At 36.5% G+C, this 72,089-nt stretch overlaps 3 non-coding genes across 3 annotated transcripts; 1 reads left to right on the top strand and 2 right to left on the bottom strand.

Annotated features, from left to right (window-relative positions):
* Positions 1–783: 783 nt before the first annotated feature.
* On the bottom strand, positions 784–890 carry LOC121231706 (small nucleolar RNA R71). The gene has a single exon (XR_005929761.1). It is a non-coding gene; the product is annotated as a small nucleolar RNA R71 (small nucleolar RNA).
* Positions 891–50,636: 49,746 nt separating this feature from the next.
* LOC121231705 (small nucleolar RNA R71) lies at positions 50,637–50,738 on the bottom strand. The gene has a single exon (XR_005929760.1). It is a non-coding gene; the product is annotated as a small nucleolar RNA R71 (small nucleolar RNA).
* Positions 50,739–62,622: 11,884 nt separating this feature from the next.
* Positions 62,623–62,731, top strand: LOC121231770 (small nucleolar RNA R71). Its single transcript, XR_005929825.1, has one exon. It is a non-coding gene; the product is annotated as a small nucleolar RNA R71 (small nucleolar RNA).
* The last annotated feature ends 9,358 nt before the right edge of the window (positions 62,732–72,089 follow it).

Genomic DNA, 72,089 nt, shown 5'->3' with positions numbered 1-72,089 from the left:
GAACGATTAATTATAAATTTTTAAAACCTATTGCAAATATCACGTATCAAGTTTTTGGCGCTGTTACCGGGGAACTTAAGATATTAGGAACACTTAATTTTTATTCTTTAGCCATTTTACTTTTATTGCAATTTTTTTAGTTTAGTTTAGTTCCACTTTTCTAACTTTTCTTTTATTTTCTAACAGGTTTTTCTAGTTTATGGCTAGAAGAAACCCGTCAGGACCATTGCTTTTTGATAAGGAGATCGATCGAACAGGTCGCAGAAACCGAAGAGAAATAAGGCGAAGCTTAAGATACACAGAGGAAGAGCAAAAGGACGATATTCAAACCACAACCGAGGAGATGACTGAAAATCAAGAAAATTCGCTACCTCCTGCGATTGTCGCTGATCCAGTAAATCAGAATCATGCTCTACGCACTATGTATGATTATGGTAAACTGAAATTAACAGGAACTAAGTCAAGTATAGTTAGGCCTGCTATTGCTGCAATTAATTTTGAATAGAAACCTAACACGATTCAAATGATACATCAATTTGTTCAGTTTGATTGTTTGATGTTTGAGGATCCAAACACCCACTTGGTGAATTTTCTGGAGTTTTGCGACACACTTAAAATCAATGGTGTTTCTGACGACGCCATACGCCTTCGGTTATTTCCCTTTTCATTAAGGAATAAGGCTAAACAGTGGTTGAACTCGTTACCACGAGGGTCAATCACTACTTGGGAACAAATGACCGAAAAGTTTTTTTACTAAAATATTTTCCATTGGCTAAAACAGCTAAATTAAGGAATGATATCTCTTCTTTTGTATAGATGGATTTAGAAGCACTATATGATGCATGGGAGAGATACAAGGACCTGTTGAGAAGGTTCCCTCACCATGGGTTACCACTCTGGCTACAGGTTCAAACTTTTCACAATAGCCTGAATCCTTCAAATAAACAGATGGTTGACGCAGCCACTAGTGGGACTATCAATAATAAGACACCTGGGGATGCTTATGAATTTATAAAAGAGATGTCACTGAATAATTATCAGTGGCAAGTCATAAGGACAAAGCCAACAAAAGCAGTCGGTGTTTTTAACGTCGATTCGGTCACCATGCTCTCTAATCAGGTAGAACTTTTGAATAGAAAAATTGAAGGTTTTCTTGGTTCTTCACAGGTTCACCCAGTAATGTAATGCAATACAAGTGAAGGAGGAACAAGCAATTTAGAATACCCACCTTATGACTGCAACATGGAAAACGAGCAATTAAATTATATGGGTAATAATCCTCGACCTCAAAATAATCCCTATAGCAACACTTACAATGCAGGATAAAGGAACCACCCAAATTTCTCATGGAGAGGCCAAGGAAATCAGAGACCACCACCAACTCCAGGCTTCCAACAACCACCTTACCAACAAGAGAAAAAATTGAATCTTGAATAAATGCTAACAAAATTCATCTTGATGCCAGAAACTCATTTTCAGAATACCGAGATAGCAATTAAGAATCAACAAGCGTCGATCCAAGGGCTCGAAACTCAGATAGGCCAGCTTGCTAAATTGATATCTAAACGACCACAAGGTAGCCTACTGAGTAACACTGAATCTAACCCAAGAGAGTAGTTCAAGGCGATTACCATGCAAGATGAGGAAGGGTTAGTTGCACCTGAACCAGAATCGAGGCAAGAAACTGTGGTAAGTAAAGGTAAAGGTGAGGTGGACCACAATGACCAAAAACAGGTAAGTAAATAGTACAAACCACGTGTACCATACCCCAATGCGACAAGGAAAGACCACTCAGACGAACAATTCGGTAAATTTCTTAAACTTTTAAAGAAATTACATATTAACTTACCATTTATTGAGGCTCTTCCACAGATGCCGAACGCAGTCAAATTTTTAAAAGAGCTTTTAGCAAATAAGCGGAAGTTAGACGAGGCGGCGCATGTGGAGATGAATGTAGTCTGCTCAGCCATTCTAGAGAATAAGCTAGGTGACAAATTGAAAGATCCAAGAAGTTTTACGATTCCTTGTTTAATTGGTAGCTTAAATGTTAAAAATGCTTTGGCTGATTTAGGGGCTAGTATTAATGTCATGCCCTACAAAATGTTTAAACAACTAGGTCTTGGGAAACCCAAACAAACTAGGATGAGTGTTTAGATAGCTGATAAAACTATCAAATTTCTTAGAGGTATCATTGAAGATGTACTCGTTAAAATTGACAAACTTATATTCCTAGTTGATTTCGTTGTTTTAGATATAGAGGAGGATAGTAACATGCCTTTAATTTTAGGGAGGCCTTTTTAAGCAACTACTGGAACAATAATTGGTGTTGGTATAGGTGAACTCACACTTCATGTGGGTGATGACACAATCACTCTTCAAGCTCGTAATTCGAGAAACACCTCAAAAATTGAGGGTGATTGCATAAATCATACTACTAATACTGACCATGTGATGCAACCTTCTTTACAGGAAACACGTTCGAAGAGCACACATGAGCCTTGTTCAAGTAACAACAAAGAACCCATCTATGAAGAACGAAGGCTACAAATTGAGGAACTAGATGAATGGCGAACACATAAACCAATGACACACGATAAACCAAAACCACGCCATGACGAGCTTAATATTCCACCAAATCAACTTAAGGTTGGAGACAAAGCACTACTGGATACAACAGACCCTCATATTGCCACTTCTAAATCTAATGGAGAAATTCCTCTCACGATACTCAATATTTTTCCATACGGTATAGTCGAGGTAATTCATCCCAAATTTAGTACGTTCAAGGTAAAGAATACTCGTCTAAAACCTTATTTTGATAAAATTGATAGCCGAGATGAGGAGTGTAAACTCATGAACCACCATGACTATACGAAATCGAGGTAAGTTGAGCTTAGACTATAAATAAGCACTTCTCGAGAGGCAACCCGAGCACTAATAGTATTGATTTCAATAAAATTTTAGCTTTTAACATCTAATCACTAACTGAGTCCTTGAAACACAGGTTTTCTAATCCACACAGCCACGCACACGGGCGTGCCTTAGGCCATGCTCCCACCACGGATGGAGGCGCGGCCGTGTGATACGGTCGTGTGAAAACAGGGAAAAATTCCCCAAAATGAGATGCAATAAGTTGCCACGGCTGTACGATGTGGCCGTGGGCGATTCTATCAAAACAACACGGGCATGTGACACGCCCATGTCTAGGAACCGTGGTTGAAACTGAGAATTTAGCACGGGCGTGCGACACGCCCGTGCCCACCACCCGTGCTCAAGACTGATAAAATAACACGGGCGTGCGCCTATATACATGGGCGTGGGAGAAGCGAACGAAGTAGAACACAACTGTGCGACATGGCCGTGTGCATCGACACGTCCAAAGAACACGGGCGTGGGACGAATTTTATACGTGCCCAAATTTGAAAATCATGATAAACACGAGTTGAAATAAGGGCACACGGGCGTCCCCACGACCGTGTGACCCAAAATCTATATAAACCCTCACTATTCATCATCCATTTCCCCAAAATCCCTAACTCTAGACGTCGCACCTCCTCACACGCCCTCACTCCCATACTCGTGACCGGCCGACAGCTTTCCTCAGATGACTAACTCCTCCCTCCACCATCCTATTGCGTTTGTTCACTCTTTCCTCTTTTTTATCTTCATTCCTTTTTCCAAATTTATGATCTATTCTTATTTTATTTAACTGTTATCATCATAGTTCTAATGATAGTTCTTTGCAATTTTTTATGAACCCTTCATTATTTATCATTCTCATATGCATGCATCCACTAGTTATTCCCCTTAGCATCATTCTCGTATTTATATTCATAATAATGATTTGATATATATATTAGGACATGGATTGTTTTTCAATAGATTTTTCATTTAGTCAAAAAACCCCTATGAAATAGTGTTATTTAGTTTTAACATTCTTGCATGCCTTTCTATTCGTGGGGTTTATTTTTATAACTTCATGTTTTCATAGCAGATACCATGTCAAACCCACGGGGTAGGAAAACTGCTATCCCCGCCTCGAAGAAGAGGAAATGAGCAGCATCATCAGCAGGTCCTACAACGGAGATCAGGCACCCCTTTATTCAATTTCCCTTATGACCCCAGGAAGAACTCTTTCAGATACCTCGGGCCCACCCCCTAGGTGTGGGCCGCTGCATTGACTTGACTGCACTTGAACAAGTCCAACTGGCTGACGCAGTCAGAGCCCTTTTGTCGACTGATCCATGAGAGCTCTTCTTTGGGATCATCGAGCCGACATACCTTGAGCGTGCACTGGAACTCTGTTCGACCGTTCACTTCCAAACCGTTATGATAGAGTTTGATGATCCAGGAATGGTCCAGTTCCGCGGTGGTTAGGTTTGCCAGTTGAGCGTGCCTGAGTTCGGAATTGCACTAGGGCTGTATACAGAGGAGTTAATAGGATGACAACGAACTCGACACCCTCCATCGCCATATCCACTATTCTCCTTCAAAATGTTGGAGAGCTTTAGTCCCTAACTCGGCCACATACGACCCCAGCTATTCCAAGGCATCGGCTCTCGTCCCATCCCTGAGATACTTGCACGCTATCCTTGCTCACACCCTAACAGGAAGGTGAGAGAGCATCGGCGTCGTCAACACTCACGACGCCTATTTCTTGTGAAGCATGGCGAATGGGCATGTCTTCGACTTTGCCTATTTTTTTGCCCTCGCCATTCGCCATCAGACAGAGTGGTATAGGAGAGGAGTCATCTCCATTGGCCCCTATGTGACTAGACTGGCATGGTACTTCGAGCTCCTCAACATAGTAGCACAACCATCCTCCCTCACCCTCATCGGCCAGATGTACCCACAGGGTATATCCAGTATGCTACATATGAGGATGATCGATAAACGATGTGGAACCTACCCCCCTCAGTACCGCCTCCTCTAGTCCACCGAGGAGAGGACCCAGAGGACATTACTGATGATGTCCCTCCACAGCATGAGGACCCACCATCTCAGCCACCACCCGTCCATCGTCCAGTTCATGCGGCAGCTTCATACTCTGACATCTCTGAGCGCCTTACTCAATTTGAGCAGCAATTTTTTCAGCACTTTGATCACATTGATGATACTCTACATTAGATTTGTCAGCACCTTCACATCTCATCGCCACCACCACCTCGCGAACTATCCCGCGATGACGATGTTTAAAGACTTTTTATTTTTATTTTTATTTTCACGTTTATCTTTATCTATCTTTTTTAAGTACTTTTTATTTTATTTTCTTTTAACACTATTTCTTTTTTAGGTTTTATTATTTTTATTGAACAATTTATAGTTTCGGCTATTTCATTATGAGTAATTATGCTTCTCTATATTTCCTAAAGAGTTCTTGATGTAATCACAGTTAAAAAGAGCTCCGAAGCTCATCATCACTTAGGAACTCGAAACTCTATTGGAAAAGGTTCTCCACGACTGCCATGTCCTGCCCGACCACCATGATAACCTCTTCGCTGGACACTGTGGTTGCGGAACCCAACCTCAACCACCACCGGAGTATCCTCCTCCAATCTTATATTGCCCTGGTCGATTATTATTCATACCTCCAATTCAAGGATTCCATTCAACATTCAAGAAGTTTCACTCCTCTCCCTATCTTATGATTATATATCTATATAATTCAATAAATCTAACTTTGTACATTGAGGGCAATGTACATCTTAAGTGTGGGGGGCCTTTTGTATCATTATCAGAAAAATCCCTAAATTTTGTCTTATCCTCACGTGATCTTCTCATATCATTATTAGAATGAATTTTGATTAATTTATGATTTTTATTAATATGTCTTGAATTAAAACATAGGCATTTATGCATTGATTGTTAAACTTTAAGGAATTAGAGAATCAAGCATGATAAGTTGATTTTTAAGAATTAAAGATTTTTAGGTTGTTTCCCCAAGTTTAGGTATTATCTTGAGTTAAAATTCATAGGTTTAAACATCGAAAAGCCATAATTTTTGTGAGATCTTAAGCCTTTAGAGCATCTATTATTTTTTTCATGCTCACTTTTATTGTTGCTTTGAGTGCGTCAATATTGAATTGTCATTCTAGAACTTGCTTGATTATGCATGTCAAGACCACACCATTTGATTTGATATGTCGAGATGATAAAGGCACTTAGGTTTAACCCACTTACTCCATAAAAGCCTACCTTCACAATTAACCCTTAGTGAACCCCCTTGAGCCTAACAACCCATTCATTTATTTACCCTCAACATTAACCCTTAACCCATTATTATTGAAATCCCCTAAATTAACTTGATCCCTATTTTTGTCGACATTTGATTTGAATAAATTGCTTAGCTATGTTTTATTTTTGATATATAGCCTATGTTATTTGACTTGTTTTTAAAAAAATACAATACATACATATATATATTAGTAGTAGTTCGTTGTTTTTTTTAAGCTTAAGTGTTAATTCCATATTCTGAGAAGAAGCTCACTTGTATTAAATTAATGATTAGTTATTTTTCTAGTTAGGTAATTTTTCAATTCAATCTCGATTCTAACCTTTTCTTTCAGCCTGTGACCACACCCCCTAACCAAAGCCACGTTACAACCCTCTAAAGACCTTTTGATTGATGTATCATCTCAATATATATTGGTGGAGATTTAATTTTCATGCAAGCCTATGGTAATAACTTTTCATATTGACTAATGAGTGCTTCATTTATTGTCCTTAAACACCTCGAGTGATTTGAGTGAATCTTTAGTGTGGATGTTAAACTTTGTGATATTTTGAATCAAAGGTAATCACTTAAATGAGGGGAGACACCTATGTTTTCGTGATAAAATGCTCAACTTGGAGTGTTTGAAACTTTGATGTTCTTCTAGTTGAATTTATAATGTATGATTACTTATGGTTTATTTTGAGATATTATCGATAGGGATTATAAGTTAAGAATAATTTATTTTGATTGTGACTTGAGGATTTTGCATGAGGATAAGCAAACGCTTAAGTGTGGGGGTATTTGATAAACCGTAATTTATACATATTTTTTCCCATGCTTAGCATAATTATGGATGATTTCTCCTTAGATTTGGTAAATTTGATGCTCCTAATCCTTCAGTTTCATATTTTATACTTAGGTGAGCATAGGAGAGTAAAAAGAGTGAGAAACAGGCCGAAAACGGAGAAAATGGACCTACATGAGAAATCACATGGCCTGGATTTCCTCACACGGGTAATCCACACGATCGTGTCCATTTGGCAGAATCGAAGCACGACTTACATGGATAGACCACACACTTATGCCTATTTGATAGCCTTGACCACGGTCTAAAGCAATCGCACACGGGCGTGTCCCTGTCAAGCCCAAGTATAGTCCTATTTAAAAAAGGCCACTTTTGAGGGCTCTTAGGCATTCTAAAGCCTATTTAAACACTTGAGAAGGAACTTAGAAGAGAACACACGGAGTAGGAGGCAAGAATTACTCAACAAAAGTCGATTGATCCATCTCAGAAGTCGGATTCATCGTCAAGACTGAAGATCTCCTTTCAATTTCCTTCAGGAGTTTTGGGTTTTCTTTATGTTTTGTTATCTTTATTCTTTTGAGATGTTTTCTTTCATAATTATGAACTAAACCCCCTAAATACCTAAGGGGAATGAAACCTAAGATGGATCTTGTTATTATTATCTGAATTGTATGATAAATATTTGACTTGTTCTTATATGTGTTCTTTATTCTTGTTTTAATATTCCAGGATGTTGATTCAAGTTAATGTGCTTATTCAGAGGAGGAAAAGTCCCTATCTAAGAGTAAATTTGTCGTAATTAAGCGGAGTTGATTGCACGCCTAGAGATAGGGTGACAAGATTTTGTCGGATTAGGGTGAAACCTAATAAGGGAGTCTATAGATCAAGTTAATGCAACACTAGGGTGATAATTAGAAACAGATTTCAATTAATCAACCTAGGGTTAGACCTTATTAGTCTCGAGAGAGATAATAATATAACTTAGGGATTTCTACGGATCAAGTCAAATAAATAAATCGTCTGGTTCAGAGTTAAATAACAAGTGAAGTCTAGATGGATTTTTCCTTGGGTATTGTCTTAATCAATCGAGTTTTCCCAAAAAAATTTCCCCAATTTTCTCTCTGTGCACCCTTAGTTTAGTTAATTAATTTAGATAAACAAATCCCTTAATTTTTAGGCTAGATAATAAAAAGAAAGTAATTACTAGTACTCTTGGTTCCTTTGGGTTCGACAATCCGGTCTTGCTAAAGCTATATTACTATTCGATAGGTACACTTGCCTTCATCGTGATAATAGTTAGTTTCAAGAATGATTAATTATAAATTTTTAAAACCTATCGCGAATATCACGTACCAGTATGTGAACTAAGTTGTAATGGTTATCTGGCTTGGTAGTTAAATTATAATATGTAAATTTGGCTTCATAAGCAATCGGCCAAGGTGACATTTATTAATGAATGCATATTTTTATATAATATAAACTTATTATCTTTGGATCTAAATGTATTAAGAAAATTATAATTTGGTTTTGTTAATTAAGTTGTTAATAATATTGGGACGAACATTTGCTTATGACTTACTAAGCTATAAAAAGCTTACTCTGTGTATATGTGTGTTTCTGTTTTATAGATTTTTGGATTTGAGTTACGAGCTCGGGGATCGTCAGCTAAGCCTATCACACTATTGACTGACTTTGGTATTTCATAAGTTGAAATTTTGGAACTATGGCATGTATAGATTGGACTATGGTTTGGAATGTTGTATTTTGGTTTATGTATAAAGGCCATGCGAAAATGGCTTAACCTCTATGCTTGAGTTTGATTTTGGTTTAGATATAGCTTATGTTCATTTTGGTTATTATGTAATGTGTTTTGGAAGAATTGAATTTGTGTTATGTGTTTATAAATCAAGTTTGGTTGATAATTTCAAATGTGGTATGAATGAATTGACTATGATATATACATACATGGTTTTGGTTTGAGCTCATATTGAAGATATGTTTAATAAATATGATATTGGTGAAGTTTGTTATATGTTTTGATCATAAGTTATTTTAATAGTTATTGGTTGAGTTAAGATAAATTACGTGATAGCTAGGTAAAAATCAAGATAATTGCATGAGGTAGATTCGGTGTCTACTAATGGACTATACTAATGTTATGTTTGATGCTTGATTTATTTGTTTTGGTAAAAAATAGACATAGGGGAGCTTGGATTTGCATAAGAAGATTAAATTAATTATAAAGGTTATATTTGTATTAGTATGCGATTGTAATATGTTAGTTGAGTTTTTTTTACACGTCTTTATAGGTATATATATGCGCTTAAATTCTGGTTAATATGTATATGTGCCTGGTTATATAGATTTGTTAGTTATTTTTAAATTTATGAACATATATATAACTGAATTGTGAGGGCCGAACAGGTAAAGAATGAAATGAATTACTTCATATATAACCGAATGTTTCCTTTGAAATTATGTTAATATGCAAAATAAATGAAATTCATATGAGTCCACATGTTAGTATAAAGGGTAATAATTGAAATTTGTTTTAATTGATGTTTAACTTTGTATATGCGCATGACTTATATAAAATAGGTTTGACATTCAGTTAATGAAATTATTGATTTGTTATATGTTCGGTATGAGTATAATCTGTTTTGATATATGTTGGATCATGTTTTAATTTTTCTATGTGGTAAATGATATGAATTAAAAATTTTATATTAGATTAAATTATGAGTATTGATAAGATTGTAAATTATTTAATGATAAAATCATGATTAATATTTTATTTAACATTTGTACATACATATGAATAGGACTTGTGTGGAAGTTTAGAGTTGTGTTTTTGTGTCCGGTAATGCCTCCAGACCCTAATCTGACGACAGATATGGGTTAGGGGTGTTACATGCCAACAGAGCTTTGAGAAACTGAAAGCGTTGTTAACCGAGGCACCAGTGTTAGTACAACCAGAATCAGGGAAAGAATTTGTGATTTATAGTGATGCATCCTTAAATGGACTGGGTTTTGTTCTTTTGCAAGAAGTTAAGGTAGTACCTTATGCTTCGAGGCAACTGAAGCCACATGAGAAGAACTATACTACACATGACTTAGAATTAGCCGTTATTGTATTTGCTTTGAAGATTTGGCAGCATTACCTATTCGGGGAGAGATGCCATGTCTATTTAGACCATAAAATTCTTAAATATCTGATGACTCAAAAGAACTTAAACTTGAGGCAACGAAGATGGCTTGAATTATTAAAAGATTATGAGATTGTGATAGATTATCACCCTGGTAAGGCAAATGTGGTTGCCGATGCTTTGAGCAGAAAGTTGTTATTTGCTTTGAGAGCTATGAGCGCACGGCTAGTCCTATCTCATGATGGTGCTATCCTAGCAGAGTTAAAAGCTAGACTGACTTTTCTCCAACAGATTTGTGACGCTCGGGAGGCTGATAAAGAGTTACAAGCCAAGAAAGCTCAGTGTGAGTCAGGCAGTGAATCAGATTTTCAAAGAGATCCTAATGGTTGTCTGAGATTCCATGGAAGGATTTGTGTTTTGAAGGATGCTGAGTTGATTCGAAATATTTTGCATGAGGCCCATAACGGAGGTATGTCAGTTCACCCGGGTAGCACAAAAATGTATAATGATTTAAAGAAAATGTATTCGTGGAATGGCATGAAAAGAGATATATCCAAATTTGTGTCGAGATGCTTGGTTTGCCAACAAGTAAAGGTCGAACTCCAGGTACCTTCAGGTTTACTTCAGCCTGTCTTAGTTCCTGAGTGGAAATGGGATAGAATTACTATGGACATTGTGACAGGCTTGCCATTAACAGCGAGAAAGAAAGATGTCGTATGGGTAGTGGTTGACAGAATGACTAACTTGACTCATTTTATACCGGTACACGTTGAGCATTCACTTGATAAGTTAGCCAAACTATATATTTCTGAGATTGTGAGACTTCATGGAGTACCTTTTTCGATTATTTCAGATAGGGATCTAATATTTACTTCGCGATTTTGGAAGAAGTTACAAGAAGCTTTGGGTACAAAGCTGAATTTTAGTACTGCTTTTCATCCATAGACTGATGGACAATCCGAGAGAGTAATATAAAATCTTGAAGATATCCTTAGATGTTGTGTTTTTGAATTTCAAGGTAGTTGGGAAAAGTACCTACCTTTGGTTGAATTTGCCTATAACAATAGCTATAAGACGAGTTTGAAGATGGCACCTTATAAAGCTTTGTATGGCCGTAAATGTCGTACACCATTGTGTTGGACTGAGCTCAAGGAGAATAAGATTCATGGGATAGATTTGATTAAGGAAACCAAGGAAAAAGTGAAAATAATTTGTTATTGTTTGAAAGCGGCGTCGGATAGGCAAAAGTCATATGTGGATTTAAAAAGGAAAGAAATTGTGTAACATCCTGATTTTTGGGTTTTTCGTAATTTTCGAGAAAGAGGTAAAGTTTTTAAATATGGTATTTGGTAGTGAAAATTCATAATTGGAGTATGTAAATGGGCTTATGGAAAGCCCATGTGACGACCAAAACCCAGAAGAATTTTTGAACCTTGGACTTAAGGAGTTAGGGGCTTTGAATAGATGGCTTTATTAAAAGTTGTGGGTAAAATGTATCACAAAAAGAGCCCCTGGCAAAGTGGCTAAGTGACGCCACTAAGGAGCTAAAAAGGTGGCGTGTAAGTGGTTGGGGGAAACCTGGGTTCGATTCTCTGTGATGGCAAATGTGATATTATTTTTATGCTTTGTGCATGAAGAAGTTTGAAGTTGATTGGAACTCTGTTGGAGAGAGTTTGAATCAGTTGAATGCTTGAATTAAGGAGTGATAAGGGGAGAGATTTTAGGGATTTGAAAGAGAGATTAGAGTTGGTCAAATAGAGGGGATTAGGGAGGAGAAATCAGCTAGGGGGATTTTGAGGGTACTATTTCGGCATTAGGCTATAGTTGTGTCGATTTTCCTCTGTTTGAGCACCATAGAACCATCCTTTTCTTTTTTACTTTTTCTTCTCTAACCAAAACTGCCACCCTTCCCATTCATCTTTCGTTCTTTTCTTCTCCAAAACCAGTCTACTATTCCTTTCTTTCCATCTACCACTCCCTTTCTTATCTTCACTTTTGCCGAAAAGCCACAAAAGCCAAAACCTGTGAAACTTGGTGGTGCCGATTTCTTGTTGACCAGCAACCTTCTATTTCCTTCACTTTTTGGTGGTCAACTCCTTCATCTGCTAAGCTTTAATTAGTTCAAAAAGGAAGACTGTGGTAAGTATTCATACTCCAATCGATTCAGTAGTATAACTGTTGACAAAAGCCAAAACCCCTATAGTTTAGGGAGCTTGCCGATTTGAGATATAGGCTTTATTGGGATTTTTCATTTGATTTTTATGGTTTTTATAGCGGGGTAGATACTTTGGAGGAGCAGCAAGGCTTGGGGTATCGATTTGGAAAACTTGGATCGAGCAACGGACTCGGTGAAGGTAAGTGACTTATGGTTGTTAGGGATTCTTTGGCCGATTTTGGTAAGGTAAGATTTGGGTTTGATTAGCATGATCTGTAGACCAAGAATAGTGGTAAATAATTTTAGGTTGCCGTGGGAGACTTTATTGGTGAACGTCACAAAACAGGTGTGTAACGAACCCTCTTTCGTAGTTTAAATCGATATATGCCGAAAAGCCGAAATGCCGAAATTTCAGCATTTTGAGGACTTGTGAGCATGCGAAAGCTCATAGGTTAGTTAGATATGCTAAGTTTGAGGATCAGTATCATTGGAACAGGTAAGAGCACGATTTTTTGCATCACGGTAAGTTGGGCCTCGAGGGGCTGAAATCGGGCCCAATGGGCTTTCGGGCCCATTTGGGTAAGTTTTGGTAGAAAATGAAATCCAAATAAATTGCACATTGAGACAGTTAATACCGTTATAGAATATAGGCTAAATGAGCCTAGATGACTAGGTCGGCTAAGTAGGGCCCATTAGGGGTTTTTGGCCCAATAACTTGGTTTTGCTAGGAATGGGCTAGAATCGCTGTTTAAACACTTGAAATTGTTGATAACTGACAATGAGTATAGAAAACCCTAGTAATTGATTAAATAATGAAATTACCCTTATAATGTAAAAATAACCATTTTGCCCTAGGTGAAAATGACCATTATACCCTTAGGGATATGCTATAATTAAGATGCATGTGATACTGATTTGTACATGATATGCCATGATATGCACATGATATGTCATGATATATTCATATATGCATGGGTTGGGTTTTATATGAATGGAGGAAGTGTTAAAAGGGCTTTGCCCCAGTTTACCGAAAAGGGCTTTGCCCCAGTTATTAAAAGAGGCTAGGCCTCCAGTTATATGATAAAGTAGCTATGCTACCAGGGGAGAGTTTGGTTGGGTGGGTTGAGTTATTCCCCACATGGAGAGCTTGGTTGGTACGGATGGAGAGTAGCGGGTGGTGGGTTGAGTAGTCTCCCCAAATGGGCTTGCATATGTTCATTGATATTGCATGTGTTATTGAAAAGAGCCTATGGGCCGTACCGTTTGCAGTAAAGGCTTCAGCCCAGTGATATGAATTATAAAAAGGCTTCGGCCCAGTAACCGGTAAACGAAAGGCTTCGACCCAGTATATGTTGAGACTGAATTTGGGCTTAGGCCTAGTATGCTGATATTGGTTTGGGCTCTGAAAGGGGCTTGTTGCACACTTAGTTTCCAAACTCACCCCCTTCCTTAACCTTGCAGGTGAGCCTTGATGTGGGGACTTGGAGCCGGAGGGGATTCAGAGTGGCCACGATGATCGCTTTTGGACTTTAAAATAAGTAATTGGTTTTCTTTAGTTTATCTTAATTTCTATTTATTTTTGGGTTGTAATAAGGCCATTTTAACTTTATTCTCTTTCTGGGATTATTTTATTTTTTAATAACTCTAAATATTTCTAATGATACTTCTAATGGGCTAGACTTAGGGCGCGTTTCAAAATGATACTCGTTTTCATAATAACGTAACGACACGATTAATCAATTTATCAAAGATATCTACTCAAATAAATTTCAACTCGATTATCAAAGTGTGGTAATGGTTGTGGGTATGTCTAGGATTGGATCCAATCGAAGAGCCTGGTACTTAAGTAGCCTGCATGGCTCATTTCCTCTATTTTTGGATACCTACTTGGTGCACAACTTCCATTCACTTGGATAAGCTTAACAAAAGACAACTTATTAAAACACTAAGACGAAGCGTGTATTTTTTTTAACTTTAATGTGGCACGTCGGATTCGGCCATAACGTCTGGGCCGGGTTTGGGGTGTTACAAATTGAATATTAGGTTGGTGATAAGGTATTCTTGAAAGTATACCCATCGAAAAATGTTTTGAGATTCGATAGAAAAGGCAAGTTGAGTCCTCATTTTATAGGACCGTATGAGGTTACCAAGAGGATAGGGCCTGTTACCTATCGATTGACTTTGCCAACTGAATTAGAAAAGATTCACGATGTGTTTCATGTGTGAGGTTAAAATCAGACTGGATATGACTTATGGTACGAAACCCGTTAAGATCTTAGCTCGGGAAGTCAAGCAATTGCGAAACAAAAGTGTTGCTCTTGTGAAAGTTTTATCGAAAAGACATGGAGTTGAAGAGGCTACATGGGAGCCTAAGGAGGCCATGAGGAAACAATATCCAAACCTTTTTACCGGTAAGATTTTCGGGGACGATAATTCCTTAAGGGGGGAGAGTTGTAACATCTCGAATTAGGGCCTAGTCGGAACAGTGGTTTTGAGACCACAAATCTAAGATATAAATAACTATTTTATAATTATTATGAGGTTTATGTTATGAATGCATCCTTGTGTGAAAGTTAAATGAAGAAATTCTATGCATAAAATGTGTAATTACATTTTAGGGACCAAATTGAATAAAGCGCAAAACTTGCATTCTAGAAGCTTTAAGCATAAAATTGCATTAGATTATGAATTAGAAGGTCCTATTTAGCTATTTGAGCAATTTCTAAAATTTTGGAAAAAATGGACATGCATAGAAAAAAATTGGAAAGAGAAACTTTAAGGGCATTTTGGTCATTAGGTAATTAAAAGAATAAAAAGGGAAAATCAAACCAAAAATGTGTCCATCTTTCTCCTTGGCTGCCGAAAATCACAAAACACCATAGCTAGGGTTTTGTTCAACATTTCCAAGCTCAATAGTAAGTGTTCTCTAGCCCCATTTTTAATGTTCTTTATATTTTTGAAGTCCCGGTAACATGATCTACCCATTTCAGCTATATTTTGAGCTATGGTTCATCTATGAAAATTGAACCATGCATGACATGCTTGTATTTTGATGATTAATGGAGGAATATGAATGTTTGATGCATGATGAACATCTTTTATTAGGTGATTTTTAGTGAAAACACCTAAATGAAGGATTTATTTGTAAAAGTGAAAAAGTGAGTAATAATAATGTGAAATAAAAGAAAATATGGGCTGATATAAGCATAGAAAAGGTTCGGCCAAGCTTGGGTAATCAAGAAAATGCATGAATTTCATTTTACGAGCCTAAGGGCTAAATCATAAATATGTGAAAGTTTAGGAGTCAAAATGTAAATTTGAAAAAGTGCTATTTATGGACCCGTTTGAATAATGTGAATAATAAATAAGTTAAATTTGGCATTATAGATCAAGAAAAATGTGATTCGGGACTTGATCTAAGAAAGAATAAAGTATACGACGACTAAGCTCGATTACCATCGTTTTGTACTGAGGTAAGTACATATGCAAATAATGTGGTATGGTAGTATGTTTTAAATGCTTTAATATAATGTGATAAATGCTTTATTATAATTATGAATTATATGCTTATTGATTGTTATGAAAGCATGAATGTTATTATGGTCATGATTTTCGACGTTACGATCAAGTATGATGGAGATACTATATGCAAGTGAGAAAAAAATCCCGTTTGAACCTTAGGAATAGCTTAGGATACAAGTGACATGTCACTAGGAACTAAGGAGTCCGAACTCATTGAGTGGTCCGGGTTTGTGAGATATGTGGTATTCGAGCTAGTCGAGAGGTTCGAGTTCATTATGGATGCAAGCATCTGAGCTCGTTGAGAGGTCCGAGTTCATGGTGGATAAGATTCATGTAACATCCGAGCTCGTTGAGAGGTCCATGTTCATTAAATATGTGTTACATGTTATGTGGTAGCTTCAGCTACGTTCGTATATAAGGCACTTATGTGCAAGGTTTCTGTGTATCCAATAGTATTTCGAATGTTCAATGGGTATTGTAAAGAATGTAATCAGAGTCCCAAGAAGGACATATGAAAGAGGTATGGTCATGGATACTTAGGATGAATACAGATATGTATGCTAGACCTATGAGTAATGCTTTAATAAAGATCGGTTTACGATGAGCAAGTATATATATGTGCATATGATGAGTAAGCAAAGAGGTTCGAATGAAAGAATAATCTATGTATATATTATCATGTTTTTGCATGTTAATTTTTTACCACTATTGCATATTATTTGCAAATGGACTTACTAAGCTTTAATGCTTACTCCCCTCTCTTTGTCCATCCTTTGTAGTTCCACCAAGTTAGCTCGGGGATCAAAATTTGTCGATGTACTCGATCACACTATCAAAAGACTATTGGGTATAGTGAAATCATTATTTTGAGTATGGCATGTATAGGAAACTTGTTCATTTTGTGATATGTGTCGTGCTATTTGGCCAATTTGTGAAGGCCTATGATAATGATGATTCATTTTGTAATGGCCATGTGATATGGCTCATATCATTTGGGTTGAAATCTAATTACCCATGCATGCATGTGCTAGTGTTTTGATGGTAGGACATATTATTGCTTGGTGAATGCATGATAATGATGTGATGTGTGGTTGATTGATGAATGCATGGTAAAGTATAAATCTGGTGCTAAAGGATAAGGGATGACCTAATATCTTAAAAACACTATATGCATGAATACACAACTTGAAGTTATGGTAACAAGTTTAATAATGCATGAATTTGGTGTGGAATGCCTCGAAATGGTGTAGCAAATGAGTGTGCAATAAAATGACATTATGAAGATGTGAGAGTGCCATGGTGTGGAATGTTTGAGTGCACATATATGTCATGTTGCATGTAATATAGTGTGTTTGAATGTATAAGTGATTGAGGGTGACCATTGGCTTGGAAAATAGCCTCTAAAAAGGTCCACACGGGTAGACACATGGGCATGTGTCTAAGCCATGTGGGACACACGGTCTGCCCCATGGGCGTGTTGAATGGCCGTGTGTCTCCTGCACCAAAAATTTCTAAGTCAGTATGCATGGTAATAAACACGCGGGCAGAGACACGGCCGTGTGTCTCAGTCGTGTGTAGGACACGTCCTAGCGTACGAGCGTGTGCCTTGGCCGTGTACCCCTAAATGAATGATAATGTCATAAATAGAATGTCCAAGTTTTTATACACGGGCGATGACACGGGCGTGTCTAGGCCGTGTGAGGGACATGGGCCAAGGACATGGGCGTGTGCTCGGCCGTGTGAAAACCCCTGTAGGTTCGAAATGAAAAATAAATTCTAAAAATTCCATACGGGTAAGTGATACGGGCGTGTGAGGCTTAAACCTAGAAACTTTCTTAGAATTTTCTTAAGTTCTTAGTTTAGTTCCGGGTTACCTCTAATGCATGTTTTGGACCTCGTAGGTCCATGATAAGGACAAAATAGTTTTGTTTGGTCGATTTTAATTTGGAATGAAATTTTATGACCTGTATTTTTCGAAAATACCTTGTTTCTGTTTTGTAATGCCTCGTACCTTGTCCTGGTCTCGGGTACGGGTAAAGTGTGTTACAATTATTGCGGAAACTTTTAAAACGTGATGCATAAACGTGGTGTCTTAGGAAAAAAACATTTATCTTTTTGAAAACACGCGTCTTTTCCTATTTTTAGCAGTTATAAACCAAAGCAAATAATTCCCAATTTAAAGTTAAAATCCATAGAGCCCTTATTACAGTAAAAATACCCAAATTAAAATTACTTATAAATTAAAAGTCGAATACGGAAGCATGAGCAGTTGTGTGGCCACCTTCGAGTCCCTAGCAGCACCGATCTACCTAAGGATTACCTGCGCAGATAAGCAGAAGGGTGACTTTACGAAAACTCAGTGTGTAATCCTATATAAGCAAACAGTCAGAAAACAAACACAGTCTGGTCCTAAGCCCTTGATAGTAATAGTGACAATATCAGTTTGGGCTTTAGCCTATCCCAATACAGAAATAGTCATGTGTTTGGGCCTTGGCCCATTACAGTAACAGTAAACAGTGCAGTTACAGTAAGCAGTATGCAAGTCCTACCCATCCAAACTCTACAATCCATCTCCGTCCAACCCTACACTCCATGTGAGGATATAATCAACCCACCCATCCCTACACTCTAAAATTAGTACCAATTGCGGCATTAAACAGTATTTGCAGCAAAGCTGCCAGTATAATAGGCTTAGAACCATCAGTGATTTACAGTAGAGCTTCCAGTATAAAACACTTCCTCCAACCATAATAAACCCATCCCCATGCAATGCATCATACAATCATGTTTTGTCATATCGGAGGATCATACATGTATCCATTACAGTTTAGATAGCATGCTAAAATACGATCATACATGTACGTTTAAACATATATACATCACATAGGGAAAAATAGTCATCTTACCATATAAGGGCAAAACAGTCACCTTACCACATAAGAGCAAAACAGTCATTTCACCACATAAGGGAAAAACAATCATTTTACCATATAAGGGGTAAAATGGTCATTTTACCATATAAAGGCAAAATAGTCATTTTACCACATAAGGGCAAAACAGTCATTTTAACATATAAGGGCAAAACAGTCACTGTACCACGTAAGGGCAAAACTGTCATTTTACCACATAAGGGTAAATCATTCATTTTGTCAATTCAGGGGTCTAGGTATACTTATCGACCCAACAGCAGGTCCATAGTCGTCTCGGGTGACCCATGCTGCCTTAACGGTGAAACAGTGAAAATGGGCCCAAGGCCCATAATGCGCGCCCATGTGGGCCCACATACCCGTGTGGCCCACATAGCCCAGAAACGGCCTTGGCCATGTAGATTGCACATCCTGGCGCAATATTCTCCACACGTCTATGAGGTTTACCCGCGTGGGTCCCACAAGCCCTAGGGCCCACACGGCCCATTTCGGCCCAACATGGCCCAAAGCAACATAAGCCCACGAAATCGCTGGTGGTGGCCTCTACGATCAACTGCCCCCGTTTATGTGTTCATTTTACCACACAAGCGAGCGTACGCCCGTGTCGCACTAACAGTCACAATTATCGGCTTTTGCCGATTTACGATTAGGGCAATGTTTACACACCTGTTTTCGAAAACGTGTGAATAGTTCTTGAGTACACCAACCTATATTCAAACACAAAACATCATTAATCTTTTTAGCAACAAGATTAGCAATCCCAATCTATATCACTTAACAAAACGGTATCTTATCACTTGCCTAAACTCAATCGATTGGGGTTTGCACACCTAACCCATTGCAAGAGACTAATCATTTGCTCCAAAATTATAACCTGCATTCCAACCGACACCGATTAACATATATTCCCACGATCAGATTGAACGAAAGGAATAATCACTTACTGAAATATACCCCAAGCGTAGAGGAAAGGAAGCAATCAGTCTACCCCCAACCAGTTACCCGATACTCCAAAAGCAAGGCTAGCAACACCACACCCCTAGCAATAAATAGCAGCAAGGAAATTATTAGAAGCACAAATTATTATGGTAGGGAGAGGGAGAGAAAACAGAGAAGAACCGAGTGCACCCACCGGTTGGTTGATTATCAATTGTCAAAATCGAAAACAAAATAGAGAGAAAGAGATATGAAATAATCAGCTTAAGTATCCAAAAGAAAAGGTGATACGAGAAAAGGATTGAGAGAGAGAAGAGAAAAGAAAAGAAGAGGCAATATTTGGCCAACACTAAAGTAGGGTATTCAGCCAAAGATCGCACGGGAGAACACGCAAAGTGGAAAAGTAGAGTAAGAAAGGGGGTCGGCTTAACAAAAGAATGATCGAAAGGAAAACTACGGTCGCAACATACAAAAAACCCGAATGGTCAAGGAAATGTTCGGCCTCAACAAAGAAGTGAAAAGATCCCAAAAAAAAACAGAAACCGAAATTAAGAGAATAATACTAACCATAGCTGAATTCTTTGAGTGTTTGGAGTCCAAAATCGGCACAACTCTCCTACTCCTCACCAAATCCCAATTTTTCCTCCTCAAATTACTCAAACCGTCCACCCATCCCTTGATCCCCTCCTCGAATCTCTCCAACCTACTAGTTTGAACTCCCTTCAAACTCCTTAGATTTTCGGTCAACCTAGGGCACTACTATGTACTCATAGCCAAATAAAACACTCCCTTGCGCATTGTAGGATTTGAACTTCAGACCTCATGGAACACACCACACGCCACTTACCCTTATACTAGTAGGTATTTTATGTCATGAAATACCCACATTTATTTATAAGCCTACTGACTAGAGACAAGGTTTATTCTTTTAAAAACAAAACTTTTGCATAAGCCAAGGCTTGAACCAAAGACTTCTCAGACTCTTCCCAGAACACTTAACCACTGAAACAGATACACAGTTGTGTGTCACTTTCTTGCTCAACTAAATATTTATGTGCAGCCTCCAAACTGTTCCCATGCTCAAGACCTAATACTTATAGGCCTAAAATTGGGGCGTTACAATTCACCCCTCTTTAAAGAAATTTCGTCCCCAAAATTTCCAACTATCAGATCAGTCGCATACACAGACTACACCACTAGGCTCCTGCTGCGCACTCTAATTCCAAAACACTACCACACTTAACCTGAGTGTTTTCAATACAGTCTATAGATAATGTCAATCTAATACTCAGCCACCTTAGGGAAACTCCAGCAATACCCCTAAAAATCCCAGCTCCACTAGGTCGGAGTCGTTTTGTAACCGATCTACGACCCATAATACCAGTATTGGGTCCAGCGACTCTCTCCAGAATTAGCAGCATTGTTTGGGACAGTGCGTCATCCCTAGCTGCACGATCAAGAGACCCAGTACCTCTGGTGCTCATTATCGAATTGCATTTTATCTTGAATTAACAGTTTTATGCAGATCAGTTTACTGTTCCAGTTGTTTATTAACAGATGTTTTATGGAGGCAGTATAAAAAATATAGAGTTTTATTTTCGCATAGCGCAGTGTCTATCGGTGTCTACCAGTTTCCCTATAGTTTCAATATACACCACTAAAGAGTTTGCAGTACGGTAAACTACCTACTGTAATCTCAGTAATCCTACCTATGGCAGTTTTAGTCAAAATCAAAATACAGTTTTCAGAGAGAACTTACAGGACCATACACATTCAGTAGGAAAATATTTCAAAATACTTTCAAATCATTTGAAACAGTTCTTTTTGGAAATTCCAAGTTTTGGAAGAAACCCAAATCCACAGCCGAGTCTTGCAACTTGGGTTTGATACCACTAAATGTAACACCCCAAATCCGGCCTACACGTTATGGTTGAATCTGGCGATGTCACATTGGAGTGTTTTTCGTAAAATACGATATCGTTGAAAAACCCATTCTATAATTAATCTCTTATTGATCTTGACGAAGGTTTTAAGATGTGTCGTTTGTTTCCAAAATGTAAGTTGTTTAGAAAAGAATTACTCGTATTAAATCACCTTTTATTTGAAAACATTAATTATTGCGGAAACTTTTAAAACATGATGCGTAAATGTGTTGTCTTGGGAAAAAAATTATCTTTTTGAAAACATGCATCCTTTCCTGCTGCTAGCAGTTATAAACCAAAGTAAATAAAACCCAATTTAAAGTTAAAATCCATAGAGGCCTTATTAGAGTAAAAATACCCAAATTAAAATTACTTATAAATTAAAAGTCAAATACGGAAGCATGAGCGATTGTGTGGCTACCTTCGAGTCCCTCGCAGCACCGATCCGCCTAAGGATTACCTGTGCAGATAAGCAGAAGGGTGACTTTACGAAAACTCGGTGTGTAGTCCCACATAAGCAAATTGTCAGAAAACAAACACAGTCTGGGCCTAAGCCATTGTTGGTAACAGTGACAATATCAGTTTAGGCTTTAGCCCATCTCAATATAGAAACAGTCGTGCGTTTGGGCCTTGGCCCATTGCAGTAATGTAAACAATGCAGTAACAGTAAGTAGTATGCAAGTCCTACCCATCCATCCTCTACACTCCATCTCCGTCCAACCCTACACTCCATGTAAGGATATAATCAACCCACCCATCCCTACACTCCAAAATTAGCACCGGTTGCGCAACTAAACAGTGTTTGCAGCAGAGCTGCCAGTATAATAGGCTTAGAGACATCAATGATTTGTAGCAGAACTTATAGAATAAAACACATCCTCCAATCATAATAAACCCATCCTCATGCAATTTGCATCATACAATCATGTTGTGTCATATCATATAATCATACATGTATCCATTATAGTTTAGATAGCATGCTAAAATACGGTCATACATGTATGTAAATTACTATTTATTTACCAAGATCATACATATCATCCCTTATTTGGACCCTCGAGGCCCAAAACGAGTGTTGGAATCAAATCGGGACTAAATCGAGAACTCAGGGAATTTTTTCCGAAATTCCAAAAATTTTCCTAGGTGCAAGGCTCACACGCTCGTGCGGTCTTGGGACACGCCCGTGTGGTCAGGTCGTGTACTACACATGCCCGTGTCCCTAACCCTGTACCTCTCTCACTTTTAAAGCTTGAAGAAATTGAAGTCACACGGCCAAGTCACACGCCCGTGTGCTAGGCCGTGTAGTAAATTTTTATTTTCGAAATTTAGGTGTAGTTTTCACACGACCGTGTAACACGCCTAGGTCCAAGGCCATGTTAACCACACGGTTGAGACACAAGCCCATGTCTCAGCTCATGTGCCCAAATCTGAGCATTCTGTTTCTCATTTTTAAGATGCAGAGGTCACACGACCAGACCACATGCCCATGGGAGAATCCGTGTGTCACACATGACCAAGACACACTCCCATGTGGACAAAATAAGGCCATTTCCTAGCCTCATTTGTCACACAAAACTTACCATTTTCCTGCACTAAAACTCACAAGCATAAATCCACAAATCCAACATCATATTCACATGAAATTTGACATCAATCATATAGTATTATCTGATACATCAATAGATATAAACTTACTCATGTCATAAACTCATATGCTAACACAATCTAATCAAACCAACTCATAATAAGCACTTATGTGATTATCAAAACATCACTTTAAAATAGCCAAACTTAAACCATCTTAGCCACTCCAATGGCTAGGTTACAAGACGACCATTACAAGCCATCATTGGCCAACTAAGCTTATACATGTCATTATACCAAAATGAGATTTCTATTTATACCAAAATGAGATAGTGGATAGTGTGATGACTGCTCCGACCGATTTCCAACCTTCTCGAGCTTTGAGCACTATAAAATAGGGAAAAATAAATGGAGTAAGCCTTTTATGCTTAGTAAGTCCGTATAATGGGAAATAAACTTACCGATTGTAACAACCCTCACCCGTATTCAATGCTGGAATAGCTTTACAGAGCATTACCGGACTTATAACACATATAATCGTACTTTTCTCATACATTCAATCAATTCATACAATTCTCATTTTCTAAATCAATTTGTCCCTTATAATAGCCTACAAGGCCTTAAACATGCTTTGAGAGTGGTTCGGGACTAAACAGATAACTTATAAAACTTTCACGAAGCTTTGAAAATTTTTCTCAAAACAGGGGACACACACCCGTGTGGGTAGGCCGTGTGTCTTACACGGCCACTAGACACGCTTGTGTCACCAACCGTGTGAAAATAGGGGTAGATACTGACTTGGGTCACACAGCTGATCACATGCTTGTATGTCTAGCCCTGTGCCCTTCGAAGTGGCCACACACACCCGTGTGCCAGGCCGTGTGCTAGGCTATGCCAAACCTATAGGGTATACTGACTTATGCAACACGACGAAGTCACACACCCATGTGCTGACTTGTACCACACAGTCACACGCCCGTGTGTGAGACCGTGTGGACTATACTGACTTCATTTTAATTTCAACACCAGGGGACACACGACCGTGTAACATGACCGTGTGTCACCCACGGTCGAGACACAGCCCGTGTCTCAACCCATGTGGACAAAAATAGACTAGTTGCAAAGTCATTTTGGCACCCTATTTTTACATACCTGCAAAAACATAAATTGCAATATTTTATAACTCATTAGGTAGCCAATCTACAACATTTCATACGCATTTTATACTAATTCAACATAATATTCAAATACCTAATTAATATCATTCATTTTCCATTCATATGCCTACAACATATCAAGACAACATTTGCATATTTCCATTCCATCTACTACTTACCAAAACATACCATATTTGAATACTTATACACAACCAAAACATTATACCAAGTTAAGCCAAATCACATGGCTTTAACTTATACCACAACATGTACCAAAATCACTATCTCAAGTAACCATAACTATCATATTTATATCTAGCCTATACATGCCATATTTATAAATATCCATGAGTTCAAAGGTACCAATCGGCAACTGGATAGTGTGGTGCGTAACTCTGACTTATCCGAATCAAGTGAGCTATCGAACCTCTATAAAACATGGAAAAGAAACAGAGTAAGCTTTATAGCTTATTAAGCCCGTATAATTCTGAATTTAACTTACCATTTATACATAATCAAAAAATTAAACAAAGTATATCAAATTCACTTTCCAAATGCCTATACACAAGCATTCATCAACAAGTTAGTCACATAAGTGCATGTAATCATCCATTATCTCAATTTAATACTCAATACATTGTATCATATCAAAGTCATATATCATGTACATCATTCGTATCATTTCACTCTCAATCATATAAACAGTAAATCATTCGATAATAGTAACTCATCCATTTAAACAGTACTTCATCCATATAACAGTAATTCATCCGTATAACACATAGCTTTTTCACATAACCAATAACAGAATTTATGCCCGTTGAACCTATTAGAATTTCAAGGGATACTCTGGTGATATACATTACGTATATAAATTAGTAATCCATCAATTCATTATCATTTCTACTCTTTCGAGCTATGATCAGTAAGCTCCTCCTGATCTGATGGATAGTAAGCTCTATTGAGCTGAAACGATAAGCACTGACGAGCTAAAAACAGTAAGCTCTGATGAGCTGAAAATAGTAAACTCTTACAAATTGATATATCTGTAAGCTCATATGAGCTACGGTGAGTCCGTAACACATGCAGGATCTCAACCTAAACGGTAACCCTAGTGACATGTCACTCGTATCCTACGAATTCCTATGGTTCAAACGGGGCTCGGTAACCATCAGACTATATCAATAAGGCATTCATATTTCAAGTAGATCAATTACTCAATTATATACATTCATTTCAAATAATTACCAGTATTTAAAAGTTCGATTCTAATTATACGAACTTACCTCGAGTTGCTCGGATGGAAATTATTGACTATTCGTCCACTTTTCCTTTTCCCCGATCTAATCCTAATCTCAACTTTTCTTGATCTATATATTATCAAAATCAGCTTATTTAATCAACTATTTATTCAATTTAGTCCAAAACATACATCAGGGCTATTTTACACATTTGTCGCTAAACTTTCACATTTTTACAATTTAGTCCTTATAACATAAAATTGCAATTTCATGCAATTTAGTACAAACCCATGCTTAGCCAAATTTAATACATGTTACTAGCAGCCCATATTTTCAATTTATTCACACTTTTAACAACCACATTTTACATTTTCACAAATTAATCCCTTTTTGACATTTTTGTCAAAAATCACTTTACAAAACTAATAAATCTATCAATAAACCATCATAATCTATCATCAATATCAATTTATTCAAAAATTCAATAATGTTAACATGTTAAATCTTTTAACAGTTTCAAAATCTAATGTATGGGCTAGCTAGAATACGAAGCAACAATCTCAAAAACGTAAAAATCATTAAAAATCGAGCTAAAACCATACCTTAATCTAGCTTTCAAAGTGACCAAATGGAAAAACTAAAGATTGGATTTCTTTTCTTTCAAAATTTTGGCAACAAAGATGAAGAAAGATGAATAAAAAGGTTTTTTTATTTAATTTAACCTTATTAAACATATTACCAAATTAACCTTATTAATATAACTTAAAAATCACTTAATGCTTGTCCATCTTTTCCCACTCATAATTAAAATGGTCTAATCACCACTTAAGGACCTTAATTTTAAGGTTCTATAGCTATTACATAGTTTTAGCTAATAGAACTCCACTTTTACACTTTACGCGATTTAGTCCTTTTTCTCGAATTAACCATTCAAACAGTAAAATTTCTTTACGAAACTTTCACACAATAATTGTATCATGATTTAAACTTTAATAAAATAATAAAATAAATATTTTGACTTCATATTTGTGGTTCCGAAGTCACTGTTCCTATTTGACTAAAAATGGGCTGTTACACATGTCTTATTTATTAACACAAGCACTCATAAATATATTCCATCAATTTTGGGTAAGTTACCTAAACACATAAACTTATTCAAACAAGTTAGTCACATAATCTCATATGAATATAAAGTAAACATAGATGAGCTCATCATAATAAAAGCTTCCATTAATTTCACCTTTCCACTTTTCAAGAGTCTTTTCTGTCGAACTATTGAAATCTCGATGGTTGTTTGAGTAATATACACATGTGCAAAAGTACCCATTGGGTACATAATGAAAAGGCACACCCTTGAGTCGTACATTTTACAGTAGGATTACCAGTCAAAGCTAAATCCTATCCATAGCATATTCTTTAAAGAGCTTAATATGGATTACCCGTCCGGGCTAAATCCAATTTATAACCTAACTCAAGAGGGCTTACATTAGAATTACCTGTCCAGGCTAAATTTTATTTGCAACATATGCACTATTATTTTCAACCCATCAAAATTCAACATTCGACCGGAACACAAGAATTTGTCCATATTACACAATTTAAAACTATTTCATTATGTATAAATATCATCTCACACATAACAACACAATCATACAATTCAATTCAATCATATTAACATACATATTTAAGTTACACGAACTTACCTTGAAAATTTTCGTTTTTGAATTTCAACTAATCCAGAACCTTTTGCTTTCCTCGATCTAGTTCCGTAGTTGGTCTTTCCGAATCTATATGGATAAAGTTAACTATTAAACTATCACATTTCATATACATTTGCATTCTATTGCATCCTAGAAAATATTACCATTTTGCCATATCCTTTTCAAAAATACCGATTTCGTCCTTAGGCTCGAAAAATGAAATTTATGAAATTTAACCCTCTTTCCAAGCCTAGCCAAAATTTATAAACAACATTTATAGCACACATTATTCATAAATTTCATAATTTTCCATGGGTTTTTACTAATTTTCATTTTAGTCCCTAAATCATCAGAAATTGCTTTGTAAAAGTTGTTTATCTATGAATAACTTTTCATTTTCTACAATAAATTTCTAATTTTCAGCATATTCATCCATGATTCAAATTTCATACCTTGACAACTTTTCAAATTAATCCCCTAAATAGAAAGATTAGACTATCTCGGTTTCAAAAATATAAAAATTATTAAAAACGGGACTTGATTTTATACCTTTTTAAGCTTGGTAATTTGTCTTCCTCTCTCCTAGGGTTTCCATAGAAATTTTGGGGAAGATGATATGAAATTAGATTAATATTTTTTTATTTAATTTTCAACTTTTAATTTTAGTGATTTCCAATTTAGTTCCTTGCCTTTTCTAATTTTTCCATGGATGAGTCATTAAAATACTACTAACTACTCTTCAATGGTCTAATTACCATATAAGGACCTTAAGCTTCGAATTCCATAGCTATTTGATACCTACATCTACTAGAATATAACTTTTACATTTTATGCAATTTAGTCCTTTACCTAATCAACCACACAATCGATAAAATTTTCGTATCAAAATTTTCATGTGAGCTTCCTATCATGATGCCATGAATAAAATAAAATAAAATAATTTTTATTTTTGACTCAGATTTGTGGTCTCGAAATCACTGTTCCGACCTCACCGAAATTGGGCTGTTACAACTCTCCCCATTTAGAAATTTTTGTCCTAAAAAATTCTTAACATAAAAGAGGTTAGGGTATTGCTTCCTCATGGTATCCTCAGGCTCCCAAGTAGCTTTCTCTAATCCATGTCGTTTCCAGAGGACTTTTACCAAAGACACCTTTTTTATTTCTTAGCTCTTTCGTCTCATATGCCAGTATCTTAATCGGTTCCTTATTGTAAGTCATATCTGTAATAGCTCAATTTTGAATCTAGTCAGAATAGTGGTTTCGGGATCACAAATTTGAGTTAAAAATATTTTAATATTATTTTTAGTGCTTATAATGTGTGAATTGATGTTTGTGAAAATTTTGTGTGAAAATTTTCTCGTTTGTGTGCCCGATTTGATAAAAAGAACCTAATCGCATAAAATTTAAAAGTTGCTTGCTATATGTTAAGTGTGCCTAATTGCTATGTCTCTTTAATTGAGAGGTCCTTATGTGGTTAATCGACCATTAAACTTATGAGTGGACTATTATGGACATGAATTAAATGGATTTCATGTTTTATAATTGAGGTTATATAAGTAATTTAGTATTTAAGTTAATAATAATAAAACGAAACATAAGATTTGGTTCATTATCATCCTATATTTCTGAAAATACAAAGAAAAGAGAAAGAAAAAGAGTTCTAGGGTTTCGACACTTTGAGATTTAATTAAGGTATGTGTTTTTAATCAGTTTTTGATAAGTTCTACGTTTTTGTAATCGTTGTTTAGTAATCTATCAAGCCCATGTCTCAATTTTTGATTTTTTTGATGATTTTGAGTTATGCCATTGATGAAAGTATGAGTTTTATGAAGTTTAATGATAGTATATAGAAGCTTGATGTTGGGCTAATATGTTTTGTCTTTGAATTTTTGATGAATTTGAGTAATTTGGGCTAAATTGTTAAAATAAGATTTTGAAGGACTAAAATGTGAAAGAATTGAAATATATGGGCTGCTAGGGATCATAGGAAGATTCGGCTAAGGCATGATTGTGATGAATTTTGTATATTTTGGAGTTTTGTGAATTAGGGACTAAATTGTCAAAATATGAAAATGTGAGGGCTAATTTGTAAAATGCACTAAATATGTGTATATGGATTAAATTGAATGATTTGTTGAATAAAATGGTTACTTTTGAATGCATATATGTAACATCCCAAATCAGAGCCTAGTCGGAATGGTGGTTTTGGGACCACAAAATTTGACGTAAAAATACTTGTTTTATGATTGTTTTGAGGTCTAGGACATGAAAGCCTGCATGTGTGAAATTTTCATGAAGAAATTCTAGGTGTAAGGTGTTCAATTGAAAATTAGGGACCAAATCGAATAAATTGCGAAACTTGTGTTCTAGAAATAATTTGTATGAAATTGCTTTCTACTATTAACTAGGAGGTCTTAAGTAGCAATTAGCCCAAATTCTAAGTTTTTGGACAAAAATGGGCATGGATGGAAATTTTTGAAAGTTTAGTAAGGAAGGGCATTTTGGACATTTAGTAATAAATGAAATAAAAAGGGAAAATCAAAGCAAAATTCACTTATCTTCTTCCTTGTGGCTGCCGAATTTTACAAGGGTTTCATAAGCTAGGGTTTTGACATTTTCAAGCTTGTAGTAAGTGACTCCTAGCCCCATTTTTAATGTTCTTTACATTTTTGAGATCTTCAAAACATGCTCTATCCATTTCTACCATATTTCAAGCTAGGGTTTATGTTAGAAATTTGACCCATGCATGAGATGATTGTTCTTTGATGATTTATGGAGGATTATGAAAGTTAGATGTTAGATAAACATCTTTTACTAGATGATTTTTCATGAAAACACTAATAAGGGACTTATTTGTAAAAGGTACAAAATGTGTGGTAGAAATATGAAATAGAGGAAAATGTGGACTGATATGAGCTTAGAATAGATTCAGCTAGGCTTGGGTAACCAAGAAAATACATGTATTTCGTTTTACGAGCATTAGGACCAAATTGTAAGAATGTGAAAGGTTAGGGGTAAAGTGGTCATTTTGCCCAAGAATGAAATTTTGGGCTGAATTTGAATACTGAGATAGAATAATAATTTATTTGTTTATATAGACCTCGAGATACCAATTCTAGAGGTTGACCGTGGAAAACAAAAGGTTTCGGAATAACAGAAATCCAAATCCGAAACATCTTCCAAGAAAGTTCATGTAACTCAAAGTAATACTTTTTAAATACTTAAATGTATATTCTTGAATGTGATATAAATTTTGATACTCAATTTATAATAATTCATAAAACATGATTGTATTGATTAAAAAGGATTTAAATATCTCGGTTGAATGAAAACGGTATCCGATGGAATTCTTGAAAATAAATTAACGGTAAAAAGGATCTTACCCGGACGGGTGTTCCTTATGTGATCTGGCCTCCCGAAGAATATGTGTTTTAAATCGATTTAGCTTGGACGGGTAATCTGAATTAGGATCTGAATTTAGCCTGGACTGGTAATTCAGATCTAAGCTCATTAGAGTATTTGTCGTTGCAGGGGATTTAGCCTGGACTGGTAATCCTGACATTACTCTATGAGTTTATACTACGGGGGATTTAGCCTAGACTGGTAATCCCACCGTAAAATAATGAGGTTCGCGGGAGTGTGACTGTTGAAAAGGTCACTAATATGAATTGATGATAAATGATTTAGTACTCCATCAGTGTACTAAAGATTATCCATCGACATTCTGAGAAATTCAACGAGATTAGTATGACAAGTGGAATTGAGATTTTTGTTATGATGAGCTCATCTACTAATCGTCCATTATTATATATTACTATGTGTTTAATCCTGATGATTGAGTGCATGTGTTACGGAAAATATTCTATACTTGATGGATTGCCTATTTAATGTGGTTGTATGTTAAAATAACTAGTAAGTTTACTTTCCTGTTATATGGACTTACTAAGCATGTCAATGCTTACCCCATATCATTTTTCCCTATTTTGTAGAGTTCGTGGACTCGTGGAGCTTGGAAGACTGTGGGAGCCTTGATCACACTAGTAACAAGTCTCATTTTGGTATAAAGAAACATTCATTTTGATATAATGCCATGTATAGGATTTTTTATCAATTTTTTATATGTGTCATTTGGTTAGCCAAAGAAATGGCTTATGAAGATATGCTAATTCATTTTGTATACGGCCAAGAGATGTGGCTCATATTGATATGGGTGGTAACCCTACTAAATATACATGTTTAGGTTTAAATGTTTCTTGTGTTGTGATTGTATAGCCTAGCATGAATGGATGTGTAAAATGAGGCCCAATAACTTGAGAATGGTTATGGCATAAAATGGTATGTGGTTATATCATGGCCTAAGTATAAAATGTGGAATGTGCTAATGATAACCTCAATACAAGAAGTGTAACTTGAGCAAGAGTAATAAGGTTTACATGTATGAATTGTCAAGGATGTTTAAGTGTAATTATATACCATGTTAACTGTCCATGAAATATATAAGTGTGTATGGATGAAAAAGGGTGTCCAATGGCTTGGAAAATAGCCTTTAAATGGTCCACACGAGCAGACACATGGGTATGTGTCTAGACCGTGCCCCACGGGCGTGTTGAATGGCCATGTGTCCCTTGTACCCTAATTTTGCAAGTCAGTAAGCTCAGTAGTAAACACAGGGCTAAGACACGGGCATTTTTCTTGGGCGTGTGAGGGACATAGCCTAATCACATGGGTGTGTACTCTGGCCATGCAAAGTCTGCACCTTTTTTATGAAAAATTCACTTAATTTTAATTGACCACACAGCCTGGCCACACGGCCATGTGACACTAAATTGATGCTGACGTCATAGTCAGAGAGTTACACGGCCAAAGGACACGGGCGTGTCCCCTGTCTTACGGGAAATCTCCCAAACATTTCAAAAACTTCCCAATTTAGTCCCAATCCTTTTTTGACAGTTGTTTTGGGCCTCGTAGGCCCATATTAGGGATAATTTGTGAATGTATGAATGAAGTTGTTTTAAAGAAAAAATTTTATAGCCCAAATTTTTGCATGAATGACCGTGTATATGTTCGGTAATGCCTGATATCCTATCTCAGCCTCGGGTACGGGTAAGGGGTGTTACAATATAGATCAAGAAAAAAGGAATTCAGATTTAGATCGAGGGAAATCAAAGGTAATCGAGTAAATGATCCAAATCATCAATTTCGAGTACGAGGTAAGTTCGTACGTGATAAATGATGTTACAATTTATGTTTTAATGTTTTGATAATATATATATTGTATCTATTTGAGCTTGGTTTAAACATGATGATATCGACTATGTTCGGCACTAAGTGTGCGATTCAAACAGCTTCAGCTATAAATAGCACTAAATGTGCAAACTGGAATAGCTTCGGTTATATGAGGCACTAAGTGTGCGATACTGAGATAGATTCGGTTATTTGAGATGGCACTAAGTGTGCGCGATCCTTATAGCTTCGGCTAACCATTAAAGCACTAAGTGTGTGAATTCTTGAAGCGTGGAAAGACTTCCGAATGAATTAATGTATGGAACAAAAAGGTGAGAATTAAATAAATAATACGGGAAAGATCAGGTATGTACGATACCTATGTGGTAGATGATGCTATGTGTATGAAGCTTAAGAAACTTGTATGAACATGTTAAGTGTGATGGAATAGAATTGAAAGATGATTTGTGTACTACTTAGCAATTTTTAGATGATGTTTCGTATTATATAAACTGTTGATTCTATTTGTTACGAACTTACTAAGCTTTAAAGCTTACTGTGTGAAACGTTCTCTGTTTTATAGTGTTATAAAGCTAGCTCAAATTCGAGAATCATCAGCGACTCATTCTCACTATCGGACATCTATTTTGGTACCATTTTGAAAGTTGTATATATGGTATATGGCATGTATAGGCTAGTGTCATTTTGGTATGTTTTGTGTTGTGAATATTAGCCATGATTTTTGGCTTGAAGATGTTGATATGTAAGGCTTCTTAAGTTGGCTTAAATGGTGTGTTTGCTAAGTAAGTTATATGACGTATATATTGCTTATGTGATGGTTTAATTTTGAAATGTTGTAATGGTGAATTTTGTGGTATGAAATAGGTGATAAGATGATGATATTATACTTTTGAAACATATGTGAGTTTTAATGATTTTGGTATATTTAGGTTGTGGAATTGAGTAGTGATTTGAATGGTATTTGGATGTTATGGAATATGTATGAAATGGTTGAATTAGTTGCCTATAAATGATGGAGAAATATTTTTGGTTTTGGTGTGCTTGAGATAGGTGGGAAATGTGGCTTAAACCAAGCCCAATTTCACCCTACATGGTTGAGCACACGGGCTTGTGTCTCGACCATGTGCCTACTATAACTTAGTTATACAAGTCAGTCTCGAGCACGACCTAGACACATGGACGTGTCTGGTGGCTGTGTGTGGCACACAGCCTTGGTACATGGGCGTGTGTGACCATTTTAAAGGGTACACGAGCTAGACACACGGGCGTGTCGTTAGCCATGTGACCTAAGTGAGTTTCAACAACGGCCAAGGCACACGGGCATGTCTTAAGGCCGTGTGGACAAGTCAATATATATGCCCTGTTTTGCCACGGCCTAGACACATGAATGTGTCTAATGCCGTGTGAGGCACACGGCTTGTTCACACGGGCGTGTGACCTTTATAACTTTGAAAAATGTTTAAGTTTCGAAAAAATTTTGTATGAGCTTGATTTAGTCCCGACCCTTTTCTAAAGCATGATTAAAGTCTTGTTGACCTTCGTAAGGGACTCTATAATGATGTGTGACTTTGATGTTATGATGTTTGTGAAATGAATGCAAAATGTTTAGATATGTTCAGTAATGCCCCTTTACCCTGGTCCGGCGACGGATACGGGTTAGGGGTGTTACATTTGATTAGTATCAGAGCTACAGTTTAGTCGATTCTAGGACTAATGTATTGTGTGGGAGTCTAGCTATACATGCCATATATATGAATTGCGATAGTGTGATGATCCCTGAAAGTTAAAATGTGTTTTCCATATAACAAATAGATTTCGAACGAGTGATAGCTGATGATGTTGAGAGCAATGCACCCGCTCCTGCTCAAGGGGCAGCGCTGGCTGAATCTAGGCTGATATCTAGTAGTCAGGGAGGAGAGGCTAAGCAAGCCTTCTTCCAAATGATGACTGAGTGGTTCACGAAATTCGTACGAGCGAATCCGACTGCTCAACAACATCTACCCCCACCTGTTCCTCAACAAGTCCCAGTTGTGCCACAAGTAATAGATATGATTCAATTGAGTAAGCCACCTGTTGATAAGATTCGTAAACACAGGGCTGAAGAGTTTCGGGCTACAGTTGATGAACATGCTGAGAGGGCTGAGTTTTGGCTTGAGAACACTATCCGAGTATTTGATGAATTGTCCTGTACTCTAGAAGAATGTATCTAATGTGTAGTATCTTTTCTCAGAGATAATGCATATCACTGGTAGAAACCGTTGACATCGATGGTTCCTAGAGAACGACTTACCTGGGAATTCTTTCAAACCGAGTTTCGAAAAACGTACATAAGCCAGAGATTCCTAAATCAGAAAAAAAAAGAGTTTCTAGAATTAAAACAAGGCCGGATGACCGTTACTGAGTATGAAAGAGAATTCATACGTTTAAGAAAATATGCCCGGGAATTTGTGTCTACTGAAGAGATCATACATAAAAGATTTGTTGATAGATTGAACGAAGACATGAAACTGTTAGTCAGGATACTTGAACTGAAAGAATTCGTAGTATTGGTTGAGAAGGCCTGTAAACCGAGGATCTCAGTGAAGAAAAGAGAAAAGCTGATTCAGAGGCTAGAGATTCGAGAAAGAGATCAATGAATAAATCTTATCATTCCTTGTTAAAGAAATCTAGAGATTTTATTGATCGATCGATAGCTTTAGTGGGATATCAGAATAGAGATCAGGGAAAACAATATACTAACCCTTAGACTCAAACTACCTCAGTATCGAGTGTTGGTAACGCAAAGGATGTAAAGCCTGAATGTAAACAATGTGGAAGAAGACATTTTCGAGATTGCTGGGGGAAAAATAATAACAGAGCTTGTTACAGTTGTGGTTCATGAGATCACTTTATAAAAAATTTCCCAGAGTTAGCTGAAAAAGATAATGCTCAGAACATAAGGTAGACCACTGCAACTAGAGCTAGACCACTGAGAAACACGGGAAATGTGAGTGGTGGTAAAGGTGTGACGCGAGACACTGCAGCAAGATCTGATGCTAGAGCACCTGCATGGGCTTACGCATTCGAGCATGAGAAGAAGCGTCATCTCCAGATATTATTACTGGTACTTTTACGCTCTATGTTACTAACATTATTGCATTGATAGATCAAAGGTCTACTCATTCGTATATATCTGTGAATTTGGTATCCAGTAAGACTTTGCCTGTAGAGTCTATTGAATTTGTAATTAGGGTATCGAACCCCTTAGGCAAGTGTGTATTGGTTGATAAAGTGTACAAGCCATTGGCTTGATGATTCTGGATAATTGATTTCCGGCCGATTTGATGTTGTTACCATTTGACGAGTTTGACATAATTCTGGGTATGGATTGGCTATCGATGCATGATGCTGTTGTAAATTGCAAACGAAAGATGATTGATTTGAGATGTCAGAGTAATTAGATTATTTGAATTGAATCAGATGTTTTGAACTGATTGTCAGCAGTGATTTCAATGATGTTAGCTCAGAATTATGTGAGAAAGGGTTGTGAAGCTTATTTAGTTTATGTACTTGACACGAAAGTGGCTGAAAAGAAGATTGAATCAGTACCAGTTGTGTGTGATTGCCCAGTTGTGTTTCCTGAAGAATTACCAGGTTTACCACCAATCCGAGAGGTTGAATTTGGTATTGAGTTAGTGTCTGGAACAACTCTGCTATCAATAGCTTCGTATAGAATGGCACCGACTGAATTAAAAGAGTTGAAAGTTTAGTAGCAAGAATTGAAAAATAGAGGCTTCGCACGACCGAGTTATCCTCCCTGGGGTGCACCAGTTTTATTTGTGAAAAAGAAAGACAGAACTATGAGAATGTGCATGGATTATGACAGCTCAATAAAGTGACGATGAGGAACAAATAACCTTTACCACAGATAGATGATTTGTTTGATTAGTTCCAAGGAGCTACTATGTTTTCAAAGATAGACCTGAGATCAAGTTACTATCAGTTGCGAGTAAAAGATTTAGACATTCCAAAAACTACATTCAGAACGAGGTACAGACACTATGAGTTTCTAGTTATACCTTTCAGATTAATGAATGCACCTGATATTTTTATGGATTTGATGAACAGAATACCATATTTAGATCGATTTGTTGTCGTATTCATTGATGATATTTTGATTTATTCACGTGATGAAACTGAGTATGCTGAACATCTGAGAATAGTGTTACAGACTTTTCAAGATAAGCAGTTATATGCGGAAGATTAGCAAATGTGAATTTTGGTTATGATAAGTCAATTTTCTGGGCATGTTGTGTTGGCATCTGGTATCCGAGTTGATCCGAACAAGATTTCTGCTATTTTGGATTGGAACCCTCCGAGAAATGTTTTTTAAGTCCGTAGTTTTCTTGGACTTGCTGGTTATTATCAACAATTCGTAAAAGGCTTTCAATGATTGCGACTCCGTTGATGAAATTGCTTTAGAAAATATATGAAATTTGAATGGTCTGAAAAGTGCCAGAAAATTTTTGATCAGTTGAAAGCTCTATTAACCGAAGCTCCGGTGTTAATTCAGCCAGAATCGGGTAAAGAATTTGTGATCTATAGCGATGCACCTTTGAATGGTTTAGGTTGTGTTTTGATGTAGGAAGGCAAAGTCGTTGCTTATGCCTCAAGACAGTTGAAGTCTCATGAAAAGAACTATCCGACTCATGATCTAGAATTAGCAGCTATTATGTTCGCGTTGAAGATTTGGCGCCACTATTTGTTTGGTGAGAAATGTCACATTTATTCCGATCACAAAAGCCTAAAATATCTGAAGACTCAAAAAGATCTGAATCTACGACAGCGAAGATGGTTAGAGTTGTTAAAAGATTATGAGCTTGTTATCGATTATCATCTTGGAAAAGCAAATGTTGTTGCTGATGCTTTGAGCCAGAAATCATTGTTTGCATTGTGTGCGATGAATACTCAGTTAAATTTTTCTGATAATGGTTCAGTTTTAGCTGAGTTGAAAACAAGACCGTTATTTATTCAGTAGATTTACGAGGATCAGAAGATTGATAATGAATTGTTAGCAAAACGGGTTCAATGTGATTTGAATACCGATTCAGAATTTTGAGTTGATAATGACGATTGTTTGAGATTTCAAGGGAAAATTTGTGTTTCGAGAACTCCAGAGTTTATTTAGATGATTTTGAAAGAAGCTCATAATAGTCGTCTATTTGTTCATCTGGGTAGTACTAAAATGTATAATGATCTGAAATAGCTTTATTGGTGGCATGGTATGACATGAGATATTTCAGAATTTATTTCGAAATGTTTGATTTGTCAACAAGTTAAAGTTGAACATCAAGTTCCGTCTAGATTACTTTAATCGATTATGATTCTGGAGTGGAAATGGGACAGAATCACGATGGATTTTGTATCGGGTATACCTCTGACACCTAGTAAGAAAGATGCAATCTGGGTTGTTGTTGATAGATTGACTAAATCGGCTCATTTCATCCCGGTTCGTACAGATTATTCACTTGAAAAGCTTGCTAAGTTGTAGATTTCTCAGATTTTGAGATTGCACGGAGTACCTATTTCTGTTGTATCGGATAGAGATCCAAGGTTCACATCACGGTTTTGGAAGAAACTACAAGATGCTTTAGGTGTGAAACTACACTTTAGCACTGCTTTTTATCCACAGACGGATGGACAATCTGAGCGGATTATTCAGATACTCAAGGATATGTTAAGATGTAGCATTCTTGAGTTTGAAGGTGCGTGGGAATAGTATTTTCCATTGATTGAATTTGTGTATAAAAATAGTTTTCAATCGAGCATTAAAATGGCACCATACGAAGCCTTATATGGTAAAAAATTTCGTACGCCATTGTATTGGTCAGATCTTAGTGAGAATAAGATTAACGGGGTTGATTTGATCAAAGAAATAGAAGAAAAAGTAAAATTAATACAAGATAGTCTGAAAGTAGTTGCGGATCGTCAGAAATCGTATGCAAATTTAAAACAAAAAGATATTGAGTTTGAAATCGGTGATAAAGTGTTTCTGAAAGTATCTCCATGGAAGAAAGTATTCCGATTCGGCAAAAAAGGCAAATTGAGTCTGAGGTTCATCGGGTTGTATGAGATTATTAAGCGTATCGAGCCGGTTGCTTATAGATTGTTGTTGCCAACAGAGCTAGAAAAGATTCATAATGCGTTTCACGTATCGATTCTACGAAGATACAGATTAGATCCTTCGCATGTCATTTCTCCGACTGAGGTTGAAATTCTTTCTGATATGTCTTATGATGAAGAACCGATACAGATTTTAGTTTGTGAGATCAAAGAGTTGAGAAATAAGAAAAATGCATTAGTGAAAGTTTTGTGGCATCGGCACGGGGTTGAAGAAGCCACGTGGGAACCCGAGGATGCTATGAGAAAACAATATCCAAAACTATTCACTGGTAAGATTTTCTAGGACGAAAATCCCTAAGGAGGAGAGTTGTAACAGCCCGATTTAGACTCTAGTCAGATAGTGGTTTTGAGACCACAAATCTGAGTCAAAAAATATTTTAATATTATTTTTAGTGCTTATAATATGTGAATTGATGTTTGCAAAAATCTTGTGTAAAAATTTTATCGTTTGTGTGCCCGATTTGATAAAAAGAACCTAATCACATAAAATTTAAAAGTTACTTAGTGATTTTTAGATGATGTTTCGTATTATATAAACTGTTGATTATATTTGTTACGAACTTACTAAGCTTGAAAGCTTACTGTGTGAAACGTTCTCTATTTTACAGTGTTATAAAGCTAGCTCGAATCCAAGAATCGTCAGCAACTCATTCACACTATCGGACATCTATTTTGGTACCATTTTGAAAGTTGTATATATGGTATATGGCATGTATAAGCTAGTTTCATTTTGGCATGTTTTGTGTTGTGAATATTAGCCATGAGTTGTGGCTTGAAGATGTTGATATGTAAGGCTTCTTAAGTTGGCTTAAATGGTGTGTTTGCTAAGTAAGTTATATAATGTATATATTGCTTATGTGATGGTTTAATTGTGAAATGTTGTAATGGTGAATTTTTTGGTATGAAATAGGTGATAAGATGATGAGATTATACTTTTGAAACTTATTTGAGTTTTAATGATTTTGGTATATTTAGGTTGTGGCATTGAGTAGTGATTTGAATGGTATTTGGATGTTATGGAATATGTATGAAATGGTTGCCTATAAATGATGCAAAAATGTTGTGGTTTTGGTGTGCTTGAGATAGGTGAGAAATGTGGCTTAAACCAAGCCCAATTTCACCCCACACGGTTGAGCACACAGGCGTGTGTCTCGACCATGTGCCTGTTGTAACTTAGTTATACAAGTTAGTCTCGAGCACAGCCTAGACACATAGGTGTGTCTAGTGGCCGTGTGTGGCACACAGCTTTGGTACATGGGTATGTGTGGTCATTGCAAAGGCTATAGGGGTTATACACACAGACGTGTGGTTAGCCATGTGACCTAAGTAAGTTTCGACCATTGCCAAGGCACATGGGCATGTCTTATGGCCGTGTGGACCAGTCAGTATGTATGCCTTGTTTTGTCACTACCTAGACACATGGGTGTGTCTAATGCCGTGTGAGGCACACGGCATATTCACACGGGCATCTGACTTTTATAACTTTGAAAAATATTTAAGTTCAAAAAATTTTGTATGAGCTCGATTTAGTCTCGACACATGGGTGTGTTTAATGCCGTGTGAGGCACACGGCCTATTCACACGGGCGTCTAACCTTTATAACTTTGAAAAATATTTAAGTTTCAAAAAATTTATCATGATTAAGGTCTCGTTGACCTTCGTAAGCGACTCTATAATGATGTGTGACTTTGATGTTATGATGTTTGCGAAATGAATGCAAAATGTTAGGGGTGTTACAATATCAAGCTGAATCTTAAGTTCTATTGGAGTAATAATTTGTGAAGGATCCAATCGATATCGTCGTAGCATGGACACATGAAACATATTATGAATTTTATCAAGCTCCGGAGGTAACGCTAACTGATATGCAACAGGCCCAATTCTTTCAATAATCTCATATGGGCCTATGAATCGTGGACTCAGTTTTCCTTTGCATCCAAACTGGAAAACTTTCTTACAATGCGACACTTTCAAGAATACTTTGTCACCAAATGGAATTTCTATTTCTTTTTGTTTTAAATCAGCGTATGACTTTTGACGATCAGAGGCTGCTTTCAAACTGTATCGAATTATCTTCACCTTTTCTTCGGTCTCTCAGATCAAGTCAACTCCATGTATCTTTTTCTCACTTAACTCTGTCCAATACAATGGAGTTCTACACTTTTGACCATATAGAGCCGCATACGGCACCATTTTAATACTGGACTAATAACTGTTATTGTAAGCAAATTCAATCAAAGGTAAGTAATTTTCCCAGTTACCTCCAAATTCATGTACACAACACCGAAGCATGTCTGTTAGGATCTGTATCACACGTTTAGAATGTCCATCTGTTTGAGGATGGAATGTTGTACTAAAGTGTAAACGAGTGCCGAGAGCTTCATGCAACTTACTCCAAAATCAAGATGTAAATCGTGGGTCTCTATCTGAGATAATGGAGATTGGCAGTCCGTGTAGCCTTACAATCTCAGAGACATATAATTTAGCTAATCTATCCAATGAAAAGTCCATATGTACCAGGATAAAGTGTGTTGACTTTGTTAAACGATCGAAAATTACCCAGACAGCATTTTTCTTTTTCGGTGATAAAGGTAATCCCGTTGCAAAATCCATGGTAACTTTTTCCCATTTCCATTCTGGTATTGTAATTGGCTGCAATAACCTCGAATGTACTTGATGTTCAGCCTTTACTTGTTGACATATTAAGCATTTCAATACAAATTCAGAAATATCCCGTTTCATTCCCGACCACCAGTACATCTTTTTCAAGTCACTGTACATCTTATTACTACCAGGATGTATAGACATGTTACCATTATGAGCTTCATTCAAAATCTTTTGTATCAGTTCTAAACTTTTTGATACACATACTCTGTCTCTGAATAATAAACAACCAACAGTCCCGATCTGAAATTCTGAGTCAAGAGTCGATTCACTTTGTATCTGTTTCGCTTGCAACTTATCATCATTTTTCTGAGCTTCAGAGATTTGTTGTATAAACGTCAGTCTAACTTTTAACTCAGCTATGAGTGAACCATCATCAGATAAAGACAACTGGGTGTTCAATGCCCGTAATACAAACAAGGAATTTTGGGTCAATGCATCTGCCACTACATTAGCTTTCCCCAGATGGTAATCAATTATGAGATCATAATCTTTCAATAATTCCAACCATCTACATTGTCTCAAATTCAGTTCTTTCTGTGTCATTAAATACTTCAGACTTTTGTGATCCGTAAAGATGTGACATTTTTCACTAAAAAGATAATACCGCTATATTTTTAATGCAAAAACAATAACTGTTAATTCAAGATCGTGTACCAGGTAATTTCTTTCATGCGGTTTTAGCTGCCTAGATGCATTAGCCACTACTTTACCATCTTGCATCAATACACATCCTAAACCATTCAACAAGGCATCGCTGTAAACTATAAATTCCTTACCAGATTTAGGTTGGACTAATACGGTCGCTTCCATCAATAAAGCCTTCAATCTATCAAAACTCTGTTGGCATTTATCATTCCACTAGAATTTCACTTCTTTTTACAACAATCGAGTCATCAAAGAAGTTATCATTTGAGAACCCTTTAACAAATATCTGATAGTATCCTACTAGTCCCAGAAAACTTCTAACTTCTGAAACATTCTTCGGTGGTTTCCAACTTACAATAGCTAAAATATTGTTCGGGTCCAACTGAATACCCTCTGCCGATACAACATGTCCAAGGAAACCAACTTTTCGTAGCTAGAATTCACATTTACTAAATTTAGCATACAGTTGTTTCTCACGCAGAGTTTGTAAAACAATTCTCAGATGTTCAGCATGCTCATTCACATCCCGAGAGTAAACCAAAATATCATCAATAAAAACAACTACGAACCTGTCCAGGTATGGTCTGAAAATTCTGTTCATTAAATCCATAAATACCGCCGGGGCATTTGTTAATCTGAATGGCATCACCAAAAACTCATAATGCCCATATTGGTTCTGAAAGCTATCTTCGGCACTTTTTAATCTTTTACTCGTAGCTGATAGTAACTAGATCATAGATCAATTTTTGAAAATACAGTGGCACCTCTTAATTGATCAAACAAGTCATCTATACGAGGCAATGGGTATTTGTTCTTGACTGTGACTTTATTAAGCTATCTGTAATTGATGCATAACCTCAATGATCCATCTTTCTTCTTTACAAACAATACCAGTGCACCCCGTGGTGAAAAACTGGGTCGGGCAAATCCTCTATCAATCAACTCTTGCAACTATACCTTCAACTCTTTCAATTCAGCAGGAGTCATCCTATAAGGTGCTGTAGATATCGGCATTGTCCCTGGCACAATTTCTATGGAAAATTCCACCTCTCTAGCTGAGGGTAAACCAGGTAGTTCTTCTGGAAATACTTCAGGAAACTCACAAACAACCGGCACTAACTAGATTTTCAACTCTGACACTTTGGTGTCCAGTACAATAGCAAGATAAACTTCATACCCCTTTTTAATATATCTCTATGCTAATATTGCTGAAATCACATTAGATAATCTACCCAGTTTCTCAGATTCAGTCCGGAGTAACTTACCATTCTGACACTTCAATACAATGTATTTATGCTTACAATTTACCACTGCATCATGTTGGGTTAACCAATCCATTCGCAATATTACATCAAATTAGTCAAAGGGTAACAACATCAAATTAGCCGGAAAACAATAGTCCTCTATCATCAATGGGCAATTTTTACAAAATTTATCCACCATAACATGCTGACCCAAGGGGTTTGAAACTTTAACCACAAATTCGGTGAATTCAACAATCATATTTTTATCAGATACAATTTTTTTGCATATATATGAGTGCGTGGAACCAAGATCAATCAAAGAAATAATATCAGTATCAAGTAGAGAGAATGTACCAGTGATAATATCTGGAGCCGAAGCATCTTCCCTTGCACGTATTGCATATGTTCTTGCCGGAGCCCAAGCCTCGAATTTAGCTGTTGAATCCTTTGCAGTACTATGACTACTGATGTGATGTCTCGTGATAAGTTCTAAATTTATGATTGATCGTACTTGAAAACTAACTATTATCACGATAAAGGCAAACGCACCTATCGAACAGTAGTATAGTTTATAGTAAGACCGGAATGACGAACCCACAGGAACTACAAGTACTAGTATTAACTCTCTTTTTATTATCTAGCCTAAAAATAATGGAGTTTGTTTTATCTAAATTAATTAACTAAACTAAGAATGCACAAGAAGAAAATTAGGGAAATACTTTTGGGAAAAACTGATTAATTTGGACAATACCCAAGGGAAAATCCACCTAGACTTCACTTGTTCTTTAACTCTGAATCAGATGATTTATTCACTTGACTTGATCCATAGAAATCCCTAAGTTATATTATTATCTCTCTCGAGACTAACAACGTCTAACCCTAGGTTGATTAATTGAAATCTCTTTCTAATTAAAATCCTTAGTGTTGCACTAACTCGATCTATGGATTCCTTTATTAGGTTTTGCCCTAATCCGGAAAAATTATGTCATCTTATGTCTAGGGGTACAATCAACTCCGCTTAATTATGCTAGATCTACTCTAGATAGTGACTTTTACTTCTCTGAATAAGCACATCAATACTTGAATCAATATCCTGGAATATTAAAGTAAGAATTAAGAACTCATAATTAAGAACAAATCAAATATTTATCATATAATTCAGAACATAATAACAAGATCCATCTTAGGTTTCATTCCCCTTGGGTATTTGGGGGATTTAGTTCATAAGTGTAAAAGAAAACATCTCAGAAGAATAATAATAACAAAACATAAAGAAACCCAAATATCCTGAAATAAATCGAAGCGAAATCTTCAGTCTTGAAGGAGAATCCGGCTTCTGAGATGGATCAATCGGCTTTCTTCCAGTAATTCCTTACCTCCCACTCCGTGTGTCTCTTCTAGGTACCTCCTGAGGTGTTTATATAGGCTTTAGAATGCTTCAAAGCCCTTAAGAGTGGCCTTTTCCAAATAGGACTAGACTTGGGCTCGACAGGGACACGCACGTGTGCAAGTGCTTCAACCCATGTTCGAGTCTGTTAAATAGACACGGGCATGTGGTCTACCCATGTAAGGAAGTCTAGGCCGTGTCAATTTCTCACGTTGACCCATTTTCTTCATTTTTTGTCCCATTTCTCACTCTTTTTACTCTCTTATGCTCACCTAAGTATAAAACATGAAATTAAAGGATTAAGAGCATCGAATTCACCAAATCTAAGGATAATTCATCTAAAAATATGGTAAGCATGGGATAAAAATATGTATAAATTACGGTTTATCAAATACCCCCACACTTAAGCGTTTGCTTGTCCTCAAACAAAATCCTCAATTCAGAATTAAGAATTTATTTTTTTAACTTATAATTCCTATCAATAACATCTCAAAATAAACCATAGGTAATCATACATTGAGAATTCAACTAGAAGGACATCAAAGTTTCAAACATTCCAAGTTGAGTATTTTACTACGAAAACATAGGTGTCTACCCTCATCTAAGTAATCACCTTTGATTCAAAATATCATAGAATTCAACATCCTCACTAAAGATTCACTCAAATCACTCGAGGTGTTCAAGGACAACAAATTAAGCACTCATCAATCAATAAGAAAAGTTATTACCATAGGCTTGCGTGAAAATAAAATCTCCACCACTATATAGTGAGATGATACATCAGTCAAAAGGTCTTTAAAGGGTTGTAACGTGGCTTTGGTTAGGGGGTGTGATCACAAGCTGAAAGAGAAGGTTAGAATCGAGATTGAATTGAAAAATTACCTAACTAGAAAAATACTAAACTGACAAATTACATTCCTATTTAGATGATCCTAGAGTTGAGCTTTTCTTCTCAGCATATGGAATTAAATGCTTAAGCTCTAAATAACGAATTACTACTAATATGCAAGTATGTATTTTTTTTAAGAACAAATCAAGTAATATAGAACTTTGCTAATTATCAAAAATAAAATATAGCTAAGTGATTTATTCAATTCAAATCTCGACAAAAATAGGAATTGAGGGGATTTCAACAATAATGGGTCATGGGTTAATATTGAAGGTAAATCAATGAACGGTTTGTTAGCCTCAAAGGGGTTCACTAAGGGTTAATTATGGAGGTAGGCTTTTATGGAGTGAGTGGGTTAAACCTAGGTGCCTTTATCATCTCAACATATCAAATCAAAGGTGTGGTCTTGACATGCATAATCAAGCAAGTTCTAGAGTAACAATTCGATATTGACGCACTCAAAGCAACAATAAAAGTGAGCATGAAAGAAATAATATATGCTTTAAGGGCTCAAGATCTCACAAAAAATTATGGCTTTTTTTTATGTTTAACCTGTGAATTTCAACTCAAGATAATACCTAAACTTGGGGAAACAACCTAAAAATTTATAATTCTCAAAAATCAACTTTATGATGCTTGATTCTCTAATTCCCTAAAGTCTAACAATCAATGCATAAATGCCTATGTTTTAATTCAAGACTATCAATAAAAATCATAAATTAATCAAAATTCATTCTAATAATGATATGAGAAGATTATCTAAGAACAAGACAAAATTCAGGGATTTTTCTGATAATGATATAAATATCCCCCCCACACTTAAGATGTACATTGTCCTTAATGTACAAAGTTAGATTTACTGAAAAATATAGATATAAGATTATAAGATAGGGAGAGAAGTGAAACTTCCTGAATGTTAAATGGATTCCTTGAATTGGAGTTATGGAAAGTAATAGGCCAAGGCAAGGATGAGATTGGAGGAGGATACTCCGGTGGTGGTAGAGGTTGGGTTCCACAAGTGCTGCGCCAAAAGAATATTATAACTAGTGGTAGCTATGGTCATGGTCAAGCAAGGCATGGTAGTCGTGGAAGACCTTTTCTAGTGGAGTTGCAAATTCCTAAGTAATAGTGAGCTTTGGAGCTCTTTATAACTGCGATGAAATCAATAACTCTTTAGGAAATATAAAGTAGCATGATTACTCGTAAAGAAATGGTCGAAAATATAAATTGTTTAATACAAATTATAAAACCTAAGGATGAAGTAAAAATAAAATAAAATAAAATAAAATAAAAATTAGCTTTAAAAAGATAAAAGTAAAAAACATAAAAATAATAAATAAAAGTCTTTAATCATCTTCATCGCCAGATGGTTCGCGAGGTGGGGGCAGCAGTCTTCTTGCCTCGTGGATTTGGCATGATATACCTGCAAGAAGAACTACTACTATATCCTAATGAATAGAAAAGATAACATATACTAACAAATTTGACAAGAAATTAACCATGAATTAAATTAAAAAAATTCAACCAAAAACTACTAACACTAACAAGACTCAACCAAAAGCAATCAAACTTGATGGCAGAGATGTTATGGCAAATGGCATAGTGTTAGCATGACTAGATTCAACACGAAAAAGTTAAAGTAGCTAATAATGGTAAGAAATGGTATAAAATATGTGAAATAAATCCTAAGAATGATGATGATATGGTAAGGAATTAGTAGTAAAATGTAAATAATAGGGTAAAAATTAAGATTATCATGATAGTAAGCATAAAAAAAAGGAAAAGAGATGAGAAAACCGTTAGTGGAAGACCGGTGGTATAGTTGTGGGGTATGGTTGGGATCGGTAACAGGCGTGGGTATTGAGGCCGTGTGATTCTTACAAGGGTGAGAAGAGGGGAAAACGGAAAGAGAGAGGAGAAAATAGAAGAAGAGTAGAGAGTTTAGGGGTGGTCGGTCGGTAAGAGGGGAGAGATTTCGGTGGCTAGCATTAGAGTTTTGGGGAGGGGGATGATGAATAGTGAGGGGTTTATATAGATAGTGGGGCACACGGCCGTAGGGCACGCCCGTGTGCCCTTATTTCAGCCTGTGTGTTTCGTGATTTTCAAATTTGGGCACGTCTAAAATTTGGCCCACGCCCGTGTTCTTTGGGCGTGTTGGTGCACACTGCCGTGTCATATGGCTGTGTCCTGCTTCGTTCACTTCTCCCACGCCTGTGTATATATGCGCACGCCCATGTTATTTTGATAGTATCGACCACAGCTAGTGGGCACGGGCGTGTCGCACGCCCATGTTGATTTGACAGAATTGCCCACGGACACGTCGCACAGCCGTGGCAATGTATCGAATCCTGTGTTGGAGAAAAATTTTTCTCTATTCTTACACGGCCATATCTCACGGCCATGTCGCCTCCCGTGGTATGAGCACAGCCTAAGGCACGCCCGTGTGCCTGGCTGTATGGATGTGGAAAACTTGGGTTCAAGGACTCAGTTGGTGATTTAGATGTTAAAAACTAAAATTAAAAAAAAATCAACAGTGTTAGTGCTAGGGTTGCCACCCAAGAAGCGCTTATTTAGAGTCTAAGCTCGACTTACCTCTCTTGTTGTGTGATCATGGTGGTGCGAGGAGTTTACACTCCTCCTTCCTGCTATCAATTTTATCAAAATAAGGTCTGAATCGAGTATTATTTACCTTAAAATTTTTGAATACAGTATGTGTTACCTCGACTGTACCATGTGGGAAGATGTCCATTACCGTAAAGGGAGTTGCACTGTCCGTATTGTACTCTAGAGTAGCAATTCGGGGGTCACTTTCATCTAACAATACTTTGTCCCCAACTTTAATTTGCTTCGTATCATTCCTATGTTCATTGTGGTTTCGCTTCAATTTTTCGTGTGCTTTTGGTTTTTCCTTGACAGGTTTCGCCATTCATCTAGTTCTTCGATCTGTAGCCTTTGTTCTTCATAGATGGGTCCTTTGCTGTTACTTGAACAAGGCTCATTTATGCTCATCGAACGTTTATAAACCGTAATTTATACATATTTTTTATCCCATGCTTACCACATTTATGGATGGTTTCTCCTTAGATTTGGTGAATTCGATGCTCCTAATCTTTTAATTTCATGTTTTATACTTAGGTGAGCATAGGAGAGTAAAAAGAGCGAGAAACGGGCCAAAAACGGAGAAAATGGACCTACGTAGGAAATCAACACGGCCTGGACTTCCTCACACGACCGTGTCACACGGCCGTGTCCATTTGGCAGGATCAAAGCATGACTTACACAGGTAGACTACACGTCCATGCCTATTCAACAACCTTGACCACGGGCTGGAGTAATCGCACACGGGCGTGTCCCTGCCCAGCCCAAGTATAGCCCTATTCGAAAAAGGCCACTTTTGAGGGCTCTTAGGCATTCTAAAGCCTATTTAAACATCGGAGGAGGCACTTAGAACAGACACACGGAGTAGGAAGCAAGGAATTACTAGAAGAAAGCCGATTGATCCATCTCAGAAGCTGGATTATTCATCAAGACTGAAGATCTCCCTTCAATTTCCATTCAGGAGTTTTGGGTTTTCTTTATGTTTTGTATTCATTATTCTTCTGAGATATTTTCTTTTATAATTATGAACTAAACCACCTAAATACCTAAAGGGAATGAAACCTAAGACAGATCTTGTTATTATTATCTGAATTGTATGATAACTATTTGGCTTGTTCTTAATTATGTGTTCTTAATTCTTGTTTTAATATTTCAGGATATTGATTCAAGTTAATGCTCTTATTCAGAGGAGGAAAACACCCTGTTTAAGAGTAAATTTGTCGTAAGTTGATTTCACACCTAGAGATAAGGTGATAAGATTTTACCGGATTAGGGTGAAACCTAATAAGGGGATCCATAGATCGAGTTAATGCAACACTAGGACATTAATTAGGAAGAGATTTCAATTAAATTAACCTAGGGTTAGACGTTATTAGTCTCGAGAGAGATAATAATATAACTTAGGGATTTCTACGGATCAAGTCAAATGAATAAATCGTCTGATTCAGAGTCAAATAACAAGTGAAGTCTAGGTGGATTTTTCCTTGGGTATTGTCTTAATCAATCAAATTTTCCCAAAAGATTTTCCTCAATTTCTCTTTGTGCACTCTTAGTTTAGTTAATTAGTTTAGATAAAAAAATCCCTTAATTTTTAGGCTAGATAATAAAAAGAACATAATTACTAGTACTCTTAGTTCCTTTGGGTTCGACAATCCGGTCTTGCAAAAGCTATACTACTATTCGATAGGTACACTTGCCTTTATCGTAATAATAGTTAGTTTCAAGAACGATTAATTATAAATTTTTAAAACCTGTCGCGAATATCACATATCAAGTTTTTGGTGCTGTTGCTGGGGAACTAGGATATTAGGAACACTCGATTTTTATTACTTTAGCCATTCTACTTTATTTGCAATTTAAATTTTTATTTTCTTTTCTAAGTTTTTCTTTTATTCGTTCCTGACAGGTTTTTATAGTGTATGACTAGAAGAAACACGTCGGGACCATTACTGTTTGATAGTGAGATCGATCGCACAGTTCACAGAAACCGAAGAGAAATAAGGCGAAGCTTACGATAAACAGAGGAAGAGCAAGAGGACAATACTTCAACCACAACCGAGGAGATGGCTGAAAACTAAGAAAATCCGCTACCTTCTGCAATTGCTGCTATTCAGAATCCCGCTCCACATACTATGTATGATTATGCTAAACCTTCTTTAAAAGCAAATGAATCGAGCATAGTTAGGCCTGTTGTTGCTGCAAATAATTTTGAACTGAAACTTAACACCATTCAAATGATCCAACAGTTTGTTTAGTTTGATGGTTTGCAGGACGTGGATCCCACTGCTCACTTGGAAAATTTCTTAGAGATTTGCAACACTTTAAAATTAATGGCGTTTCTGATGATGTCATTCACCTTCAGTTGTTTCCCTTTTCATTGAGGAACAAGGCTAAAAAATGGTTGAACTCGTTACCACGAGGGTCAATCACTACTTGGGAACAGATAACCGAAAAGTTTTTATTAAAATATTTTTCGTCGGCTAGAACAGGCAAATTACGTAATGATATCTCCTCTTTTGTGCAGATGGATTTAGAAACACTCTACGATGCATGGGAGAGATACAAGGATTTATTGAGAAGGTGCCCTCAATATGGGTTACCACTCTGGCTACAGGTTCAAAAGTTTCACAATGGCCTGAATCCTTCGACTCGACAGACGATTGATGCAGCCGCTGGTGGAACTATCAATAATAAGACACCTGAGGATGCTTATGAATTTATAGAAGAGATGTCACTGAATAATTATCAGTGGCAAGTCATGAGGACAAAACCAACCAAAACAATCAGCGTTTTTAACGTCGATTCTGTCACCATGCTCTCTAATCAGGTAGAACTTTAGAATAGAAAAATTGACGGTTTTCTTGGTTCTTCACAAGTTCACCCAATAATACAATGCGAAGCAAGTGAATGTGGATCAAGCAATTCAGAATACCCACCCTATGGCCACAACATGGAGAACGAGTAGTTAAATTACATGGGTAATAATCCTCGATCTCAAAATAATCCTTATAGTAATACTTACAATGCAGGTTGGAGGAACCACCCAAATTTCTCATGGGAGGCAAAAGGAATCAGAGACCACCACCTCCAAGCTTCCAATAACCACCCTACTAACAAGAGAAAAAGGCAAACCTTGAGAAGATGCTAAAAAAATTCATCTCGGTGTCAGAAACTCATTTTTAGCATACCAAGACAACACTTAAGAATCAACAAGTGTCGATTCAAGGGCTCGAAACTCAGATAGGACAGGTCGCCAAACTAATTTCTAAAAGACCACCAGGAAGTCTACCTAGTAACACTGAACCCAACCCAAAAGAGCATGTGAAAGCAATTACACTAAGGTGTGGGAAAGTGTTAGCTGAATATGAAAAGAAGCCACCACAAGAAGTTGATAGAAAGGAGGTCGAACCCCAAAACAATGACAATCTAATGCTAAAAGAATATAAACCACCAATCCCATACCCAGCAAAGTTGAAGAAAGACCGCATGGATGCACAATTCGGTAAATTTCTTGAACTTTTTAAACAACTGCATATTAACTTACCTTTCGTTGAAGGTATATCGCAGATGCCTACATATGCAAAATTTTTAAAGGAGCCTCTAACAAACAAAAGGAAGTTTGAAGACTTATCTACAGTGGAACTTAATGAGGAGTGCTCAGCCATACTCCAAAATAAACTACCAACCAAACTGAAAGATCCACGAAGTTTTACTATTCCCTGCTTAATTGGTAGTTTGAATGTTGATAAAGCACTAGCTGATTTAGGCGCCAGCATTAATTTGATGCCATATAAAATGTTTAAACAACTTGGACTTGGGGAACCTAAACCCACTAGGATGAGCATTCAATTAGCTGATAAATCTGTTAAATATCCTAGGGGAATTATAGAGGACGTACTTGTAAAAATAGATAAATTTATATTCCCTATTGATTTTGTTGTGCTTGACATGGATGAAGATGTTGAGGTGCCTTTAATCTTAGGTTGGCCATTTTTAGCCACTGCTAGGGCTGTAATTGATGTGGGTGATGGTAAATTGGTATTTAGAGTAGGTGACGAAGAGATTATTTTTAAAATTTATGATGCCATGAGATTTTCTAGGGAACAGGATGACTCATGTTATTTTATCGACTCTATTGATCATGCTACTCAAGATTCTTTTCAGGAAATCATACACAAGGACACGATGGAACTGTGTCTCGCCTAAGGAGAGGGGGTGGATGATGATTCTGAGATAGGAACCGAACTAAACTCCAATGAAACCTCCCCAAAACTAGCAGAATATGAGGAAATTAAGGTAAAAGATGAACTTAAGTAAAAACCCTCTATTAAAGAACCTCCCAAACTGGAACTTAAACAATTGCCGAATCACTTGGAATATGCATTCCTTGGAAATAATTCTACATTACCGGTAATTATTGCATCCAACTTGCAACCCAAGGAGAAAGAGGAATTACTCCATGTATTAAGAGAGCATAAAAGGGCCATAGCTTGGAAAATTTCTAACATTAAAGGGATCAGCCCTTCGTTTTGCTCCCACAAAATTTTAATGGGAGATGAATATAAACCATGCGTGCAAGCCCAAAGACAACTGAACCCTAACATGAAGGAAGTTGTTAAAGGTGAGGTAATTAAACTCCTAGATGCTGGAATTATTTATCCTATTTCTGACAGTTTTTGGGTGAGTCCAGTGCAGGTTGTTCCTAAAAAATGAGGCATGACTGTTGTAGCCAATGAGAAGAATGAATTAATCCCAACAAGGACAGTCACAGGTTGGAGAGTGTGCATTGATTATAGGAAGCTGAATGATGCCACGAGAAAAGATCACTTCCCCCTTCCATTCATTGACCAAATATTGGAAAGATTGTCAGGGCACATGTACTACTACTTTTTAGACGGACTCTCTAGCTATTTCTGAATCCCAATAGCTCCTGAAAATCAAGAAAAGATGACATTTACATGTCCATACGGTACATTTGCTTATCGTAGAATGCCTTTTTAGCGCTGCATGATGATCATTTTTGACGAACTCGTAGAAGACGTCATGGAGGTATTTATGGATCATTTTTTGGTTTTTAGTAACACTTTCCATCTTTGCCTCAAAAATTTAAAACGAGTGTTAATAAGATGTGAGGAAACAAACCTTGTGCTTAACTGGGAAAAATGTCACTTTATGGTTCAAGAAGGTATTGTGTTAGGACAAAAAATTTCTAGTAGAGGGATTGAGGTTGATAAATTTAAAATTGAAACCATTGAAAAACTACCTCCCCCTACTTCGGTTAAGGCTATTAGAAGCTTTTTAGGACATGCTGGGTTTTATAGAAGATTTATTAAAGACTTTTCTAAAATAGCTAAGCCTTTGACTAAATTACTAGAAAAATATGTGCCCTTTAATTTCGATCAGGAGTGTTTAGAAGCATTTAATACTTTAAAGGATAAACTGATTAAAGCTCCACTTATAATTGCACCTGATTGGAATTCACCTTTTGAACTAATGTGCGATGCGAGTGATTTTGCAGTAGGTGTAGTTTTGGGACAGCGAAGAGATAAACATTTTCAACCTATCTATTATGCTAGCAGAAATTTGACAACAGCACAAGAAAACTACACCACCACGGAGAAAGAACTGCTAGCTGTGGTTTTTGCATTCAATAAATTTAGGTCATATTTAATATTGTCTAAAGTTGTCGTTTATACTGACCATTCCTCTCTTTGCCACCTTTTGACTAGAACTGATGTAAAACCTCAACTCATTCGATGGATCTTATTATTGCAGGAATTTGACTTGGAGATTAAGGATAAGAAAGGAGCTGACCGTCTCTCCAGGCTTGAAAACTCAAGTACCAAAGATTCAGATGACATTGAAATAAATGATTCATTCCCTGAAGAATAATTTTTTGCTATATCTGATTCTGAGGTACCTTGGTTTGTAGATATTGCAAATTTTTTAGCCGCTAACATTATCCCAAAAGGGTTGATACATCATCAAAAGAAGCGATTCTTCACTGATGTGAAAAACTACTTTTGGGAAAACCCTTTTCTTTTCCGTAAATGTGCAGATCAAATCATTAGGAGATGCGTTACAAGGACAGAAGCATTGAAAATCTTGGAACATTGCCACTCAGGACTGACTGGAGGACATTACGGTGGAAATAAGACCGTACATAAAGTTCTCGAATCAGGTTTTTATTGGCCCACTCTATTCAAAGATGCCAACAGGTGTGTTACTTCTTGTGACAAATGTCAAAGGACAGGTAATATATCCAAACGTGATGAAATGCCTCAGACATATATGCTCTCATGCGAAATATTTGACGTTTGGGGTATCGACTTCATGGGTCCATTCCCTAGTTCATTCGGGAATAAATACATCTTAGTAATTGTTGATTATATGTCCAAATGGGTTGAAGCCCAAGCTTTACCTACTAATGATGCTAGAATAGTAGTACGATTCCTTAAGAAACTTTTTTCTCAATTTGGTACACCTAGAGCAATTATCAGTGATAGGGGTACTCATTTTTGTAACACTCAGTTTGACAAGACCCTTAAGAAATATGGAGTTCATCACAGAACAGCTACCCCTTATCACCCTCAAACTAGTGGCCAAGTTGAAGTAGCGAACCGAGAGTTTAAACGTATCCTAGAAAATACAGTTGAATTAAATAGGAAGGATTGGGCAATGAAAGTAGATCATGCTTTATGGGCTTATAGAACTGCTTTTAAGACTCCCATAGGAACATCACCTTACAGACTTGTTTATGGGAAAAGTTGTCATCTACCGTTTGAGTTAGAACACAAGGCATTCTGGGCTATAAAATTTCTAAACCTTGACCCCAAACTTGCAGGTGAAAACAGATTGATGCAGTTTAACTAGTTAGATGAGTGGTGAGCCAATGCATATGAAAATTCGTGCCTATACAAGGAAGCGATGAAGAGCCACCACGACGCCCGTTTGAAGCAACGAAGGCAATTTGAAGTTGGAGATCTTGTCCTGTTATATAACTCAAGGCTCAAATTGTTTCCTGGAAAGCTTAAATCACGATGTTCAGGTCCTTTCTGTAACACCCCAAACCAGGCCCAAACGTTACGACCGAATTTGGCGTGTCACATTGAAGCGTTACTAGAAAAGTCATGTTTTATCTAAAGTCTTTCTTAGTGTTTAAAGAATATCTTCGTTAAAGATTAAAGTGAATGGAAGCTGTGCACCAGGTAGGATGCCAGAAAAGAGGAGGTGAATCAATTAGACTGCTTAAGTACCCAGCTCTTCACGGATCCAATCCTAGACATGCACACAACCATTGCCACACTTTAACTGAGTGATTGTTCAGGGAAAACCAATTCGTTTAAAACCATTTGAAAAGGTTATTAATTTTGAAAACGTTTTCGTTGCGGAAGCCTTGCTTTGTTATCGCGATATTTTGAAATCAAGTAACCTTTTTAAAATGCGCCCTAGAGCTATTCAATTTCAAACAGTTAAAACAATATCATATCTAACCTAACAAAACATACTAAAAATAATTAAAGCGGCCTTATTACAAATTAAAACCCAAAAACATAAAGGAAATAATCTAAAATAAAAGTGAAGGTATAAACACTTATTTTAAACAGTTCACATGGCCACTCTGAATCCCTCCAGCTCCAAGTCCACCGATCTAAGGCTCACCTGCAAAGATGGGAAAAAGAGGGTGAGTTTGGAAAACTCAGTGTGTAAAGTAAACCCAACTAGAGCCTAAATCAGTTCAAGCTCTACTGGGCCTAAGCCCTATTCAGAAATCAGAGTTAACTGGGCCTTAGCCCATATCAATATTAATCTGGGCCATAGCCCCTTACAGTATCAGAGTATACTGGGCCTAACCCATATCAGTATCAATCTGGGCCGTAGCCCTATAACAAGTCGAGATATATTGGGCCTTGCCAATATCAACACAGTTGGCCCATAACAAAACAGTCTCATATGATTAATGCATGATAACCCTATCCAACCCTGCACTTGCCTCCGTCCATCCCTACACTTCCTGTGGGGAATAAATCACCCACGCCATCCCTACACTTACAGTGTTAGCACCGGTTGCGGCACTAACTATAATCCGCAACAAAGCTGCTTATATCAGAATATGTGGCACAGCCACCAGAACAGGTTCTTCCTCCATAACAAAACCCAACCCCATGCAATATGACATGTATGCAGAATATATATAATTAACAAGGCATGTTTCAGAAAGACAGTCAGATTATAGCGTAAGAACAGCTATTTACCCTCGAGGGGCATAATCGTGAACTTACCCCTTTAGGGGTATTACGGTAATTCTACCTTACAAAGGTATTTCAGTAATTTTATCAGTCTTTTTAGGGTTTCATGCTCATTACAGTTATTAACGTATTAACAGAAACACTTACCGAATGTTTTTACCAAATTGGGCCCGTTGGCCCATTTAACCCAATTTTGGCCCATTAAGCCCAAATATATCGAAGTGCACAAAATTGCGCACTCTGAAATCTTACCGTTGAAGTTACCAAAATTATCAATACAAACAATCCCACGAGCACTCGCACGCTTGCAAGTTTTCGAAAAGCCGGCTTTTCGGTATTTCGGCTTTTCGGCTTTTACTAATCTAGTCTACTAGTGAGTGTCGTTTACACACCTGATTTGCGACAACTGCTACCAAAATCTCCCACGATATCCTACAATCGGTCACTAGACATATCAGATCCAAAATACAATGGCAATCATCATAAACTTACTTACCATAATCGACCATCAATACATATGGCCCTCGAGATCCTACCTTTGCCAAAACTAGTGACTAGATCTAGATCTAATCGTTCCACTTGTCCAAGCCTTCGACTAGCAGCCTCTAGATCACACTAACACAAAAACAAATCAATTGTTACAACCCTTAGAGCCTTAAGCTCCAATCAACAGCCTCCCTATGTCTTTAGTGATCTTGGCTTTTCTAAAACCCGAAATAAAGAATAGATCTGAGTACTTACCACAGGTTCTTTCAACCAAAACGATTCCACTTCAGTTTCTACTCAGATCTGATGCAGATCCAGCCCTTAAACACTAGCAGAAATTGAATCTTAGAGATCTAAAGATTCGGCTATATGTCCCTAAAAACTATGGTGTTTTCGGCTTTTGGAACTATGAAGAGGAAGATGCTTTGGTATGGTGGTTTTACAGTGGTATTTCCAACAGGGGTTAAGGTTTAGAGGATGTGAAAATTGACCAAAAGAGATGAAGAAAATAGGAGGATTTTGGCTAGATGAAATCGGCACAAGAAACAACTTTTGGGATTTCAGCTTTTATGGCAATCGGCTATAGAGGTTTAGAAAAGAAATGGGAATGAAAGAGGGGATGAGTAGAATGGTAGGAATGTTTCAGCTAGAGCAGAAAAGAAGGAGAAAAAGAAAATAGAAGAAGAGAGGAGAAGAGAAGGAAGAATTCGGCACTCAGGAGATCTAACTTTGCATTTTTGACTTTTTGCAACACTGAAAAAAGAATAGAATGAAAGGGAAGGCTCTAGGTGGCTAACCCTAATTCGGCAAAACAAAAAGAAAATAAAGCTTGCCCTAATAGCCATTCAAACCCACGGCCCAACCTTCCTAAAGCCCTAGCCAAATTTCCACTTAAGCTCTATCACATGCCTGGCACATGCACACAAAAAAAATAAAAGTAACAATACGCTTACCTTGTGACTTGAACTCTGGCTCCCCCTAAACATCCACACGTCACTCCCAAAACACCTAGGTGGCGCCACATGCCACTTTACCACAGATCTTTTTGTGTCCTATTTTACCACCTCAACTTTAAAAGCCCATATCGCCAGAACCCTCTCTCCCAAAATTAAAATTCAGGAATTGCCTCGAATTAAATTTACTCTTGGGCCTTTTTTCCCACACCATAAACCATTCGTAATTTATTTAATTACTAAACTAAACATACGAAGTAATAATAACATCCATATTATTCAGGTCGTTTTCCACCCGAACCCAAACTCAAGGCCCAATACTTCCAGGCCCAAAAATCGGGGCGTTACACTTTCGTAGTTCAAACTGTGTTTCCATACGGCACAGTAGAGGTAAATCATCCATCACAAGGCACTTTTAAGGTAAATGGACATCGTCTCAAAATTTATAACGGTGAGAATTTCAAAGACGATAAAGAGGAGCTATGGCTCCACGAAGTTACCTAAATATACCCACAAGGTAGAGTTGAGCTTAGACTATAAACAAGCACTTCTCAGGAGGCACACGGCCGTGTGCCTGGCCTTGTTCTCTTGAAAAGCTCTCATATCATGTTTAGGATAAATTTTGATTGATTTATGATTTTTATTGATATATCTTAAATTAAAACATAGGCATTTATGCATTTATTGTTTAAACTTTAAGACATTAGGGAATCAAGCATGATAAGTTGATTTTTGAAGAATTAAAAACTTTTAGGATGCTTCCCTAAGTTTAGGTATTATCTTGAGTTAAAATTCACAAGTTTAAACATCAAAAAGCCATAATTTCTGTGAGATCTTGAGCCTTTAGAGCACATTTTATTTCTTTCATGCTCACTTTTATTATGAGTGTGTCAGTATTGATTTGTTATTCTAAAACTTGCTTGATTATGCATGTCCAGACCACACCATTTGATTTGATATGTCAAGATGATAAAGGCACTTAGGTTTAACCCACTCACTCCACAAAAGCCTACCTTCATAATTAACTCTTAGTGAACCTCTTTGAGCCTAACAAACCATCAATTGATTTACCCTCAATATTAACCCATAACCCATTATTATTGAAATCTCCTAATTTGATCCCTATTTTTGTCGAGATTTGATTTGAACTAATTACTTAGCTATGTTTTATTCTTTGTTGCAACAATTAAGTTCTATGTTATTTGACTTGTTTTAAAAAAAACAATACTTACATACATATTAGTAGTAATTCGTCATTTTTGAGCTTGAGTGTTAATTCCATATTCTGAAAAGAAGCTCACTTGTATTCAACTGATAATTTGTTATTTTCATAGTTAGGTGATTTCTTCAATTCAATCTTGATTCTAACCTTTGCGTTCAGCTTGTGACAACACCCCCTAACCAAAGCCACGTTACAACCCTCTAAAGACCTTTTTGATTGATGTATCATCTCAATATATATAGTGGTGGAGATTCGATTTTCATGCAAGCCTGTGGTAATAACTTTTCATATTGACTAATGAGTGCTTTATTTGATGTCCTTAAACACCTCCAGTGATTTGAGTGAATCTTTAGTGAGGACGTTAAACTCTATGATATTTCGATCAAAGGTGATTACTTAGATGAGGAGGGACACCTATGTTTTCATGATAAAATGCTCAACTTGGAATGTTTGAAACTTTGATGTACTTTTAGTTGAATTTTCAATGTATGAATACTTATGGATTATTTTGAGATATTATTGATAGGAATTATAAATTGAGAAGAATTTATTTTGATTGTGAGTTGAGGATTTTGCTTGAGGACAAGCAAACGCTTAAGTGTGGGGGTATTTGATAAACCATAATTTATACATATTTTCTATCCCATGCTTAGCACATTTATAGATGGTTTCTCCTTAGATTTGATGAATTCGATGTTCCTAATCTTTTAATTTCATGTTTTATACTTAGGTGAGCATAGGAGAGTAAAAAGAGCGAGAAACGGGCCAAAAACGGAGAAAATGGACATACGTGGGAAATCAACACGGCCTAGACTTCCTCACACGGGCGTGTCACATGGCCGTGTCCATTTGGAAGGATCAAAGCATGACTTACACGGGTAGACTACACTCCCGTGCCTATTCAAGAGCCTTGACCACAGGCTGGAGTAATCGCACACGGGCATGTCACACGAGCGTGTCCCTGCCGAGCCCAAGTATAGCCCTATTTGAAAAAGGCCACTTTTGAGGGCTCTTCGGCATTCTAAAGCCTATTTAAACACTGAAGGAGGCACATAGAATGGACACACAGAGTAGGAATCAAGGAATTACTAGCCGATTGATCCATCTCAGAAGCCGGATTATTCATCAAGACTAAAGATCTCCCTTCAATTTCCATTCAGGAGTTTTGGGTTTTCTTTATGTTTTGTATTCATTATTCTTCTGAGATATTTTCTTTTATAATTATGAACTAAACCACCTAAATACCTAAGGGGAATGAAACCTAAGACAGATCTTGTTATTATTATCTGAATTGTATGATAAATATTTGGCTTGTTCTTAATTATGTGTTCTTAATTCTTGTTTTAATATTTCAGGATATTGATTCAAGTTAATGCTCTTATTCAGAGGAGGAAAAGACTCTGTTTAAGAGTGAATTTTTCATAATTAAGCAGAGTTGATTGCACGCCTAGAGATAGGGTGATAAGATTTTGCTGGATTAGGGTGAAACCTAGTAAAGGGATCCATAGATCGAGTTAATGCAACACTGGGGCGTTAATTAGAAAAATATTTCAATTAAATCAACCTAGGGTTAGACGTTATTAGTCTCGAGAGAGATAATAATATAACTTAGGGATTTCTATGGATCAAGTCAAATGAATAAGTCGTCTGATTCAAAGTCAAAAAACAAGCGAAGTCTAGGTGGATTTTTCCTTGGGTATTGTCTTAATCAATCGAATTTTGCCAAAAGCTTTTCCCCGATTTCTCTCTGTGCACTCTTAGTTTAGTTAATTAGTTTAGATAAACAAATCCCTTAATTTTTAGGCTAGATAATAAAAAGAAAGTAATTACTAGTACTCTTGGTTCCTTTGGGTTCAACAATCCGGTCTTGCTAAAGCTATACTACTGTTCGATAGGTACACCTACCTTCATCGTGATAATAATTAGTTTCAAGAATGATTAATTCTAAATTTTTAAAACCTGTCATGAGTATCACGTATCAAACGTGTTTCCTACAAGGAAGGTTGCACCACATGATCAATATTAGTAACACAATTTATACAACCACCCTCAATATTCGAGTTGTTACTCTAATTACGAGCTTGAAGAGTGATTGTTTCATTACCCACACGAAGTGTGAGTTCACCTATACCAACATCGATAATAGTTCTAGCAGTTTCTAAAAAGGGCCTTCCTAAAATTAAAGGCACGTCACTATCCTCTTCTATGTCTAGAACAACAAAATCAATTGGGAAGATAAATTTATCAATTTTAACATGTACATCTTCAATAATACTACTAGGAAATCTTATTGTCTTATCTGCCAATTGAATGCTCATCCTAGTTTGTTTGGTTTTCCAAGACTTAGTTTTTTAAACATTTTATAGGGCATGACATTAATGCTAGCCCCCAAATCAGCCAAAGCATTGTTAACATTTAAACTACCAATTAAACAAGGAATCGTAAAACTCCCTGGATCTTTCAATTTGTTGGGTAGCTTATTCTGTAAAATGGCTGAGCAAACTGCGTTCAACTCTACATGCGACGCCTCATCTACCTTCTGCTTATTTGCTAAAAGCTCCTTTAAGAATTTAACTGCGTTTGGCATTTGCGAAAGAGATTCAATAAACGGTAAGTTAATGTGTAATTTCTTTAATAATTTAAGGAATTTACCAAATTGTTCGTCCGTGTGGTCTTTCCTTGTCGCACTGGGGTATGGCACACGAGGTTTGTACTCTCTACTTACCGATTTTCGCTCACTGTGGTCTACCTCACCTTTACCTTTACTTACCATAATTCCTTGCCTCGGTTCTGGCTCAGGTTCAACTATCCCTTCCTTATCTCGAATGGTAATCACGTTGAATTGTTCCCTTGGGTTTGATTCAGTATTACTCGGTAGGCTACCTTGTGGTCGTTTAGAAATTAATTTAGCGAGCAGTCCTATCTGAATTTCGAGCCCTTGGATCGACGTTTGTTGATTCTTAAGTGCTGTTTCGGTATTCTGAAAATGAGCTTCTGACACCGAGATAAATTTCGTTAGCATCTCCTCAAGGTTCGGCTTCTTTTTCTGTTGGTAAGATGGTTGTTGAAACCCGGAGGATGTTGTGGCCTTTGATTTCCTTTGCTACCCCACGAGAAGTTGGGATGGTTCCTCCAACCTGCATTATAAGTATTACTGTATGGGTTATTTTGAGGTCTAGAATTATTGTTACCCATATATTGAACTTGTTCCTCCTTGGTGTTGGGGTTGAAGGATTGATATTCTGTGTGTACTCCTCCTTCATTCGAATCGCACCTCATCACTGGATGTACCTGAGTAGAACCATATAAACCATCAATCTTTTTATTTAAAAGTTCTACCTGGTAAAATAACATAGTGACCGCGTCAAGGTTGAAAACACCGGCTGCTTTTGTCGACTTCGTTCTCATAACTTGCCACTGATAGTTTTCAGTGACATCTTTTCAATAAATTCATAAGCCTCTTCAGGTGTTTTGTTATTCAAAGTTCCACCGGCAGCTGCGTCGATGAGTTGTCTTGTTGAGGGGTTCACACTGTTGTAAAAAGTCTAAACCTGTAACCAAAAAGGTAGCCCATGGTGAGGGCACCTTCTCAATAGGTCCTTGTATCTCTCCCATGCATCATAAAGTGTTTCTAGATCCATCTGCACAAAAGAAGAGAAATCATTCCTCAACCGTTTTAGCCGGCGGGAAATATTTAAGTAAATTTTTTCGGTCATTTGTTCCCAAGTAGTGATTGACCCTCGTGGTAACGAGTTCAACCATCGTTTAGCTTTGTTCCTCAACAAAAAGGGAAACAACTGAAGGTGAATGGCATCATCAGAAACGCCATTAATCTTAAAAGTGTCGCAAAACTCCAGAAAATTCGCCAATTGAGTGTTTGGATCCTCGTCCTACAAACCATCAAACTGAATAAACTGTTGTATCATATGAATTGTGATAGGTTTCAGTTCAAAATTATTTGCAGCAATAGCAGGTCTAACTATACTCGATTCGGCTCCTGTAAAAGTAGGTTTAGCATAATCATACATAGTACGAGGAGCAGGATTCTGATTTATTGGATCTGCAGCAACCACAGGAGGAAGCTGATTATTTGATTTTCAGTTATCCCCTCGGTTGTGGTTTGAATATCATTCTCTTGTCCTTCCTCTATGTCACGTAGGCTTCACCTAATTTCTCTTCGATTTTTGCGAGCTGTGCTTTCAATCTCACTGTCAAAAAGTAATGGTCCTGATGGGTTTCTTCTAGTCATAAACTATAAAAACCTATTAGAAGAAAACAAAAGAAAATTTAGTAAAATTAAAAAAACTAAAATAAAAGTTAAATTGCAATAAAATAAATGGATAAAGTAATAAAAATTAAGCGTTCCTAATATTTTAGATCCTCAGCAACGGCGCCAAAAACTTGATGTGATGTCTCGTGATAAGTTTTAAATTTATGATTGATCATACTTGAAAACTAACTATTACCACGATAAAGGCAAGCGCACCTGATAAACCGTAATTTATACATATTTTTACCCCATGTTTAACGCATTTTATGGATGATTTTCTATTAGAATTGGTGAATCCGATGCTCCTAATGCTTTAATTTCATGTTTTACACTTAGGAGAGCATAGGAGAGTGAAAGGAACAAGAAACGGGCCAAAATGGAGAAAATAGGCCAAAGTACGAAATCAACACAGCCTGGACCTCCTCACATGGGCAGATCACACGGTCGAGTCAATTTGGCAGGCTCGAGCACGGCCTGAAGTAATCGCACACGGGCGTGTCACATGGGCGTGTCCCTGCCGAGCCCAAGTTGAGTCCAATTTGAAAAAGGCTAATTTTGAGGGCTTTTAGGCATTCCAAAGCCTATAAATACACCCTAGAGAAGGAAGAAAATGGGAGGACAGAGTAGGGGATAAGGAATTACTCCAAGAAAGTTGATTGATTCATCTCAAAAGCCGGATTCATCATCAAGACTGAAGATCTCTCCTTAATTCCCCTTCGGGAGTTTTAGGTTTTCTTTATGTTTTGTATTCTTTATTATTCTGAGATGTTTTCTTATTTAGTTATGAACTAAATCCCCTAAATACCTAAGGGGAATGAAACCTAAGACGAATCTTGTTATTATTTTCTGAATTGTATGATAAATATTTGACTTGTACTTAATTATGTGTTCTTAATTCTTGTTTTGATATCCCAGGATACCGATTTAAGATAAACTCTTATTCAGAGTAGGAATAGACCCTGTTTAAGAGTACATTTTTCATAATTAAGCGAAGTTGATTGTGCGCCTAAACATAGGGTGACAAGATTTTGCCAGATTAGGGTGAAACCTAATAAGGGGATCCATAAATCGAGTTAATGCAACCCTAGAGTGTTAATTAGAGAAAAGTCTCGGTTATTCAATCTAGGGATTAGACGTTATTAGTCTTGAATAGGGAAAATAACATAACTTAGGGATCTCTACGGAAAAAGTTAAATGAATAAATCGTCCGATTCGGAGCTAGAATAACAAGTACAGTCTAGGTGGATTTTTCCTTAGGTATTGTCTTCATTCAATCGATTTTTCCAAAAGCAATTCCCCAATTCCATTCTTTATGCGTTCTTAGTTTAGATAATTAGTTAGTTAGAACAAAAACCTCTTTATTCTTAGGCTAGATAATAAAAAGACAGTCGTTACTAGTACTTTTAGTTCCTTTGGGTTCGACAATTTGGTCTTGCTAAAACTATACTACTATTCGATAGGTACAGTTGCCTACATCGCAATAATAGTTAGTTCAAGAACGAGTAATTATAAAAATTTAAAACCTATCATGAAATCACGCGATCAGCACCTATCGAACAGTAGTATAGTTTATAGCAAAATCAGAATGTCGAACCCACAGGAACTAAAAGTACAAGTATTAACTCTCTTTTTATTATCTAGCCTAAAAATAAAGGGGTTTGTTTTATCTAAATTAATTAACTAAACTAAAAAAGCATAGGAAGAAAATTGGGGAAATACTTTTGGGAAAAACTAATTGATTTGGACAATACCCAAGGGAAAATCCACCTAGATTTCACTTGTTATTTCACTTTGAATTAGACGATTTATTCACTTGACTTGATCCATAGAAATCCCTAAGTTATATTATTATCTCTCTCGAGACTAACAACATCTAACCCTAGGTTGATTAATTGAAATCTCTTTCTAATTAAAACTCCTAGTGTTGCATTAACTCGATCTATGGATTCCCTTATTAGGTTTCACCCTAATCCGGCAAAATTATGTTGCCCTATGTCTAGGGGTGCAATCAACTCCGCTTAATTATGCTAGATCTACTCTTAGACAGGGACTTTTGCTCCTCTGAATAAGCACATCAATACTTGAATCAATATCCTGGAATATTAAAGTAAGAATTAAGAACTAATAATTAAGAACAAATCAAATATTTATCATATAATTCAAAAAATAATAACAAGATCCGTCTTAGGTTTCATTCCCCTTAGGTATTTGGGGGATTTAGTTCATAAGTGTAAAAGAAAACATCTCAGAAGAATAATAATAACAAAACATGAAGAAACCCAAAAATCCTGAAGGAAATCGAAGGGAAATCTTCAATCTTGAAGGAGAATCTGGCTTCTGAGATGGATCAATCGGCTTTCTTCCAGTAATTCCTTACCTCCCACTCCGTGTGTCTCTTCTATGTACCTCCTGAGGTGTTTATATAGGCTTTAGAATGCTTCAAAGCCCTCAAGAGTGGCCTTTTCTGAATAGGACTAGACTTGGGCTCGACAAGGACATGCCCGTGTGCAAGTACTTCAACACGTGTTCAAGTCTGTTGAATAGACACAGGCGTGTGGTCTACCCGTGTAAGGAAGTCCAGGTCGTGTCAATTTCTCACGTTGACCTATTTTCTTCGTTTTTTTGGCCTGTTTCTCACTCTTTTTACTCTCCTATGCTCACCTAATCTTTTTACTCTCCTATGCTCACCTAAGTATAAAACATGAAATTAAAGGATTAGGAGCATCGAATTCACCAAACCTAAGGATAATTCATCTAAAAATATGCTAAGCATGGGATAAAAATATGTATAAATTACAGTTTATCAACTACCACTGACATTTCCAGAATGTCGTTGTGGTCTACCCCTCGAGACAGGATTACTTGGCTTCGAGGTCTATTCAATGTCTTTCTCAACCTTTTTCGGGCAATCTTTAAAAAAATGGTCGAGAGAACCACACTTGAAGCAAGCCCCACTTCTCATCCGGTACTCTTCGAAATGCAATTTATTACATACATTGCATCGTGGTTTAGGGTTTCTAACACTCCCAACACTGGTGGTCAAGGGAGACGAAGACCTCAGGTTGGTGCATTTAGAACTTCATTCATTTCCCTAATACTCCCTTGAGGTAGCAAAACGCTCATGATAATTCTTTGATTTCTTTGAAGTAGATGATTGCGTCTTGCTCATATCTTTTAATCGTAACCCTAGCTTCCCTTTTCACTTGCCTATTTTCTTTGCTTAATTCCTCATCCTTGTGTTCCCGTTCAGCTAACACCACAAATTATCTTAATTCTAGAACTTTAATTAACAGCTTGATATCTTCGTTTTTCCATCAATGGTAGGTTGTGTCTTTCAACAAAGATACCGCACATTTCAAACATTCGACTGGTGTACATGATAACTTATCTAGAACCCAAATAGTATTTTCCAGCCAGAACTTGGCCCTCTCTCGTTCGTTGTTGGCTGTAGCCCTAAATTCTTTAGCCCTATGTTTTCTATTTTTATCTACTGGAGCCTTACCAATTCTAACAAAACTAGCATCCTGTGGCGTTTCATCATGTTGTGAAGCAGGTGGGGAAGGTCGTTGAACAGCGAGATTTGTTCTCATGTATTCACTAAATCATTCATCCATCAATTCAAAGAAGGCTGCTTTTGCCACCTCACTTCGACCCTCAAATATGGGCCTTCTACTACCACTAGATGCAGCTTGCTACACAGAAGCTTGAGTAGCACTCTCAGCTTCCTCAATCTCGGCTCTAGCTTGGTTGGAAGACATTACTATATGAAAATAAATTTAAAAGTGGTCAGGAGATATCACACTATCATAATTTATATAATAGCATGTATGGCTAGACTCGTACTCGCTACGTTAGTCTGAGAATCGGCTAAACCGTAGCTCTGATACCACTAAATGTAACACCCTAACCCATATTCGTCGTCAAAACAGGGTTTCAAAGTTTACCAAAACATTCAAAACATTTTTTAATTAGTTTACATAAATTACTATTCATTTACCGAGATCATACATATCGTCTTTAATTTGGACTCTCGAGGCCTAAAACGAGTGTTGGAATCAAATTGGGACTAAATTGAGAACTCAGGGAATTTTTCGCGAAATTCCAAAAATTTTCCTAGTTGCAGGGCTCACATGCCCGTAGTCTAGGGACACGCCCGTGTGGTCTAGGGACACGCCCATGTGGTCAGGCCATGTACTACACACACCCGTGTCCCTAACTCGTGTAACTCTCTCTCACTTTTAAAGCATGAAGAAATTAAAGTCACACAGCCAAGTCACACGCCCGTGTGCTAGGTCATTTGGCGAATTTTTATTTTCGAAATTTAGGTGTAGTTTTCACACGGTCATGTAACACGCCTATGTCCAAAGCCATGTCAACCACACGGCTGAGACATACGCCCGTGTCTCAGCCTGTGTGCCCAATTCTAAGCATTCTGTTTCTCATTTTTAAGATGTAGAGGACACACGACCGGACCACATGCCCATAGGACAAACCGTGTGTCATACACGGCCAAGACACAAGCCCATGGATCTGCCCGTGTGGACAAAATAAGGTCATTTCCTAGCCTCATTTTTCACCCAAACCTTACCATTTTCTTACACTAAAACTCACAAGCATAAATCCACCAATCCAACATCATATTCACAAGAAATTTAACATCAATCATATAATATTATCTCATGCATCAATAGATATAAATTTACTCATGTCTTAAACTCATATGCTAACACAATTTCATCAAACCAACTCATAATAAGCACTTATGTGATTATCAAAACATCACTTTAAAATAGCCAAACTTAGACCATCATTAGCCACTCCAATGGCTAGGTTACAAGACAACCATTATAAGCCATCATTGGCCAACTAAGCTTATACATGCCATTATACCAAAATAAGATTTCTATTTATACCAAAATGAGATAGTGGATAGTGTGATGACTACTCCGCTCGACTTCCAACCTTCAGGAGCTTTGAGCACTATAAAATAAGGAAAAATTAAACGGAGTAAGCATTTTATGCTTAGTAAGTCCGTATAATGGGAAATAAACTTACTGGTCTTATTTATTAACACAAGTACACACAAATACATATTCCATCAATTTTGGGTAAGTTACCTAAACACATACACTTAATCAAACAAGTTAGTCACATAATCTCATATAAATATCAAGTAAACATAGATGAGCTCATCACATTACAAGCTTCCATTAGTTTCACCTTTCCACTCTTCAAAAGTCTTTTTTGTCAAACTATTGAAATCTTGATGGATGTTCGAGTAAATATACACATGCAAAAGTACCCATTGGGTTCATAATGAAAAGGCACACCCTTGAGTCGTACATTTTACCGTAGGATTACCAGTCCAGGCTAAATCCTATCCGTAGCATATGCTCTAAAGAGCTTAATATGGATTACCCATCCAAGCTAAATCCAATTTATAACCTAACTCAAGAAGGCTTACATTAGAATTACCCGTCTGGGCTAAATTCTATTTGCAACATATAGACTATTATTTTCAACCTATCAAAATTTCACATTCGACCAGAACACAATAATTTGTCCATAGTGCACAACTTAAAACTATTTCATCTCACACATAACAACACAATCATACAATTCAATTCAAGCATATTATAATACATTTTTAAGTTACACGAACTTACCTTGAAAATGGTTTGTTTTTGAATTTCAACTAATCCGAAAACTTTTGCTTTCCTCAATTTAGTTCCGTAATTGGTCTTACCAGATCTATATGGATAAATTTAACTATTAATCTATCACATTTCATATACATTTTCATTCTATTGCATCCTAGGAAAAATTACCATTTTACCCCCATCCTTTTCAAAAATTTCAATTTCGTTCCTAGGCTCGAAAAATAAAATTCACAAAATTTAACCCTCTTTCCAAGCCTAGCCAAAATTTATAAACAACATTTACAGAACACATCATTCACAAATTTTAGAATTTTCCATGGGTTTTTATTATTTTTCATTTTAGTCCCTAAATCGAGTTTTCATCAAAAATTACTTTGTAAAAATTGTTTATCTATGAATAACTTTTCATTTTCTATCATAAATTTCTAATTTTCAGCATATTCATCCATGACCCAAATTTTATACCTTGATAACTTTTCAAATTAATCCTCTAAATAGAGAGATTAAACTATCCCAGTTTCAAAAATATAAAAATCATTAAAAACGGGACTTGATTTCATACCTTTTTAAGCTTGGTAAGTTGTCTTTCTCTCTCCTAGGGTTGCCATAGAAATTTTGGGGAAGATTACATGAAATTAGATGAATATTTCTTTTTATTTAATTTTCATCTTTTAATTTTAGTGATTTTCAATTTAGTCCCTTGCCTTTTCTAATTTTTCCATGGATGAGTCATTATAATATCTACTAAATACTCTTAAATGGTCTAATTACCATATAAGGACCTTAAGTTTTGAATTCCATAGCTATTTGATACCTATAGCTACTAGAATCCAACTTTTACATTTTATGCAATTTAGTCCTTTACCTAATTAAGCACAAAATCGATAAAATTTTCGTATCAAAATTTTCATGTGACCTTCATATCATGATGCCATCGATAAAATAAAATAAAATAATTTTTATTTTTTACTCAAATTTGTGGTCTCGAAACCACTGTTCTGACCTCACCGAAATTGGGCTGTTACAAGACTACTCAGTTGAAGCGCTCATCCTAGATGAATTAAAAAAGTACAATTTTGTTTAAGTGTTTGTTACGTTAGATATCACAATCAAAACCTTGTTTTGCAAAAAAAAAAACTTTGTTTTCCCTAATTTATTTTCCATTGTGTTTACCAAACCCCTTTTTTTCAACAATAACATTAATAAACCCTATTAATATGATACATTTGAGCTCAAAGGCAATATGGATGTCGAGTTAAGGCTTGGCACGCATTGCTCAACTCAATTTGTCGATGTAAAGGAAGGTGGTCCAACTTCGACAACAATTCCAGTTAATTTGTTTCAAGAACAGGAAGTAGAAAGTCCAACCACGATAGTACAGTGGTTTCACGATGTTGTTGGAAAGCTCGTATCAGGTAATGTCAGAATCATCAATGGGAAGGTATTCCTCAGTTTTAACATTCAATTTCAACTTTGGCGTGCAATCAAGGTCAGTTAGTAACTTGAACGCGAATACCTCGGCACGCCATTTTGTGAGTGCCTTTGATTTCAATTTTGGAACACTAATGTCCTATGCTAGAAACACTTATGTGAGTATGCCATCAGAATAGATGATGTTCTCCCTACAACCTGCACCGGCGAAAGGACATCCAATTCGGCTCATGAAACCACAACTAGGTTGATACCGAAGAGAAAGTTGATGTTTGCAAAATTCAATTCGAAATCAATTTTCTTGCATAGAAAAAAATTAATTTTTTGAAAACCGAAATCACAATAAACTTTACTCGAAATTGCACCTGTGTTTTCGGTTAGACAAATCATTATTGTTCTCAACTTTCAACCGAAACAACCTTTTTCGCTATTCTCATACCACGAACTGCTTCGAGTGTGGGCTTGAACAAATTCGAATCAAACATAGAACCAAAAAATATTTACTTTACTCTTAGTTGGAAAGTAAATCTCTCTTATAGAAACCTATAGAATTGTTATTCCGAAAAATAGAATTTACACTTAAAAAATTAATTCTCACTATTTCTGAACAAAATAACAATATCTCAAAGTTGTGTGTTTAACCCTACTAGTGCCATCTATTTATTTGGAGAAGAAGTAAAACCCTTGTTGAATTAGTAGAATTTTATTTCAATAGAAAAACAAAATTCTAGCCTAACTAAGATAGAGAGTGCAACAGTCCGGTTTAGGCCCTAGTCGGAATAGTAGTTTTGGGACCACAAATCTGAGTCAGAAAAATATTTAAATATTATTTACTGTGCTTATAATATGTGAATTGACATGTGTGAAAATTCTGTATGAAAATTTAATTATTTTTGTGCTTAATTTTATAAAAGGACCTAATCGCATAAAGTGTAAAAGTGGCCTTCTAATTTCTAAAGTGCCTATTTGATATGTCTTTATAATTGAGAGGTTCTTATGTTGATATTAGACCATTGGAAGCATGAATGGACATTAGTGACCATTTATTTATATGAATGATATGTTTTAATACATGGGTAAAATGGTAAAATGCATATTAATGTTAATTAAAATAAACTAAAAGCATGAAATAAGGCTATTATGTGTTCTTGTTGCCGAAAATTGTTGAACAAAAGAAAATTAAAATAAATCTAGGGTTCCGCTAAGGAAATCTATGATTAAGGAATGTGTTTTGATCCCTTTTTTTTATAATTTCTACATTTTTGTAATTGTTGCTTTGTATACTGTCAAGCCCATGACTCAATTTCTGATTTTTTTAATGATTTTGAGTTGATTCATTGATGAAATTATAAGCTTTGTTAAGTTAGTTGTTGGTAAATGAAAGATATGTTTTGGGTTAACATATTTTATATTTCAATTTTTGATGAATTTGAGTAATTAGTTCTAAATTGTGAAATTTATAAATTGAGGGACAAAAATTTGAAATAACTGAAATATGTGGCCTTGTATGAGTGCCATGAATATTTGGCTAAGCATAAGTATATGCAAATTATGTGTATTTTGTGATTTTATGAAATAGGGACTAAATTGTCAAAATATGAAAATGTGAGGGCTATTTTGTAAAATGCTCTAAATGTGTGTTTGTGGATTGATCTGAATGATTTGGTGAATAA

The sequence above is a fragment of the Gossypium hirsutum genome, chromosome A06, assembly GCF_007990345.1.
Source record: "Gossypium hirsutum isolate 1008001.06 chromosome A06, Gossypium_hirsutum_v2.1, whole genome shotgun sequence".
Taxonomy (NCBI): domain Eukaryota; kingdom Viridiplantae; phylum Streptophyta; class Magnoliopsida; order Malvales; family Malvaceae; genus Gossypium; species Gossypium hirsutum.
This window is presented reverse-complemented; position numbering and strand designations above follow the sequence as displayed.